At 33.3% G+C, this 72,089-nt stretch overlaps 1 long non-coding RNA gene across 1 annotated transcript; it reads right to left on the reverse strand.

Moving 5' to 3' along the window:
• Positions 1 to 30,738: 30,738 nt before the first annotated feature.
• On the reverse strand, positions 30,739 to 55,060 carry LOC144370308 (uncharacterized). Its single transcript, XR_013430274.1, has 4 exons — positions 52,560 to 55,060; positions 50,952 to 51,054; positions 34,926 to 35,023; positions 30,739 to 30,992 (listed from the first exon to the last, which is right to left on the reverse strand). It is a non-coding gene; the product is annotated as an uncharacterized LOC144370308 (long non-coding RNA).
• Positions 55,061 to 72,089: the final 17,029 nt, after the last annotated feature.

Here is a 72,089-nt window from a genome sequence, read left to right on the forward strand (position 1 = left end):
TCCTATGCATTTATGAGGTATAATAGACTTTTTCATGTGCGGTTGAATTTTGAGTTTATAAATACCATTTATAACCTAGTTAAGATTATCTTGAGACAAATGTGCAAAATCTTAGCATTTCTTGTTTCTCTTTATTTAACTTGTTTTGTAATATCAGTGTTTTTTATGTTACAAGCAATGGTCTCCTTGCAATGTACAGTAAATAATATATGACCAACAAGAACAAAGTTATCAGAGAAAATACCTCTAACAGATTCATTTGTATAAGGAACCATCTGAATATCTTGTGCTTATCAATCTGCTCTTCAGAAATTCCAGCTATACCCCCTTGATATGCACTCCATGAATTATAAATTTGTCACTGATTCTGTTTCAAAGAAAAATAATCAGAATTTGTAATTTCAAATAATAGAAAAATCTTCCTGCTCTTTACTCACTGCCACAACTAACAACTCTAAGAAATTAAAAAACTTTCTCTAAATTTATCTTATAAATCCAGTTTGGGATAATTGTTTGTAATCAGGATCAGAAATACTTTAAATCATCAAAATACAGTTTAACATTTGTGTTATGACTTTTATCTCATCCTTTATCATATTTTTAGGTGCATTGTAACAATCTAAAGCACAGGGTCAATGGAGAAATGGTCTTTGACTAGTCTAGAAAGAAAATAAAAAAGAAAAAAAAAACCTCAAGTCTTAGAAAAAAAAGCATGGGTTTTTAAATTTCTAGTTTCCGTTTTGCTCTTCTCTTTTGGTTGGTATCAACAGTGCCATCTGAATATATTTATCATCCGAGATCAGTGAGCAACAGTGCATTCATCTTTAAATAACAAAGACCTAATGTATATTTAATGTATTCATTTGGAATTTAGTATCACTCTACCTAAAATACAGTTTTATACTCTTGAATACATTGGCATTTCCTAAAATGTTCACAATAATATTTTGATGCTCTTCAAGAAATTTTCAACTCTGTGGAAAGGCGAATTCTACCTTCCCTTTGAACTTTGGCCTTTGTGACTGCCTTAGCAAACAGCATTTCTGGAAACGATGCTGTGAGAATTCTAGCATGAAGTCAGGTGGTGACATGCATTCTACTTGGCTCTTACTCTCTTGGAACACTCATTGTTCCACCCAGTCACAACATTATGAGGAAGTCCAGGCTGCTTGGAGTCCTTTGCAGTCAATAGCCTTAACCGACACCTTTGCCATGGATCAACATAACCTGGCTCCAGCCTTCCAGCTGCCTCACTTAACAGTGTGGGTCAGAGTTGAGCTATATGTCTACTAAGCCCACCCAAATTACTGAGGAATAGAGGGGATAAAGTGGAGACGAGGAGAATTGGAAAAAGTGACTCATCTTTTTTATTATTGTACCTCCTAATATGCAAATATTCATTAGTTTCAAATGCTATATATTGTGGGGAGTGGGGAGGAAAAAATCAATCTCTATACTATTATTTGACAGTTTCTGTGTCCCCTCCAAAATTTATTTTGAAACTTAATCTCCAATGTAGCATTATTAAGAGATGGGGCCTTTTAGGAGGTAATTAGTCTAGGAGGATCTCACCCTCCTGGATTGCTTAGTGTCTTTTGAAAGAATTTAAGGTAGGGAATTTGCCATTTCTATTTCTCTGCCAAGTGAAGATGCAGTGTCACCTCCAGGGGAAGCTGTATTAGGTACCTTCTTGGAAAGAGAGATGGGGCCCTCGCCAGACACCAAATCCTGTGGGTACCAATCTTGGACTTATCAGTCTCCAGAATTGTAAAAAGTAAATTTCTGTGGTTAATAAATCACCCAATTTAAAGTATTTAGTTTCAACGGCAGTAAAGTACTAGGAAACACTTACTATATTATTTTAGTTTATTGTTTCTCATTGCCAGGGATTGAACCCAAGTCTTCACACATGCTAGGCAATCACTCCACCACTGAGCTCACATCTACTCCCAGACATCCTATTTTTCATTTCTGTTATAAAATCTCTGCTAAAGTTTCACCTATTTCTGTGAATTATATATTCATGACACAAGACACCCTATATCTGAGATACTACCTAGAAGATGTAATCAACTACTGACTCTTTTCTGTCATAAAATTCTTAAACTAATGTGATTTTACTATAATCAAAATATAGAGGCCTCTGAAAATCTGCTTCTAAAATAATTATGATCAAAATCATTTCATGAATTGCAAACTCAAGATATATATTTCTGACAAACTTTGAATAACAGCAAAATATATAAATTAAATTAAGTAATTTTAATGGGTCTTTCTAATCAATTTTGGATATTTTTATATGCTGTGTTTATTTTGTTTCCTAATCCTGGGAAGTGTCTTTTTGTTGAAATGAACATCTTTAAGATTAATAATAATTGATTTTCATTTATCATTTGCTTGGAGTAGAACATTTTCTTCCTGTCATATTTATTAAGAGAATTACAAAATAATGATGCTTTGCAATAATTAATTCATTATTACTTTTTAAATGAAAAATATTTAACATTTCTCTCCTGAGGGTATTGTGAAGTCATTTACTTTTCACCATCTTTGAATCCTTCTGTACAAAGGTTTATAAAGTTTACTATACCATTGTGATTCTTTTATCCCTCTCTAAGCTGTCATCTGAGTTGTCAATTTTCCTCTGGGAAGGTGTTCTAAAGATGTTTTACAGAGCATCATAGTAGGGCTTTAAACTAAGTGTCTAAAACCATTCTCTAGGAACACAGGGTAAATTAGGTTACATTGGAATGACAGTGTATTCATTTGCAAGTCCCCTGACACAGTCATTTCAACAACTTAGCTTTAGCATTTGCAGTCAGCTCCCAGCTGTAGAGGGAAATTCAATGGCCTCATTATTGTGTCTGAACTGAACTGTGTCATGCAGGAGGAAGGGCAAAGACAGAGGCAGATTGGGGCCTTCCAGTTCATCTGTACTTTGAGCTGTTTCAGCAGCATCCTTGGAGTCTGGAGGCAGGAGAGCATCAGTTCTTCCGTGAGGAAGCTCTGGTGCCTCGGTAAATCCTAAACGAATAGCAATTTGTGCCCTTTGAGGCTCGCAGAATTCTTTTGAGCTCCTGTTGGATTCAGGGATCACAGGGATCAGCTTGACTCCTGGAAGCAGGATGTGTTCATTCAGAGGCAGCAGCTTTGGCAGCCAAAGAGGATTGTCAGAACCTATTTTCCTTTTAGCAGCAGGAGTAAGTACTGTAAAGAAACAGGGCTCAGGGGGAGTGCATGATGCATAAACAGAATGTAATCCACTGAATGTGCTGGGAATTAGAGAATAAGGGAAGGGGAACACATTTCTACTGCTACTACCTTTTGTAGGGAACACCACTGCCCTACATATACGATTGCTTGAAGGGGCTCTTGTGTTTCAGGGTGGGAGGGGGAAGTGAGATATTCATGCAGATTGAGCTGCCCTCACTTCGTTACAAATTTAATCTGCAAGGTTTACCCATCCTCAAAAAAAAAAAAATTAAAACGCTGTCACTAAATTTTAAGTAGAATTATGTCTTTCTTTACATAACTAAGTCATGCCACTTACTAAATGCATTAAAATTTTTGGAAACAGGGAGGAGGAATATTGTGATTAAATAGCTAAAAGCTCCAAAACAATGAAAGGGCAGCATTAGGTGTGGCAAAATGTTAGGGTTTTCGGCACGGGAGAGAAGCAAATATACTTCAGAGAAAGAACTGTTACATGAAGTATGAAATATTTTCCTGGTGATTTGTATTATAGTCAGGATTTGATTCTTTGAATAGACTTGAAAGCACTCTGGGCAGGAATAAATAAAGAGACTGTCATCAATCATTGGATATTTATGCTAAGAAGGACTGTTTTCTTCTTTCTTTGTCATTTGTTTAATGGCCCCCACAGCATGACTCCTGAAGGCTGTGGCTCCAGGCCCTAAAGGCACATGCCCAAAATCCAGCACATGCTCTCCCCATGCTAATTCATCAGCACTATTCAGAGAAGGGGAAAATGAATGTAGGAAACAGCCACAGAAAGAAGAAGGACTTGGCCAAACATCATCCTTGCAGCTGCGTTTCTGCTCCTGGGAGAGCTCTGATTGGCCATCCCTTCCAGCAGCATTTTCGGGAGAGCAAGATTTGCACAGACTCCCACGTGGCTTTCTTCCTGTGGAGGAAAAGAAATGGCAGGAACCCCATTAGGCAATTTAAAATTGCCTTCTTATTTCCCATTGAAAGGGAAAGACTTTAGGCCATTTCACAGGATAATAAAATAATGAACTGCAATTAGTCAAACCTCCTGAAAAAAAAAAAAAAAAGAATGCTTCCTAGTTGATAATATTTATCAGCACAACTGTGTCATTTATGTAGAAAGGTGCCTTTCACTGATTGCTGTGGGTGTGATTTTGGATTTCCATTTAATATTAAGGCAAACTGTATCCATGTAAACTCTGGGCTGCCACCTTTGTCTTGGAAATAAAAGAAAATGTTTAAGACAAAACCATAATAATTGAGTCCATCAGTAAATTTTGACACTTGAAACTTTCACTTTTTTCCCCCATAAAATTTGTGGAATTGATTTTGATACAATGTCTATTCTATGTATGGTCAATTCAAATTGGGTCTAAGTAGCCGACATTCTGAGTTTTGCTAATTTCTGAGTATTGAAATATATCTACAGATTGCAAAAGGGTGTGAAATATTGGGCAATAAGCATCATGTTTCTGGGGGAATTAAATAGGTAAAGTCATCATTGTTGGTTTCCATATACCTCTTGGTTAATTTGGAGTTTTCCAGAGTCAGGAAAGGAGAAGGAAGATGAAAGATAAAAATGTTTCACATTGATCTCTCTAAATCCAAGGAAGTGAAGGGGAGAATGGAGATAACAAGCTCTTAAACCATAGAAAACAGAACTTTGATTTTCTTTAAAAGAAATCTAAGATGGCTAAAGTTTCCCATTTGGGGGCCTTCAAGTTTATATTGTTCATTGAATAATAAATGGTCACCTGGTATTTTTATCTTAAAACATTATTTCTTATGAATACTCAGGTCTAAATACAATTTAACCTTTGTTCAATAGGCATTTACTGAGCATGTTCTATTTCAAAGAGTATTTGTTATAGGCTGTGAGGATGAAGAAGATATGACCTTTCCTAGGCACATAGGAAGTAGAATACAGAAAGGTAGATATGTTTGGTTCAATAATGAGGATACACATAGTGTACAATGAATAATGTTAGAAAAGACCATGAATTTCATCTAATTTAATTTCAGAAGGCTTTATGAATTTACATTTGAGTTAAACCTAAAATAACGATCCAAATTTACATAAAGTGACAGAAATTATAAGTAAAGGTACTTAGTTATTAAAATTCATGCTAGAAAGACTGATTTATAGAATGTATAGAAACAATAAGAGAATATCTGTGAAAATATCATACTTGTGTGGGTTAGCCAACAAACATCAGTGAAATCTAAATTAGAGCATAGCACACCTAGTTGTAAAATGCATTTGGGGAGACCATATGGATATGAGGATATGAGGAAAATGGAACGGTTATGGATTTTGGAAGGACATCACTTCATATCCTGTCTCTTCCTCTCACATATGGAACCATTTCTTAACCTCTCCAAGCCTCAAATGTAAGACATACCTAGTGTACATCCAATAATAAATGGTTTATAATTAAGATTTTACTGAGATACTATGTAAGAAATATATTAATACAGTGTCTAATAGTCAATAAATGGTAGCTGCTATTACATTGCTATTCTTAGTTGTGTGATGGTTATTACATAAAAATTGGAACCATTATTTGTGGCTATGTGTTATGGAAAGAATTTGAATTCATTCTACCCTTATTGTAAACTTGTTTATTGAAAAGTCTATATAGAAAGAGGCTGTGACATTATCAAAACAGCTTTTGCAGATTGACTCAAGCATGTGAAGATGCCTCAGACCAGTGGACACCAGTGAGGAGGCCCTTTCAGTAGACTGAGGATGAGTAAATGAGAAAGACAGACACAAGCCAGAGTTGTAAGTCACTGCACCTAACTACTATGAGAAGGAAGAACTTAAGATATTGATTATATTCGTATCATGAGAAGCTGGAATTAAAGGAAAAATACTTTGAGGGACATACAATATATTCAGCTTACCTTTAGTGTTCAAAGTGTTCAAATTACCTAAAATTAAAGTTATAAACAGAAGAGCCATATCAGTAAAATTGTTGTAGATTTGGAGTTATCAGTACAGAAGTCAGCACGGAAATGGTGCAATTTTCCCAAAAGGGAAAATATCATGAGGAAGAAGAGACCAAGTTTACAGCACTGAAAAATCCCAACATAAAAAATGTGAAGTTAATACAAATTTAATGGTTTAAGGAGATAGATTCAAATAGATTCAAATGTTTTATTTCAATATAAGTAGCATACTTAAGAGGAAGAGAGCTATTGGAATAACTTTAAGAAACAATAAGATCTCAGAATGTGAAGATAAAAAGTATAAGAGAAATAAAGATTCAAAAGGCTATAAGAATTTTGAATCACTACTATATAGAAGAGGTTTTCCTCGTCTCCTTACATTATCCCCTCTTCCTTTTAGAAAATTTCTTATCTTACTTCTTTTTTGATGTAGAGAGAGAAAAAGACTCTTCTACTTTGGGATTCAACATAGATAACTAAGACAGATTAATTAGATCTAAGGCCGTCTATGTATGCTATAGGAAGCCACCATTCCTTGGTTACATACTTATTACCACTGAAATTCTTTCTTTCTTGTTGTAATTTTGAGGATTTAATTTACAGAGCTAAGGGCACAAATCCTATGCAAAAAATTTCTAATGAGATAAATCATCTTATTTAAATATCAGCTTTACACTTTCCCTACCAAGCCTATTAAATATATGCTCTATATAGTTTTATATATGCCTATTCTGTATTTCATAGAATTGTTTGATTGCAAACTATGGGTATGTATTCAACTAAGCTGTAATAGATGGAATTAAAGGATTTAATAACTTCATAATCTAAGTCATCACTATATTTTTATTTGAAAACAAATTTTTGAGTATGAAAAATTTGAAGAAGCTTCTATAAAGATATCACAAGTAAGACTTGCTTTACTTCTCAGAAAAAAAAGAATAAGAATCAGAGAAGAATGATTAAAATCTTTAAAATATTAAAGGAATTTTTTTTATTAACTTCACTAAGTGCTATATGAACAGGATTTTGGTAATTGACTAAGCTGTATCTATCATATCAAAGATGGGAAATTTAAGTTACAAATAGGTTCATCATCTGATAACGTGATGAGACTATATTTGACATTTTCTTCAATAACTATCACTGATAAGGCCTATCAGATAGGAAGAGACAATCTTTGTCTCTTACTCTTCTCTCCAAATCATGATGTTGCATGTTTTCCAAATAAGAATTTTTTCTTTCATTTTGACTTCTAAGGATTTTCTCAGCTGTTTTTGCACCCCCACAGCCTAAAGCTATTTCTTTTTATTGTGCTCTATACTACATGTAGTTCTATTCTTCTTTCAGATTGTGCTCAAAAAGTCAAAAAAGTAAGAAATTTTAAGCAATGGGCTAATCAAATGGTAGTTTGATACATATCATACTTTAAACATGAATTTACAATTTAGTCACTTTAAGTCAAACAAACTTAAATTAGACTTCCTCTTAAACAGTCATAAATGTTTACAAGGGGGAAGGGACCAACATATTGAAAACATAATTCCTCAGAGCAAGTGTCTTAAACATTTGGTTTTGTAGTTGTGTTTGCCCCCTCAGACTTCACATTTACTTTACATGGGTAACAACAAACATTACTGAAATAATTAGGAGATTCAAGGTACTGGCCCAAAATGAAAGTAGTAGTACTAGACACCTGTTCAGACAAGCCAACGTGAAATCAGTTCTTTCCTGCAATGTCTCAGCTGGCATTCATAAGCCATAATAAATAAAAACAACCTGGTAGTTGTAAGTCCAGCCTGGACAACATTTCATGAAAACACTAAAGGGGTAAAGTCAAGGAAGACTACTGAGGCTCCACAAGGCCAGGGATGTGTACCAACGCGATTGACTAAGATATTTCCAATGTTCGTATCAGTTCATGTCCCTCCTAGTAGTTCAGGGTAAGAGTTGAATAATTGAGAAGTTGCATAATGATGAATTCATTGATTGATTAATGAAGAAGTGATAGAGTTGAGTCTTCTTAAAGGATCTTGAAGAATTCAATATTTTGGAGCATTTGCACTTTGGGTGTGAGCAATTGAAAGACTTCTTGTTAGTTTGGCTGCTCAGGAAGGATTTCACAGTCCCAACCTTTCCCTGTGGCTGATCCTAGGGGTTTCGGGTTTCTTGGCTTCCCCCATGTATCATTTCTCTCTCTGGCCTTCGGATGTTCTTCAAGCATCTTCCTCTGGTGTCCCAGAGAGTTTGGGCTGGCCTGTTTCCAGCAGAGCAGCTGGTGAAGGATGGACCCACTGGAATACATGGATCTGCAGATGGGAGACTAGTATTTTCGCTAACCAAACTTATTGAAGCCACTTGTGCAGTACCAACTCAAATGGGAGATCTTGCCCTCAAATGTATAGAAAATGATATTTCCTTAAAACATGGTGGAACCTTTTGAAAGAACACTATGGTTCTTTGAAACCTCATAAATGATTTGGCCTGCTTAGCTGTTCCAGTAACATACTTGTTAGCATATGATTTTTGATGATCTCTTTTCATCAGTCTGTATATTTAGAATACATTTTGTGTGTGTGTGTGTGTGTGTGTGTGTGTGTGTGTGTGTGTGTGTGGCTTCCTTGACTTTTGTGAAAGCAGAATACTGATATTTTTTGATCAGTTTTTTTTAATCATTAAATAATTTCTGTCTACTAAACTTATGTATAAGCCTTTATGGAAGTTAATTCAATCAGTAGAAAATAGTTCTGCAGCACTACCAGTACCATACTACACAGATCATTATTCGTTTTGAGAAAAGATGTAAGAATGATAGAATTTGAAGTTTAACTTTGTTTTATGGAGCAAAGGAGGTAATTGAGGTTGCCAGTGGTAGATTCAGCACGATTAGGCTAAATTCTCCAAAACCCAGTTGTTGAGTCTTACTGTTATCTCCTGGGTGCCTGAAACTGAGTCACAGAACACTGTTAAATGGTTGTTGAATAAAAGCCTTGATAAGTATAATTAAAAGCTTTTTTTCTTCTGTTGTTAGAATGAACACTATAATTGTTTCTCTAAAACGTGTGACTCTGAACTTCATTGGTTTGAGGGAAAACGTTCTCTTTCTCTTTTTTTTTTTTAATGAGAATTTGAATTTTGATGATAGATTCTAATATCAATACTTTGCCTAAGGTGCTTTGTAAAAAAGTTTTTATGTCAGAAAGTGAAAGCTTGTTCAGGAAAAAAAAGTGTTTGTTTTTTCCCTAGTATTTTTATGGTTAAGTACTTTTACAAATAATATGTCTTATATTTTATATTGTATATGTTTGAGTGCTGTATTTAAAATATCAAATTTATGACTCAGTACTATTACATTTTAAACTTTGCAAGTTATTTATATGATAATTCTAAAGAAATTGTTTTGTTTTCAGTGTATCAGATCTAAGTGATATAATTGTATTTCATATCATTTGATCTTAGTGACAATGTTCTATTTTATGCATTCTGTATCTTATAGTGTTTTTTGGTAGTTTGTATCATTTGTCAACAAGTAAGTCAACTAACAAAGATGCTAGTTTGATGTGATCTTAATTTTTTGTAGATATAGAGATATGTACCTCTTTTTTTTTTTTAAGATACTGGGGATTGAATTCAGGGGCACTCAACCACTGAGCCACATCCCCAGCCCTAGTTTGTACTTTGTTTAGAGGCAGGGTCTCACAGAGTTGCTTTGTGCCTCACTGTTCCTCAGGCCTCACCATTGATGAGGCTGGCCTTGAATTTGATATTCTCCTTTCTCAGCCTCCCAAGCTGCTGGGATTACAGGTGTGTGCCACTGAACTCAGCTCAGAGCTATCTATATTCTCAAGCCTCGCAGGTGGTGCTACAAAAGGGGACAAATGGATGGGCAAAGTGTAGTTTTGTTTAGCAACTTACTTAATAGTTATTGATTAGATTTTTTTTTAGTTAAGAATCATACAAATTGTATGATTTTTATACCAAAGAGATGCTTAATTCAGTATTATAAAAATATTTTATTATTTATTCTGAAGTTGCAATTTTTAAAATATATAAAGAAAACTTATTAAAAGCAAATTTTACTTCAAAAAGAATTCGGAATTTTAATGGTACAGGAGAAAAATGGAGATGCTTAGTTTAGAACAGTGGCAAACAAAGAGCAGGGTTCAAGACAAAGTATTCAAAATTTACTCTGGAATATTCTGACTTGGAGAAGCTCAAGACAATTTAATAAAAGATATTTAAGAGAAAATTATCATTGATATTGGGGCTAACAATAGATGAAAGCTGTTTGTATATATATTTTGTAATCAATACTACACAACAATGAGTAAACTCAGAGAGAAGTAAAAGAGACCAGTGTGTAATTAAGTGGAATGAAAAGGGAAGCAAGCTTTATAGACAAAATTTACATTGGCAACACATTGCTTCTCATGGTGGGAATGAATGAAATGAGTGAGGATTCAGTAGCTTGATGGGTGCAATGTAGACCTAGCATTTTTTTCAGCACGATTTTCATCTGAGTTGAAAAAGCAAAGGTAAAGAAAGAAGTTAGAGATACAGAATAGGAAAACATGCCAAGGTCTAGAGAGTGAAGAAAGTGTTGCTATAGTCAGCATTTCAAGCAGGACGGGCCCTTCATCTTTGGCAGGAGAGAAGAATCTAAGAACTTTTACTGAGAGTGTTCAGAAGGGAGAAGATTGTATGTATACATATGCATATATTACTTATAAACATAAAATTGAATATATTTCATTGATTATATGTTTTTATCTGTATGTATTTTTGTTCATATATCTTATATATTGTTATGGTTTACATGTGGTGTCCTCCAAAAGCTCACATGTGAGACAATTTACTAAAATTTGGAGGAGAAATTATTGGGTTATAGCCTGAAAGTAATCAGTGAATTAATTCCCTGATGGGATTAACCGAGTGATGACTGTAGGCAAGTAAGGTGTTGCCAGGGGTGTGGCTATGGGGTATATATATTTGTATCTGGAGAGTGGAGTCTCTCTCTCTCTGCCTCCTGATTATCCTGTGAGCTTCTTCCCTCTGCTATACTCCTCTGCCATTCTCCTCCGCCATGATGTTCAGCCTTACCTGGAGCCCTGAGGAATGGAGCTGGCTATATAAGGACTGAGACCTAGGAAACCCTGGGCCCTTAAATTAACTTTTCCACTTCTATAGTTTTTCTGATCAGGGCCTTTATTCACAATAGCAAAAAAGCTGACTAAAACATATTTATAGTTTTATAAAAATAAAATTCATATCATTTAATGTGAACTCCTGAGTATTCAGAAAAAATAGGTGGTCCAAATCCTGAGGAAATTAGTTTGTTAATCTCTGCAAAAAAGATATTAGATAGTGTAAAAGTAACTATTCATCTTATTTTAGCCCATGATGAATTTATTGTGTTTGCCTACAAAAAGTATGATGGAAAAGTCAAGATGTGGAGCTTAGTCAAGAAGCAGCAGAGTAATGTAGTTACATAATCAAACAAATTATTGTGGCCAAGTTTTCTTTTGTATAAGAAAATGGACAGAAGACATCCACTTTTAAGTATGTAGCCCGTATTAAAACAGAAAAGTTGGACTTTTCTGCCAGTGCCAATGCAAAGGTGTTTGTAAAGCTGGATTTCCAAATTGGACAATATGTTTCAGTCAGAAAACATCCTAAGAGGCTTAGGATGTTAGCTGGATTAACATAGGAAGCCATCTTTATGCACATGCCAAGAAGATTCAATTTATCAAAGATGATTTTCTTCCTGAAGTTTTGCTTGCTTGTCATTCACAAGGAATTTTTCATTCAACATTTCCTGAGTTCATCTGTAGATTCATTTGCAACAAAGAGGTAAAATATTTGAAAGGGTGGCTTCATTTTCTAGAGACAGAGACAGAATCTAAGGTGCTCCAGGAACAAATATGAGTTTTCCTGAAATACTGTTTCAGGGCTCCAGGTGGGATGAAGTATAGGCCGATCATGAAACTGATACATATGAAAACTGTGCCTGAGAGTGTTTGAAGGAGACTGTCAGTAATATTGGGTTAGCATTTATCTTCAGGGAGGGTGAAAATGCTTCAGGGTTACATAAAATAGTAGTAACAAAATGCCCCCTTCTTTGGCCTTAACCACCCTCTCTTTGTCCTCTCCTCCATCTTCAACAATCTTGCAGGCAAAAATTTCATTAATGCTGTAGTGTGCGATTATGCCTTTTATTGTTTTTTTTTTGCATGCCTCCTAAGAAGACAATCGCCCTTGATATCATGGTGATATTTTAGCAATTTTTTATAGCCTCTTTCCAGTCCCCTATTATGAAGCATTTCAACCTCATTAATAATTGATGTCCACATTTAAGTCATCAGTTAGAAAATACCTCTAAGATTTTACTTTATTAGCTTTTGAGTAAATGTTCCCCAAATCTCCTCTGCATTTTGTTAAAAATGAATGTTATATATCTTTTGATAAAACCTACAGAGTTAAGTGCTTAATAAAATACTACATGACTAAAATGACAATTAATATTTTAGCATTATGCTGAAGTATGAAGATTTGCCTGCAAAGGTATGAATCACTGGTTTTTCATTTCTTTAATTCCTGTATTAATTGGTACTTGAGGCAATAAACCATAACATATAACTCTGGCTTCAGATAAGCTTTAATGAGAACCTGACCTTTGCTTGGATACTTCTGTGACAGTGAAAGAGTTCAAGATAACCCTTTGAAGCTCAAATTCATGAGATAAATGTTCTTAGCATTTCCTTATCTTACCCTGAGCTGATTATTGAGGATATTTTGGGATTTATAATTGAGATTTGGAAGAAAATTATATTCTATTATATCCAGTTCAGTGAAAGTTTAAATAGCATTAGTGTAACGTCTTTAGTTCATTATCTCATACCTAGAAAGGAAATGAGGTTCAGAGCTCAGCAAAGGGCATGCCACTGTCCTAAAAGTATGTTATGAAAACAGTTGAGGGACCACACATATTTCACCAAGTCTTAGTAAAGTGTTCCTTAGAAGGGGTGAGTTTTTAGTCATTTATTTATTGTCTTAGTGAACTCTGAACTCAGTGGTTAAACTGTGTGTTGTTATGGAGTCATCAAAGAATCTTACAGCTCAAGCATTTTAAAAGAGATGCAACCAAAAAAGAAAACAAAAACAAAAACAAAAACCAGAAAAATACATGGAATTAGAAATGTTTAATATATACAGGTAGACAAGTAATTTCACTTTGAAAGGGCTTACATAGTCTTTTTTATCATTCTTAAAAGAACCATGGCATCATATTGGGAAAGGCTGGATATAAGTTGTCAGATAAAAGGTAGAGGATGTAAATGTAGACCATGTGGCCTTACATAGACCAATGAGATCCCTCATAACACCAGGACAGCATCCCTCTAGAATTTTTATCTTACTTATATTCTTTGTAGCAATGGGTAGTTTTCACCATTTGTAATACATGACACTAACCCCAACCTTCACAAATCTGATATTTCTCTTTTGTTCTCTTTCTATTCTGATCACTCTTTCTAAGCCAGATTTCTTTAAGATGCTCAGTATTTTCTAAATAAGTAAATATCCAATGAGAAGATTACTTCTCATTGCTTCTAGCTATCACAACTGCTGTTAATCAACCCTTTAATTGATAGAGGGGAAAAGCTACAGGGTTCGTGCGTATCTAATTCAATAGAAAACCAGGCTCGTGCATTTGGTCATATCTTTATTGAACTAAAAGTGAAATAAAGTTAAAATACAATAAGTAAGAAGATAAACTTGTAGCAGAGGAAAATGATAAGACAATAAAAATACATCTGCAATTTTTTTTTTTTAAATTTAAGCTGGTTTTAGAATCACTGACTTAGTGAAGGCTGAATGTAAGACGTGACAACTTCAGAATTTATTCCCTCCCCTCCCCTCCCTTATCCACACACACACTTGCTCACTCATACACATGGGCCTAACCATGCCTATAAACCCTAAAGTGAAGCTTTCCAACAATTAAACCTTTTCCTACCCATTACAGAAATGCTAGTGCAAATTTTCTTTCACAGGAGAGATCTCACTAGGAATAGACCTACTACACAACGTGAAAGATATCTTAAATAGATACCCAAGTCTTTAGTCTTAGACATAAACAAATAGCCATGGATTTACAAGTACATCAAGCACATTAAGGCAAGTGAGAAGTACTTAAAACAGTACCCAGTTAAACAAACAAAGCGACCCTGATTGAAGCTAATAATTCAGGGAACAGAAAAAAAAATGAAGTGATTAATGTATAGTGAGATATTTGATAGCAGGGTGCTCTAAAAAGCAAATAAATGTCAAAAAGAAAATTAGATGTGAAACAAGGTGACATAAACATTAAACCTTATCCTACCCATTACAGAAATGCTAGTGCAAAATATGATTGCCTATAGCAGAGAAGGAGTATTTACGGTGGTTAGAAGGGTAGAATTTGGAATAAACTGGCACTGTTTAAATATGTTATTTAATTGTTGGTTGTGTTATTGGTCAAGTGATTGAGACCCTCAGTTTCTTTATAAGACTATAGGAGCTAGCACTATTTAATTTTTTCATCAAAAATTCAATAAATATGTGAAAAACAAGCCCAAGCAAAGATAACATTTGACACATATATTTAGGATAGAATTAGCATCAAGTGTATATTAAACTTTCTCACAAATTAATATGTAAAGCAGCACTGCTAGAAATTCCATTAAAAACTCAAATAACATTTCAAAGAAGGTGAAATAGTATTCAATCTATTCCTAATCAGAAAATGAAAATAAAAATGACAAAAAGATACTACTTTATGTGATCTATATTCACAAAAAATATTCCAAAATTCTGATAATACCCAGTGTTTGTGTAGAGTGGCATGAACTGCTTTATAGTATAGGTTGAAATTCAATTTGATTTATTTATATTTTGAAAATAGTTCTTATCATCTTATAAAGTTGAAGAAATGCATATTTGAAACTGAGCATTTTTCTACCAAGTTTATAAACGAGAACTGTGTTTTTGAACTTTGGGTTGCAACTGCAATTGTCTTACAAGCATTTTAAAATATTAAACAGAACAATATAGACAACAAAACAATGTATGTTATATATAAATAATATATATGTAATAGAGTATAATATGGAAATAAATTAGAAATTCTAGAGTGGCTTTTAAGTAGGTAAAAATTGTTTGGAGAAACTTGACTTTTTTTTTTTTTCTTTCATGAGTACCCGGGTATGTAACTTAGGTGAAATGCAAACTGTACTTTGTTGTGGATTCTGGACTTTGGAAGTTCTTGCTTAGGAAAATATTTATACATTTGAAAAAGTGTATAACTAAACGTTCATGGTGACATTGCCATTAATAGAACAAATAGCCTATAATTAAGAAAAATATCTGTTGACAAAAAGAATAGCAATGTAATTTCATTAGGGGAAATAATTACCAAAATCCAATAATTATTAAAGATGGTTAACTTTAAATCTGTGCTTTCCAAATTTTCGGTCACATATTCCATCAATTAAAAATTTGTTAGTCTGGCTGGGCTTGGTTGAAGCAACCCTGTAATGCCAGTGGCTCAGGAGACTGAGCCAGGAGAATGATAAGTTCAAAGCCAGCCTCAGCCAAAGCAAGGTGCTAAGCAACTCAACTAAACAAGGTCCTAATCCTTTCTCTAAATAAAATACAAAATAGGGCTGGGGATGTGGCTCAGTGGTTGAGTGCCCCTGAGTTCAATCCCTGGTACCTGCTGACCCTCCCCCACAAAAAGTTTTAGTCTGTATCCTTAACATATGCAGGTTTGTTTCTAAATTGTATGATTATTATGTATAAGTACGTTATTTTGTGAGTTAAGCATGAAACAATTTTGTTCTAAGTTTGCATAGCAAAATATTTAAATCCAATATTTTTTTTTTTATTTCAAAGCAAGGGATTGCCTTAGTTGTTCCTAGAGAATGTGGCCTACATGTTGATCAATGTTTTAATCCCAAATTATATCCTAATCTCTTTGCCAAGAGCTATGTTTTTTTTTTTTTTGCAATTAGCATGGTTTTTTGAGGGCTGAATCAATAATCAATGTGACTTTTACATGCTACATAATGTTCCAAGATAAGGTACTGGATAGAAAGCTCAAATTTCCTACCTGTTTGGGTATGCTGGGAAACTAAGAAAGAGCACCCTGAAGTTTTCCTGTGTTTTATTTATTTATTTATTTATTTATTCACTTATTTATTTATTTATTTATTTATTTATTTATTTATTTATTTATTTATTTATTTTCACAGAATTTGCCAGCTGTGCCTGGCTTCAAAGTCTTGTTTTTATGGTTGGTAGGTCATCAGAGGGAAAGTAGAGACTGGAAACCTAGCCTAAAGAATTAAGAAATAGCAACTTCTTTTTTTTTCTTTATAGAAGAAAGAGCTAAAGATAGTGATAATGAAAAACAAGAATTAAAATTAATAAAGAAAGGAAATAAAACAGGAGACATTGCCGAGCTTCTAGGAGACCAGTAGCTTCAAAGTTCAGCTGCTGTTTTTTACTGCTAAAATCCAACCTCATCCTCAGCCAAAAGTTATGAAAGCAATGGTCACAACATGCTTACTTTATGAAAATATCTTATTTGAACCAAGTTGAAAAATGGATCTGAAGTTGAATCAACTCACAATAAAACCAAATGAAACCTAAAGCAATTCATGAGATAAATTATGTTTTAATATTTTAAGTAAGGTAATAGAGGGCAATCATTGATAAGAGCTTTTCACTCCACAATTCTCTTTTACTAACAGAAAAATATTTGACTATAAGACCAGAAAAATAAGGACTGGATAAAGGCAGAAAGACATGTGGCAAAGAGAATACTGGGATGTTCTAATATGAATTATTAAAATTTTTTAAAAAATGAAACCAATATAGACAAGTTATGTCTTGACAGAGTAGTAAGAAAAGTTATTTTATTGATGAGGTGGAGAGCATAAGGCTAAGAGGTCTAGTTCTGAGAATCTCTTTTTGATATATTTGCCAAAATGAGTTTTACCCTTTGTTCATATCAGTAGTCCCTACTCCTGCTTTTGAGCAGTAAGTTTCTCCACACTATCTCTACAAAGAAAACTAACCACAAATACACATGCAGGTGTGTAATAAGCCAACCTTTTCCAGCTCCAGCCCTCTTACTGCACTATGTCTGTGTACATGGGCCAAAGCTTTTCTTTAAGTCTTGATGAACAAAGAACACCACATTGAGATTTCATGGTTGTGCTTTCTTACCAAGATCTTCTAAGGGGCAGGCTGGAAGAAAGATTTGTTTACTTTCTAGAATGTATTATGTAACAAACTTTTGACTGTGGAAATACTGGCCGTGAGTTTTTGCTCTATATAAGTTTTTATTTTCTCTCAAATATGTCAGGTACTCTACCTAAGGATTTGCTTTGAAATAACAGATAAACAATAATGGATATATTTGTATTTCTGCTAGACAGCATTGATATGAAGTGAGATAAGATGAGCCAAGTTTAACAGTTCTTTTGTAACATCGTTAAATATTTCCCTGTGAGAATAACTCAGGGATCTTTTTTTTCTTTTATCCCTCCTGGTTGTATACATCTTATTCTTAAAATCTCAATGTTCAGTGTAACATAGAATAGGTAAAATAAGTTCTTATTTTACACAAGGACTGAATATCAGTACCCCTAATTTTTTAAGCCAGAGGGAATCCCAGTCTATTTAACTGGGGATTTTAATATGATTAGGTGTTGGTGCTGAATAGAATTGATGAATGTTCATATGATTGATTTATTGTGTAGTAGTGGATCATCTAGGTGGTAAAATCAATAGGAGTCTCTGTAACATTTGCTTTAGTTAAGAGTAAGAAAAAAAAATGTTGCCACCCCACAGTTTTTGGACTAAGCTGAAGAAATGGGAATTAATGAGGCTCATTTCCACAGTGAGCTGCCCTAAGTTCTGCAGAAGTCAGAGGGCAATGGAAGGATATAATTACTTGTATTAAAGAGAAATGGCCATGGGATCTAGCTTGATTTCAGTGTGATTTAAAACGAAAGACTTTTACACATATTTAATTTGATGTAAGTGACTTTTGGTAGGGGTGGGACCTAGAAGAGACAGCACACTATGTGAAAATGTAGTTACTGGATATAAATAGAAACATGTACTCAGACACTGCATTGAGAAAAATTAGAATATGTAAACCTAGTCCCCTGCTGTACACTCTATAAATCCAGCAGCTAAACTGAAAGCTGATGAAAATACAGATTACAAGTATATTGAAAAAATTTGGAGATGATGCAACAAAAACAACTTTTATTTCACAATGCATGATAAACAATTTCTACTTTTACCTGTGCATATATAAGTATAATAAAGTTCACTGAAGTGTTTCAGATAATTTATTTTCTAAAATAAGTGGAAATGATGGCTAACCCCTATTGATTTTCTCACCTTCCTTTAGTAGAGATTTTGCTTATTAATCTTTTACAAAACTATACATTTTCATAAATATTATATTAAATATTTATGTGATTTATTTATTTATATTATTTATTCACACTGTTGGTTTATCTGTTGCTACATTTTTCTAGTTGGACATCTTTCTAAAATCCAGTTAGATATTTTATGTCTTAAATTCTCAAGATACTATGATTTCTATAAATAGGGATTAGATGTCTCCAGATCTGAGCAAATTATGTAGAATATAACAAGTAAAAAAAAAATTTAAGTTAATGTATAAAGGAATGGATAAATATTGAAATAGAACAGAGGAAATTATCATTACCTGTAGGAGGGAATATCAACTTGTGACAATATTTTAGTGAGAACTAGATATTAATCTACAAATTTTAAATGTTCATGGTTATTGACTAAGAAATTATGCTATATATACAATATAGATTTATTTATCCACCTATAAAAAATTTACATGGATGCACACATCTACAGTTACATGTGCTATGGCAATTTTTTTTAAATAAAGAAATGAACTGGAAATTCCAGTCAATAGGTTTGGGAAAATAAAAGGCAGAATCCTGCATAAGAAATTTAAAAAAAAAAAAACATGGGATAGCTTTGTATTTATTCAGACAGAATAACATTGAAGACCCAAATAGGTAACATTGTATCTATTAATATTTAAGCATCATTACTATGTTTCAAGAAACCTTCTGAGTATTATTAATTTATATTGAGATAGTTAGTGTTCATATTATACCAGTAGGTAGGTACTATTATTGTTCCAATATTTTAAAAGAAGAAACTAAAATACAAGCAGATTAAGTAATTTGTTTGGAGTCACTCAAATTAGTAATCAGGAGATTAGAATTTGATTTCAGGCTGTCTGGCACTGTGAACCACAGTTTTAATGACTTCTCATCTTTTTAAAAACTATTTTAATATACCTGTTTGTAAAATGTAGAAAATAATATTCCTTACTTTATAAAGATTTTGTGATTCTTATGAAGGCTAAAATAGACAATTAACATAAATCTTTATTTAAATGTCTGCCATATATTATGAAATAAATGTTATATTTATGGAAACAAGTGCATGTATACATATGGTAGTGTATAAAATGGTTTTACTCTGACATGAAGTTACTAACAGTTTCAAATTTTACATATTTTCATGACTTGTTTACAATGAACACTAATTGATTTATTGTCTTAAAAATAATGTAAGGTTACATGTAAAAATTCAAATGGTAAGCTGAGAATAGTATATCTTATAGTTAAATATCATCGGAAAATGTATTATTGTTTTCTATTAAACTGTTCATTTGAAAATATATATATTGTAATAAGAAATGAGATCCAGATTGAGTTTCAAATGTAAATTGTAATAAAAAATGATTCAGATCAAAAAGACACAATTGTTATTTCATTTATTTCAGCTTCTTTAATCATTTAATTATGCAAGTATTTTGTTTTATAGTAAAATGCTTATTGAAGTTTGGATTATGGAATTGAAATTTCTAATTTTTTTCCTATAAAATTGATAATTTCCTTGGTAATAAAATGAAAATCCAAATAGTATGCTCTTCCAGCAAAACTATCCTATATTCTATAGGTGAAACTCTGAACTTTGACAGCTCTAGATATTTCTTTAAAAAACACAATATTCCCCTGAAAACAGTTTTTTGGGGAGAGTTTCTCCACACACCTTTATATTATTAAATTATAATTCTCATATTCAACATTGCCACCTACAATACAAAATTAGAGTTTTTCTAGTTTTAATTTCATAGTAAACATTTTACAAAATTAATTTAGGATATGAAACTACTTCTTTCCTTTTGCAGGTGATACAATTAAAGATAACGTCATATTTCTTATATCTAGCACCCTAAAGGAAAATGTGGATAGAGGAAAAAGATAGGAACAATATGTGTCAGTCATGAAGGAGAACTGAAATCCAGCTTGTAGAGCAAAAATTAAATGACTAAAAATATCTAATCAACAGTGACATTTTTGAGTACCAGCTGTGCAATGTGGCAGGATTTGTCTTCATTTGCAAGAGAGATTCTATAGCTCGTCAGACCCTAGTGAGTAAAGTATAGAACCAGGAAATGTGTTGGCAGTCCCAGTTTTGGCCCTCAGTGCAGAAATGAATCCAGGAATATTCATCTGCTTAAAGGGGATGTTGATAACTGTTAGTACATCATTCCTGAAGAAATATAAACTAAAAAGTTTATGGAAGTTTATTTCTGAAAGATGAATGCTTCCAAAGTATTATAGGTGCTGATTTTAGGAGCTAGTTTTGTGATCTTATATAAGTTATTTAATTTGTCTAGGGCTCAATATTTTCATTGATAAGATGAAGATTATAACAGTATCTATTTCTCATGGATGTATGCATATTCAATGAGGCAACATGTAAAAACATTAGCACAAAATCTCAATATATTTTAAACATTAAATTTAAACTATTAAGATAACTGTCATGATTTAAACACTTTTCATCCTATCTATTGCTTTTTGAATGTATGTAGGTTTTTATTTAAATTATTATTTGATGATGAATTCAAATTTTTAATTTTATATCATATATACTTTATTCAAATATGTTACTACACTATAAGTGAACATCTAAATTGTTTCCAGGTTTGTTATTTAAATACCAGTTTTAAAGAACAAATTCAGGTATAAATATATTTCTGTATACAGGATCTTTCAGAAAGGATTTCTGGAATTGGAATTGCTAAATAAAAGGAAGTGTATATTTTCAGAGTATTTATATTCAAAATGATCTCCAAAATAATACAAAAAATTGTTGTATATTAGAGTGCTTTTTTGATCCTCTGCACATGAACATATGATTTCTAATTATTTCTGAAAAATTAATGATAAAGTATAAAAAATATTGTTTTGTTTTTGAAAGTTTATGCTTATTTTTAGGTTGAATATTTTTCAATATACTGTTTTCTTATTATTAATAATCACTTTATATTTTGCCAATTTTATCTCTGAGGAGTGTCCTCAACTCTTGTTAAAATTTGCATTTTGCTATTTGAAAACATGAAATGTGTTGTAAACAACAATGACTTCTGGTATGTAAGGAGCTTAGAAGTCATCACTCTGTCCTAACAACATATAAAAAGCTGAACAAACAGGAAAATCAATAACTATTAGATCCATCATTGAAGTGAAGTCAAAGGGCAAATCAGTGCCTCCACACTGGAGAGACAGACAGGCCCATATAGAGAGTCACAGCTTAACAGAGCAAAAACTCACAAGTACAAACTTCTGTGTGAACCTGTGCCATAGTAGAAATACCTGAGATATCCTTGACAAATTGCTGGAAGGTCAGTGAAGACTGGTCTGACAGTGGAAATCTCCGAGGGGCCCAGTCATAGGAGACCCCGTAATTTTGTGAGTTTTAACTCCAGGAATCCTATCAGATTCTCTTAGTGAATATCAGAGAAATATTCCCTTTTACTTCTGGTAAGTAGCCATTTTTAAATACATTGAGTATTCTGTTCTCCTTAATAAGGCCTATCCCAAGAAGAAACTGTTTTATCAGAGTCTATTGAAGTTTTATTACAGTATAACCAATTTGAGGAAGTGAAGTGGCTCATCTTCACCTTCCTTTATCCATCCTGTCCCACTCTTGGGGTCCAGGAACTATCAAGCACTGGTGAAGTTCACAGGCCAGGGTCACAGACTCAGCCAAAGACTTAGACCTCTTATCCTTACCCACATCATAAAATTATGTCATAAAAACCTATTTGCTGCAGTTCCTTTCATAAATACCTCATTTGTACTTTTTTTACAAAAAAAAAAAATTCAAGCACACTAAATGGTAAAAAAAACATGTTTGGAAAGACTGAAAACACTTCCTAAATCATTCTGAGGCTAACATAATACTAATACCAAAACAAGGCAAAGACATTAAAAGAAAGAAAAATTATAGACCAAATATCTGTCTGGAACATAAATGCAAAAATCTACAACAGATAGGAAATTAAATCCAACAACACATGAAAAAATATAAACCATGACCAAGTGAGTTATATTTCTAGTATGCACAACAAGTTCAACTTTTAGGAATCAATTGTCGTAATCCATCACATTAAGCTAAAGAAGAAAAATCACATGATCAATCAATAATGCACAAAATCATTAGACAAATCTAATACCCATTATGATAAAAACTCTCAGCAAATTTGGAATAGAAGGAAAGTTTCTCAACTTCATAAGGAATGTGTACAAAGAATCTTAAAGCTAACATCATCTTGCTAATATCATTCTTAAAGATGCGAAAGAAACTCAAGGTTTTTTCATGAACGTAAGGGAAAAGAAGGGTATCCCTTCTCGGCACTGCTTTTCAACATTGTACTGGAGGTCCTAAGAAGAGGTGAAACCACAAGCTCTGATAATGAATTTTCCAACACAGTTGAGTAAAAACAGGTATCAAGCATGATACAGCATCTTTCATAAAACTGGATGGAAGTGTGGTAAGAGCCCTAAAGATCAGAACCATAGATGAACACCTGTTTGGGATCTAGATGAATGCGATTTTGGATCTATCGGTTTAAGGCACTTTTGTGGACCTTTATGAAGATTTGAGCAGTGGGATACAGAACTGATATGAACAAGAGATACAGGTGAAGAGTGAAATAACAAATCATAGGGTTTTAGAAAGACATTGAAATATGATTGAGAGTTTATTTTGTTTGAGCTAAATATTTTTTTAAGTATTTTTAGTTGTAAATGGATCTTTCATTTTATTTATTTATTTATATGGGGTGCTAAGGATGGAACCCAGGACCTCACACATGCCAGGCAATTGTTCTACCACATAGCCACAACCCAGTCCCTGAGCCAAATATTTCTGAAAGAGCCTAGTGTCCATGCTTGAGGAACCCTAGTATTTAAAACCAAAAAATCAATCAATCAAATCAAATCAAAGAGGATGAAGGAAAGCCTCTGTATACAGGGGAAAAAAGTAAGAACATACAAAAAACAAACAAACAATAAACAATAACAACAACAAAAAACAACTAAGGAAAGTGTAGCAGAAAATAGGGGTTTGATATTCTCAGTGAGTATTATAATCATTTTGTCAGGATTTGTACCAGAATTATATTATCTTTTAAATACTGCTAAGACAATGAAAACTTCTGTTTGATTCCATGTGAGGACATCACAGGGAAATTTGACAAAATTCATTATGTTCACTATGTACTTCCTCATGGATTGCTTTGGCTTATTACTGTGTAATTATTTGAATTATTGAGTTTAGACATCTAGTATATTATTCACTTTCTCTGAATTCTGACACAAAATATAAAATACTTTGGTCATATTTTATATTTATAGATCATTTGATATTTGGTTATTAATGTTACAATTATCTTTCATTAAAAGTGTTTTCCAACTTAGTATCTACTTAAGACTATTTTTATGTTTTTCACAGTATATGCTTGCCTCACATGCACAAGGCCCTGTGTTCAATCCCGGCACCACACACACACACACACACACACACACACACACACACACAAAAGGAATCTATAGACCTTAGACCCAGAAATTATATTCCCTATTGGATCTAACTATTGATAAGTTACTGCAAAATGTTATTTTCAGCTTGAGTAGATCAGCAAACATGCAATTAATTTCAAGAAATTTAACAGGTAATCACAGTTTCTTAAAATAATAGTTTTTGTTGATGGTCAGGTCACTTAATGATGGGAAGATATTCTGATAAATCCACCACTATGTGATTTTGTCATTGTGCAAATATCATAGGATTGTACTTACAAAAACCTTGATGGTAACGCTTCTATGGTATGCAATCAATACATGCACCTAAGCTCTGTGGTATACAATTGCATATACACACAGCCCATCACTGACCAAGACATTCTTGTGTAGTGCTTGACTGTATTTGTATAAATCACCAGTTCATGCTAGCTGGAAAAATGAAATTTAATGGCTGTAGGAAGCAGAAAATTAAAAACATGCAAAGATGATATGTTAGTTAGCTTTTCACCTGCGGTGATCAAAAGGCCTGACAAGAACAACTTAGAGGAGGAAAAGTTTATTTTGACTCATGATTCTAAAGATTCAGTTTGTGGTCAGCTGACTCCATAGCTCTAGGCTCAAAGTCAGAACAATGTGGTGGAAGGATGAGGCAGAGGAAAGCAGTCAGAACATGACAACTTGGAAGAAAAGAGAGCTTATGTACTGAGAGCCAGAGGTAGTATAGTACCCAAGGACAGGCATCCAGTGATCTACTTCCTCCAGCCATGCCCCATCTGCCTACAGTTACCATCCATTAATCTATTCAAAACGATTAAGTCACTGATTAGGTCATAGATCTTATAATCTAATCATTTGACCTCTGAACATTCCTGAATTTTCTCAGATATGACCTTTCAGGGGACATCTCATCTCCAAACCATAAATGATGATGTTGCAGGGGACTGACGAGGCAAGACACCAAATAGGAACAGAAAGCAGGTTTATTTGGCTGTAGCCAGGTTCAGAGGGCAAAGCTTTCACTGTAATCAATCAATCCCCCTGAACCCTGAGTTCAGGTAGTTTCAGAACTTTATACCCAATGTGTAAGGGGAGGGACTCAGAAGTTCACAGTCTGCAGAAGTTCATATAAAAGCAGCTTTTTCTTTCATTGTTCTGTGCAAGTTAACCCTTTAAGGACAGTGCCTGAGAAGGGGAGAGCTTCTTCTCTCCTTTGCCAGCTGTTACCATGGAGCCCAATTGGTAATTTCTTCTCTTATCTTAGAAATGTAAACATCTCTGTGAAGCTTCCAGAGGCCTGGTTAAAAGAATCTGTTTTTCTTATCACATGGTGCATTTGCAAGCACACTTCTCCAAACTATTACTTGTTGTTATTTATATTAGGTAGTCCATAAATATTTGTGAAAAACTAATACAGGGGCATTTAGCACCTGGATGCTGATCTTTTCCAGGCCAAGTAAGATAGAGCAACAGGAAATAAAAAGTGTAACTACATTGAACTCTTTTGCAGAGATTCTTGTGCTGGTAGTCCTAAGATCAATTATGGTGAAGGTTTCTGATGAAGCTTAATTAAGATTTTATGGGGAGGAGGGGGTGCCACTACAATGAGGAACACAAAAATTAGAAAGTCATATCATAGTGCATTCAGATTCCTAGGACTTTTTTGATTATGAACAGACATAATCAAACAGCACACACAGAAGTATAAAAATGTGCTATGCGTAGAAGCTTCTAAATCTCTGTTGGCCATTTACATGTTAGGGAATTTATGTATTTCTCCTCGTTTTATTTGAAGCGTCTGTTCCAGATTTGGAAAAAAAAATGGAATAGCTTGCTATAATTCATCCTAATCAGTCTTCAGTTTGTTTTGCTGTGTTGTGTTTTTTATTGTAGTTCACTGACAAAGCTTCTTTCCTTGACCAAACTTTGGTTAGACTCCTCCTAGCCATCTGCTTAATGAGGTTTTAATCATGCCTTCCATGTCCGTTCTTGTCCTTATAAGGCAAGCATAGCATGATTTGAGCAAGAATCCTGCAATGTCAATCAATTCCCTCATTTTGATATCTGATTACCCTTAATGTATGAACAAATTCCATATCCTCATCTTCAATGTTTAAATAATCAGTCTGCTTTTAACAAGAAAAGTTTTGAGTGACTTTAGTGGGAATCCACTTACCTGTGATAGCTCCTCTTAGTAGTTACCCATCACTCTCATTTAGCTTCTTGGCCCTTGATCCCCACATGTCCTTATTATATTTGAAGTTGACTCTAAACTTTTTCTTTAATAGGGTCTAATTTTCAAGACAAATGTAAAAGGATTTAAAACTATGCATCCTAAATTGGGTCTCGGAATTTAAAAATAAATAAATTGTCCAAAGAATAAATAATAATAATCTGTATTTAAGTAAGTTGCAGTAACTTTCCATTCAGTAGTGCACAGTATTCTACTGTCTATTCTGTTCCTTTAGTAACACTTTCTATCATGTTGTAGATGTGTATGAAGATACAAATATGTGAAGGTGCAGCATTCATGTGAATGTTTGATGAGGAATAAGCAACTCTTTAATTTATTTTGATTTTTTAAATTATTTTATTCTACTTATGTATTTGGAAAAAGGGATTGAACAAAGCCATTGTTATTCTGCTTTGATTTGATCTCATCTCCTGACATTTTGATGTTTGTGTCCTACATAACAGACTTTCAGAACCATTTGTCATCACCAAACTCTATGGGATCTTTCACACCTTTGTTCTTACTGTGTATCATTCTCATTTCTAGGTATCTTCCCCCATGCACCTTATCCATTTTTCTATATCTCTATTTAAAATTTTTTTCCTCTTTCAATTTTCCTGCTAAGACTGAACTCAATGTCATCTTGAAGAGGAATAAAATGTTGCCACAGTGTCCTAAGGATCATTTTAAGCAGAAGACATTTGAGAATAAGCAAATGAACAATGCAGAAGACACTTTGTCTGAACTTCCTTCATCTGCCTAAATTAGAATCTCAAAAATGGGGAAGAGAGGGAGAGGGAGAGGGAGAAGGAGAGGGAACGAGAGAGGGAAAGAGAGAGAGAAAATTGTCACAATCTCCTTATAAGCAGGGAAAATTAACTCTTATTATACAGGACAACAGATGATAATTCATAAATTTTCTTATTTTACAGCCACTTCTTTTTGTAATGAATCCATGGAAGTAAAATTTTAGAATAAATAAATTTTCCAGCCATTTCTCTTGTTATATATCTGTTGTGAGTTCAACACATAGATACCACAGATGTTGACCTAGTTGGAGGAAAAATGTTTTCTCTATTATACTCTTTTCTATGTTGTTTTCCTGATATTCTCAGAAAGTCTGAATTGCTGCTTCTATGTGGTCTTCAGAAAGTCTAAATTGCTTTTTCTTTGTCTTTCAAGAATTTTGTATTATATGTTTGTCTAACTTTAAAGCTAGGACAGTTCATGACTGTATAAAAGAAGAAAAATATTCTAGGTTCAGTGCGAAAGACCCTATAACAAAACAGAGGTTAATGAGAGAAAAACATACAGATTCACTTAATGTAAGTTTTACCTTATACTAAATGTAAATATAATGGGAGTCTTCACAAAGAAATAAAGACCTGAAGAAATGCTTAAATGTGAGTATTTTATATGAGGTTTTATGAAGAATAATCAGTCATGGAGAAATATGATAGGATAATGAACACGATGTAATGATAATAAACTGGAAGACACTTAGTAAGGCCTTCTTGTTCAGAATTTTCTGTCTATATGTCTTCAGATGAAGGAATTCTTTTCCCTAGGGGTATAAAGAAGATACCTCTCAGAGTTTTACAGCCTGTTTCTGGAGAAGTCCTAAAAGTCCTTCTTCTTCCTGAAAGTCCAGAGAAGAAGGTCTGGGGAAGATCAGAGTCCTTTCTTCTGTAGTTTTCCTTCAGCTTAGAATATTTTGGGGTGGTGTGTCCTGAACCTCATCAATTACATTCATGTCTGTCATTGCAACAACAGCAGAGGAAATTGCAGTCTAGTCACCTGTGTAACTGTAAACCCTCTCTGTCTGCCATCAATCGGTACTTAGTAATATTACATGAACTGATTACATGAACTGTATTTTATCTTGTATGTATTTTATCTTGAGTCCTCTTGGATCTATATCTCCTAGAATTTCCTATCTACCACAAATGTTCTAGAAGTAAGGACACATCACACAATTCATTGCCTTAAATCCTCATTGTACAAATTTGGTTCTTTTTTATCACTTCTCTTTCATTCTTCATTCTCTTTTATCCTCTGTGTTGTTGCCCAACTGCCTCTATGATCTCCCAATTTTTTTTAACTAATCCAGCTCTACTGAGAAGCACAGTCCTCAGAAGATGAACCCTTTTAAAGAAGTTATTCAAATAAGATGGTGGATAAAGTGCCTACTGTAGTTTAAGTGTGAACAGTCTTCTGGAGAAAATGATGGGAAAACTCTGCCAGAAGGAAAGTAACAGTTTTTTTTTTTTTCATTTTATATAAATTCTTACAATTTTCAAATAGACTAGCAGTCAACTACTTATATGATTTCAATAGGGAGTTGTTTTGTACATGAAGATTTTTTTTCTAATATAAGAAACCATCATTGATTTATTCTTATTGAAATTTGCATTTTCATATATTGGATTTAACAGAATTATTTTTATTAATGAAATGTTATGAATTCAATGAAGTCATGAAAATGACCCCCACCCCTGAGATTCATCACTGAAATATTTACCTTTCACTAATTTCTTAGTTTAATAATTAATAAATGCCTACCATGTTTCCTATCAAATGAATGATATTTTCCCAATGAATGAATGTGAAAATAATGAATGAAGCTGAATGTCATGGCACAAGTTTGAGGCTAACCTGGGCAACTAAGCGAAACCCTGCCTCAAAAAGAACTGAACAAACAAACAAACAAATAAATAAATAAAAAGGGCTGGAGATGTGCTGAGAGCCACAGCCGAGTCTGTATGGCTCCTGGGCATTTTGCCAACAGTATTGATTGACAGGCGAGGCATTATCTGCCTCTGCCGCTACTTTTGCGTTCTCGCGCTATTTTTGGACTTCCTGCGCTATTTTGAGTTCTCATGGGGATTCCCCTGAGGTTCCCGTTGGTTGGCGAAGTGCAGGAGGAGGGATTTCCCGGGGAGCTATTTCTGGCAGGGGGTTCCTGCAGGAGCCTTGTGGCTGGTCGAGAGGATTCCCCAGGAGCCTGTGTGAGGTTTTTCCTGTGGTTAAAAAATAAAGTTTGGGCTGGGGATGTGGCTCAAGTGGTAGCGTGCTTGCCTGGCATGCATGCGGCCCGGTTCGATCCTCAGCACCACGTACAAACAAGGATGTTGTGTCCGCCGAGAACTAAAAAAATAAATAAATAAATATTAAAAAAAAAAAATAAAGTTTGTTCCTGCTTCAGTGGCTCGTGATTTGTGCCCAGCCAGACTGTGGCAGAGATGTAGCTCTGTAATAGAAAGCCCATGTGTTCAATCCCCAGTCCTCCCACTACAAAAAAATAATAATAATGAATGAAAAGGAGAATAGAGGAAGGCTCAGTTTTTCTTAGGTACTTTTGAGGTTTTTTTTTTTTTTTTAGTTATTTCATAAAAATTTCTGTCTTCCTTCTTTGAAGGAAAGCATTTCACATTTCTAAGGAAAATATTAAACTAGATTAGCTGTTTATTAGTCTCACAATTTGCAATATGTTCAAAGTATTAGTGGGCATTCGTTGCATTAATTGGCATGTGGGTGCAAACCTTCCACTCTTTCTCTTGATGTTCCCATGTCCCATCCCTCATGGTTTTTAAAATACCTTTGAGTGTGACTTAAGGAAGGAGTGCTCTGGGGATTTCCTAGCATTTCGTTAAGTAACTAATTTTTCACCTCTTTGTTTCTGAACTATCTCCAAGAGAACACAATCATTTGCATGCCATAGGGAAGACAAACTGAATGTGAGTTTGAGGTTACAAAATTACAATAAAAGTAAAGAAAAAAATGTGCAGCAGCACACTTTACATGAAAATTTTCATCTGTAGCTCAAGGTATGACTCTGCTGTAATCACTGAGCAGCAGCTGCAAATAAAATGGTATAAAGCAACATTTTTTACCTTTTCCCCCCTCTTTTCTGGAGGACTTACCCCCAAAAGATTTAAATTACTTTTTTCCCCATAGATTTCTTTATTTACGTATATGTCTTTTTTCCTCCTTTTATTTTTTTCAGTTTTGTAATAACATTAAATATAATGCACTAGGACATATTAGAGGACTACCCCTCCACTGAATGTGACATAGAATAGTTTATATGATGTGTTAATCAGCAGAAAATACCAGAATGAGGACCACATTCTTTCACTCACTCTTTTTTGTTTTGAGGACACAATTGATCTTATTGTACATTGATTTCTATATCATTTATGCAAAAATAATACAAATATACACAGGATTGAGTAAACCATATTTTTGTGTGTGTGATAGAAACACCATAACATCTGAAATGATGAGCCCAAATCCTTTTGAAAGTGAAAATTATATTTAGTGTTTATGCTTATGAGGAACAGAGACTACCGGAGAATCTACTGAAAAAAAATAGTTTTCAGACTTTTGAATGCTTTAGGAAAATAGATTTCATGGGATACTTGATAAAAAAATGTAAGAAACAAATTTAAAACTGGAGAAATAAACAAGCAGGTTTCCATCATGGATCTGATATTCTGGTCACTGGATTTTTATCTCTTTTCTTAATGGAGTTCACCTGGTTATCTTAATGGTATCATTTCTGTGGTCCTCATGAACATTTTCTTTGCCTATGAATAAAGAGAGTGTTTGTAAGTAATATGAAATTGGTCTAGTTATTTCATCCTAAAACATCACCACTCTATCTGTCAAGAAGGGAAATAATCATATTTTAGAGTATGAAAAACAGAAATTGTATTGAATACGATCCATCATAGGAAATGTAACTGGTTCTCATTCTTATAGTATGCTTGGTTGATACCTAAAGTATATTTACTCTATGTCAACCAATTATTATTGAATGCATCTGGATAGATGATAAAATTAAAAAAAAGAAAAAAGAAAAGGAATGGTAGATATCTCTATGAATGACTATACAAAAAAAGTGGGTTTTCCAAGAAAAATATCAATTTGTGGTTGGTTATCTCAGCATGTGTTGTACCACTAAAACTTCATTCATGTGACAGCCTTATAAATATTTGATATATGCAAGCTTTTTAAAGGCAAAGCTGGTAACTAGCACTAGAACATGAGGAACTGAAGGAACATCCCAATCTCTTCTGCTCATTCCATTGTGAGGGAACTGAGGCTAGCCCAGCACTGATTTAGAAATGCAAATGAATGTTTTCCTTTTTCCCCCAGATTTAGATTATTATATTCTATTATAGTGCAGGCATTGAAAAAATAAAGAAGTCATACAAGTAAGAAAAAATAAAAAACATTTTTGCAAGTGTAGTATTACAACTCTAGGCATGGTGGTCAGAATTTGCCATCTGAGAAGTGAAAACAGTATATGCAGATGGAGATTAGATGGGAGAGGTGGGTAAAGGACTTTCGTACAATTTCTTATAATATTTTAATATTTCTTTCTTTTCAGTAAGAACATGGCATTTCAATTGTCATTTGAGTGTAGTTCAATATATGAAATAGAAAAAGTAATCTGCTTTATATTAAGGAAACTTAAGGGTCTAGAAACAATGGTCTCAAAATTTTTCACTCCCTTTATCCACAACTTTTATCCTTTAACATTGTAACATGCTCCCACTTTCCAAGGGGGTAACCGGCATTACCCCTTTTGACATACATCAGCCATATGATTTGTACTGGCCATTGGGATAAAAGCAGAACCTTGTCCCTTGAGGCTTGATGTTCTGCTTATACTTACACCAACACAATTAGCAGGATGTACCTGAAATAGCTTGTTAGGTACTGAAGGAAGGTGGGGAACATAAGTAATAGAGATTTTACAAAGCCAGTCCAGAGCAGTAGACAGGCAATAACGTAACAGCTGCATGGGCCGGCACAGTCTGCTGAATAGACCCCCATAACTGACTGCCACTGACGCCAGACACATGAGCAATAACACTGAGCATTTTATGCCACTGAGTTTTGTGGCTGGTTGTTATGCAGTGTTGTTGCAGCAATAAATAACTAATACAAGAGCTTCAAGTGCTACTTACTTATTCCTCCTATTCCTCCAGTAGCCCTGTGGGCATTTTAAAGGAACCACCAGAGCCTCAGAAAGCATAATTTGAAAATTACTAGCCTAGAATGAGCTCATGTTTATAGCCTCTATTTTCATATACCACCTGTGGCAGAGCATGATATCGTAGATCTGACTTGATCAAATATAGTAAAATAGTAAAAGAGTTTATAGCTTAACAGTGCTTCAGAGGTCCAGTAGTTCATCTCTTTTATTATAGACATTAGTAATACTGAGGCTCAGAAAAGTAGTTTCATCCAGGTCCAGAAGATTACTAATACTAAAGATTTTTTTTAATTTTCTGGAATATATGGAAAAAACATATTTTAAGTCTAATTGATCAACTAATACATATTGGCATACAAGCATTTTCTTATAAGCTTTCAACTTGTAACAAGTTATTGTGACTATATTTCCTACTTAGTTTAAGTTGAAATATAATCAGCAATGCTGACAACTCTCATTTTTCAGCCCATTATCACACTAAGTTCAAACTCTATTATTCCTGACTGGATTGAAGTATTAATGTGTTGATTCACATAAATTACAACCAAAAAATATTAAACATCCAAACTGAATTTTTTTTTATCCTAGTTTCTCCATTTCTTTCTGACCAATTCCACTAATTGAAACATGGTGATATTTTAAAAAAATTTTGCATACAAACACACATATATGTAAAACATGAGAGAATGCTCATATATAATTAATGTTTTATAATATCTGTGTATATGTATTTGTAAGGTTTTTTGTATGTTGTAAATGAGGGAAGATTGAAGTTTTATATGATTATAAGGGTAATCATATATGATTACAAGTTTATATAATTCATGTTTAAATTTATATAATTTTATATGATTATAAAGTGTTTTAGATTATTATAAGATTCTTTTGATGGTAGAATATAACCAATGAAAGTAAGTATAATTTGTTTATAGCTCCAAAAGAGCAAAGGCTGCCATGCAGGGCCACATAGCACAGGAAGTTTCACAAAGACACAGAGCATAGCAAGCTGAGGCTATAGAAAGCAGTTTATGTGTAGTAAATTGGTAAGATTAGCTAGATTTGGGAGCTCACTATACATTGGGTAATCTCAGTAATTTTGTTGGGTTCCTAGAGGTCTGGTGCTTGGCCATGGGGCAATTAGGATGGTGACATAGCCCTGGTGAGAACTTGATAAGGAAAGAAGTTGGGGTACAGACTCAACTACTCAAAAAAGGAAACATCATAATCTCTAGCCAGGGCTTAAAACCAGTGCAACTAAAAACAAAGCACAGTGTAGCTATTGTGAATTGAGCTGCTATGAACACTGATGTGGCTGTGTTATTATAGTATGCTGGTTTTAAGTCCTTTTGGTAGAGACTGAGGCATTGGATAGCAGGGTCAAATGGTGGTTCCATTCCCAGCTTTCCAAAGAATCTCCATACTACTTTCCATAATTGGCTGCACCAATTTGTAGTGTCCCACCAGCAATGTATGAGTGTGTCTTTTCCCCCACGTCCTCTCCAACATTTATTGTTGTCTGTATTCTTAATAACGGCCTTTCTGACTGGCGGGAGATGAAATCTTAGAGTAGTTTTTATTTGTATTCATTTAATTATTAGAGATGTTGAACATTTTCATATATTTGTTGATTGAATGTATATCTTCGTCTGAGAAATATCTGTTCTTAATTCACAATAGCTAAACTGTAAAAGCAACCTAGATGTCCTTCAATAGATGAATGTATAAAGACAATGTGGTATATATACACAATGGAATATTACTCAGCATTAAAAGAGAATAAAATTTTGGCATTTGCAGGTAAATGTATGGAGTTGGAGAATATCATGCTAAGTGATGTAAGCCAATCTGAAAAAACTAAAGGCCGAATGTTCTCTCTGAAAAGTGGATGCTGATTCATAATGGGGAGTGACAAAGCATGGGAAAAATGAAGGAACTTTTGGCAAAGGAGAAAGAGGGTAGGGAGGGTGCATGGGGGCAGGAAAAATGGTGGAATGAGATGGACATCATTACCTTAGGTAATGATGTATAACTGCCCATATGGTGTGATGCTACATCGTGTACAACCATAGAAATGTAAAGTTGTGCTTCAATTGTGTTCAATGAATCAAAATGCATTCTGATGTCATATATACCCAATTAAAATAAATTAATTTTAAAAAGCACAAGGCAAAGCAAAACCAAACTAAACAAGCAAAAGTTGGCATTACACTTGGTATGCTTTTTTTGCAAAGCAATTATTTTTACATATGATCCAAAAAACAATAAAATCAAAAATCATATTTATTGATCTTTGACTTACAGAATGCTATAAGTTAAGACAAAAATATCACTATGTTCTGGTTCAATTCTGGTTCTTCTATAAGTAGAACTTCATCTCTGTTAGGGAAAGAAATTGGATCGTGGATGAGACAGACTTAATCACAGAGGAACTTAGAAGGAACAGAGAAATACCCACTAATGCTAAAATTGGGGACAGAACAAGATGTTAAGGGCATAGAGAGACAGGACATCTCACCTGAATTTGGTGATAATAATGATTCATGACTTCCTGAAAGATGTAGCACTTAGCCATGGCTGAGAGAGAAGAATGAATTGGCATATAAATTTGTGAGCCTAGAGTAAACACAAAGTAAATAAAATTTGAGTGGAGATATGTTTTCTGTTTTTTTTTCTTTTCTTTATTTTTCTCTTTTTAGTAGTGTACAGCAAGAAATTTCATTTGCATTCTGCAGTCTTTAATAAACTGCTTCAAGTTTTAAAAATCAGTGAGAGTTGTAGTCCATTTCCTTCCCTGTGAGTCCATGTGGGTTTATAACTTTTTAAAACAATATAACATGGTGGAAGTGATTATTTTGATTAATGAGGCTTGGTGAGAAAAATTCATACAGCTTCTTTCTAATTCTTTTCAAATAACTATTCTCTGACATTTTTCTTTAGGATGTTCCCTTTTAGAATTCAGCTGCACAGTGTGGGAAATCCAAGTTATGTTGAGAACTATGAAGATGTACTCTGATCGGTTGTTCCAAGTTCTGCCCTTCAAGTTATCCTAGTCCAATTCCCAGACAATATGAGTAAGAAACTTCCATATAATTCTATTCTATATTCATTCATGTAAATTCCATGCATTTAAACCTTTATACTAAGGTACCAAAACAGAAATAAACCACCTCGCCTATTCCCTGCCTGACACCTGATCTAGATTTTTGCTGTAATAGTAAATTATGATTGCTTTATGTTACTAATTTTAGGATAAGTGTTATGCAATGATTGACAGTGACCATTATTTCTTGCTTATATTCAGGAAATTTCAAGACCTATATTAACTTCTTCGATATATGTACAGAATACAGCTGATGTTCCCTGTTCCTCATCAGTCATGTAAGAGTGTGGACTTGACAAAAAGTAATATGTGCAAATAAATATGTAGGATATACAGAAAACTAAAAGTAGTTCATCATGGCTGGTTCATAAAACTTGAAGATGGCTGGAAATATTAGCATTAAATCATGCAAATATTTATGGTCAAATTAAGAAGTCAAAATTTATGCAAAGGTCAATAAAATCCTCCTGTTTTAAGCATCCATGTCTTCTTATCATATTCATATATCAGAACCAAGGTGTGGTTTTCATGTCCAAGGAGAATTTTAGAGGTGAAATTTAGCAATGCAATGGCCAATTTCAGATCATTTTTCAGTAATTTAAGTAAGAGTGTAAAGATTTTATAACAGTGGCAATATAGATGGAAGAAACTTAGCAAATTCAAAGGACACTTGTAAGATAGAACCAACAGAAATTTGTTACTTTTTAACTGCAGACAGTTGGGACAAATATAAAAGTCAAGAATGATGAGTAGATAGTGACAGTCATCCAGCTGTAGAGTAACAGAGGAGACCTAGATTAGAAGAATTAAGACAGCAAACAAAAGAATGTGAGATTCACATGTTGAGTTGGATCAAAAGATTGCATTAGTGTCCCAAATCAATGACCTTTGCAGTATTATTTTATTGCCTTGAGCTTGGCTGTGTGACTCACTGTGATATAATGACAGAAGCAGAGAGAGGCTTAAAAATGTTTATACATGTCTATTTCTCTCTTGGAACACTACTCTGCCATCACAATAAATCTGGGATAACTTGATGAAGGGATTTGAGAGCAAGGACGAGTCAATTTCACCAATAACTTTAAAGCCATCTTACACCAGTCAAATCCCACACAACTGATCAACTCAACTACTAATGTGTGAGGAAAGTCCACTTGGGATAAATTGCATATGATCCAGATCTACTGAATTTCCCATAGGCTGATAAATATTTGCTTTAAACCATTAAATCTTGGAATGCTTTGTAACACAACCATATATAATTGAAAGTTCTATTTTTGAGATGTACACAGTTGGATCATGAGGCTAGAGCACAGGAAAAAAAAGTGTGGTCTGCAGAGAGCACTGCTTGTTAATATTCAATAGTCTAGTCTTACTTGTTCTAGTGAGCTTGCCTTCTGATTGGCTGGTGTGCAGCCTTTCTGTAGTTCTGCATGTAAATGCTAATTTCAGAATACTGAAACTTTGCACATAAGTAGTTAAGAAGCCAAGGGACAGGATAAGAGTAACAAGCAAAGTTATAAAGAAAGATGAGAAATAATAGAACAGGAAGAAAACTATTTAAAGAATGGACAAATAAATATGCAAGCTCCAAAATATCTAGGAAGAAAAATACACTGAAGTAACAAGAAACCATGATCAGACAGTGTCCATTGAAATCCGTACAGAAGAAGGTTAAAAAGGAAGATGTGGTATAAAATACTGTTGAAAAGTCAAATAAGATTTTGGCTGCTGAAGGGACATCAGATCCAGCAATGCTGAGGTCATTCCAGACCTTGAAGAGATCAAATTCATGTGGTGGTAAAATAGTGGTACTGGGGCCATTATGAGTTCTAAGAAAACAAGGAATGTTTCTTTTCCCTTTTCTTCCTTTTTTTTTTTTTTAATTGAAAATACTTGTCTCTATGAGCAGGCTGAATTAATTAGAAATTTGTCTCCTGTGATCAGTCAGATGCTCTAAATGTGAATTAATTAGAACAGAGTGAACTGATACATGAAAAAAAGAAAAAAAATATTTTAATATGCATGACAGCATCTAGTGATGAAATGCATAGTAAGCCTTGCCAAGTCAACCACATTAAAAAGCCTCACGTTTAGAATCCATCCACATTCTCTCAACTCTAACCTGATTACAAGGGGATTTTGTTGTTGTGAAGAATAATGAATACACCATAGTTTAACAGCACTCTGACAAATTTGAGTTAAGTAGCTTCTCTGTTGTTATAGAGGGCAATAGCAACATTGCATATTCACCAAGTATGCCCTCCAAACCTTATGTCTTTTCTTTTAATTTGTTGTTGACTTATGACAGTGAGGAAGAGTTTCCTATCAAAGGAAGCAAGCAGACATTACAAGGTACAATCCCAGAGTCATAAGGATAGGTGACGTAAGAGGTATATTTTATGTTCTACAGATTGTACAATAGTCTTTTCTAATAGCAAACTAGCAATATCCAGGGAAAATATTTCTTTGGCACTTTAACATGACTGAAAATGATTTAAAACAGGGAAATAAAATATTTTTTTTGAGTGCAGTGGATACTTTAAAAGAACTTTATCATTTAACTCATCTTTAACAATGGTGTTTTAAAATGTATGCTAAGTAGTTTATGAAGCACCTATAATAAATGACATACATGCTGTTTGCTGGAAATAAAAAGCATCTGCATAAAGCATTCTTGTTGTACTCCAGACTATAACAGTCCATGAGCATGATGTTCATATTTAGATTTAAATTATAATAAAGCTTAAGTATTGTTGCCTACAAAACAAAATTCAACAGAAGCACTTATGACATAAAATTAACTCAACCTCACGAACATTTATCAAGTTTCACCCAACTTTAGGCTTTTTTTTTGCATTAGTATTTTAAAAATGAGTCTAACTGAATGTATTCAATGAAATATAATTTTACCAATGCAGCTAAATTTGTGGAATTCTCATAAGAAAATTCTCATTACAGTTTTGGGTTACCCTAAAATTTGCATAGATTATTAATATTCATAATCTGAAGTGGAAAACAATAAATACAATAGAGGATTAAATATAAGTGACTCAACTTAAATGGATAACTATCATTAATAATTTATTCTATTTAAATTTGTGAACAGAAGTAATTTATTATAAGCCTGCAAATAAAATTTTGAATTATGATGTATTTAAATTTAATATAATTTTTCCAAAACATTGACATTTCTTTAAAAACTACTTTGTTGCTGCCTCATGATCAATTAAATGAGTATCATAGCTAATGGTATACTTTGCATGTTATTCAGTTAGATTTTGTTCTCAATTTTAGGGAGTACATGTATGGATACAATAACACTGTTCTATAAAAAGCATTAAGAAAATGAAAAAATTAGGTACAGAATAGAAGAAAATACACGAACATTTATTACATCATAAGAATTTTTATAGAAAATACAATAATCCCCAAAATGCTTTGGAAAAAATTAAGTAAATCAATTTAAAAATGAGTGAAAATTTACACAATAGTAAAGGAGATAAACAGAACATATGCACATTATAGGATGCTCAACGTCATTTATCTTCAAGAAAATGCAAACTAAACTCACAACAAAGTGCCATGTAAGTATTTATTAGAATGGCAAAAAGAATAATGATAGTACTACGTATTGGATACGGAGCAAACTGGATCACTTCAACACTGCTGGAAAAACTGTAAAATGGTGCAGTCACTATGGAAAGCAGTTATCAGTTTCTTGTAAAATGGACATACTTTAGAAAGATAGTCCTCAAAAAAGCAAGAACATGTAGGAGCCTAGAGGATATTCTGTTAGATGAAATAAGTCAGGCACAGAGAGATGGACAGCACATGTTCTTACATCCATGTAGTATCTTAAGATACTGACCTCATAGATGCAGAAAGTAGCACAGTGTTCACCAGAGACTGGGAAGAGTGAAAGTGAGTTGAGGATGGAAAGAGAATGGTCAACAGGCACACAGGCATAATTAGATAGGAGGAATAATTTCTCTTTTTCTGCAGCATGGTAGGGTAATTAATGATAGTATATTTTTAACTAACTGGGAGAGAGGACTTGTAATGATACATGTTTGAAGAGATGGGTATGGCAATTATCTTTGTATATTTATTTAAATATCAAACTGTTCCTCATAAACATGCACATTATGTATCAAAAATAAAATAACACATTTTTTAAAAAAGAGCATAAGAACCCAGGGGATTTCTCAAAGTCCAGAGTTGATTCTGGTTGGTACAACTGAGAAGGGAGGAGAGTGCTAATGCATTCTCTTAGGTAACTACAATATTTTACCCAATATCCTTCAATGCATGGTATAATCCCCAGTAATGAAGAATTATCTGATCCTCAATGTCAATCTTACCAAGAATTCTGCTTAAGAGAAGCGATAATTTGTTCCCACAAAAATCTGTTAAACAATGTGTGTATTAGCTGCCATCCTAATGAAACCACACTAAAAATACACAATGTCTTCAATGAATAAAAAGATGGATAGATAAAGTGCATTGAATATGTATAAAATAATACTACTCAATCCATACAACAGAATACTGCTCAGAAATAAAGAGGAACCATCAGAACATACAACTTGGAAGTGTCTCCAAACCACTAATGTTGAGTGAAAGATGCCAGCCTGAAAAATTTGCATAGATTATGATTCCAATTGTATAATATTCTCCAAAAGGCATAACTATAATGAAGAACAGAATACTTGTTACCAGAGTTAGGGTTGGAAGAGAGTGTAATTACATAGGGTTAACACAGGAAGTTCTGGGGGTGATGAAATTCTACCCTGATTATACTGGTAATTACACAGATCTGTGTATGCCTTGTAATTCATGTACCTCCCCTGTACTGGGATACAATATGATAATTTATCACTATGATTCACAGTAAATAAACAATTGAATGAGTCAATTATTTTTGAAATGTGAAATGTTCTTTTCCCTAACATATTATGAAATGTTGTGTATGTAATTTATCTTCCTTTTTTTTGTTTGAAATTTTGAGAGCATTTATCTAGGATGCCATCAGGTCCTGAAGTTTATTTTAAATAGGAGGTGCTTTCTTACTTTTACTGTACGAGATTGTGGAGAAATGTGATATATATATTTTTTTCCTTAACTGCTTAGTAGACTTCAATAGTGCAATCTTCTAGAACTGATGTTATCTTGTTCAGAAAGTTATTTGTCATTGATTAATTTCGATAATACATCTAGACCTCTTCAGAGTATCTGTTTATATCTACTGTAAGGTTTTATAGATTGTGTCTATCAAGGAATTGATTTATTATCTATGATATCAAATTGATAAGCACATAATTCATGACATTATTTTCTTAATGTTCATAGGATCAGCAGTGAGAGATTATGTATTGTGACATTACTAACTTGTGTTCTTTTTTGTTAGTCTGACTAAATATTTGTCAACTAATTGATATTTTCAAAGTATTAGATTTTTTGTTTCATTGCTTTTTCTCTATTAATTTTCTGAATTTTACTGTTTTATTATTGCTTTTTTCCTCCTAACTCTAGACTAATTTTCTCATCTATTTTCTCTTTTAATATATTCATACCATGATATAATATTTTTCTATTGTTTATTTTTTTAATTTAATTCTCTTTTAGTGTGTGATCACATATTGTGTAATTTCCTACCTTCTAAAAACTTGCAAAATACATATTTGTATTTGTAAAACACATAGCCCCAAATAGGATCTATCTTAATGAATGTTTGCATCAATTTTCTTTGTTCCTCTCTTTTATTTTACCTTTTCATGGATAAACTGAGTACTATTGATTCTCTTATTTTATGATCTCTTTTGAGTTTTCTCTCTGTAATCCCCTCCTCTCTGGCAATCCTGTCAACTTCAGCTTCCTTGGTTTCCCTGAACAATCAGCTTTGTCTCCTAGACTCGGAAGAATCCAAAGACCTGCCCTGAAGTCCCTATTCCTGTGCCATGATGTGGGAACTCCCACCAGGCAGTGTGTTGGGCAGTCACAGGACACTCCTTATTGCCTTTCCATCCCTAAGGACATCACCCATTTTCTGTCAGAAGTAGCACTTGAGTGAGATTATTTATGCAATATACCAAACTTAATGAAAATATTTTAATATTTTAATGCCCACTGTTATTTAATGATAAAGTAAGGGCAGTGGAAAACTTACATTGCTTTTCTTAAAGTTTACCTGCATTTAGTTTTATACATATTGTTTCATTTAAGAGATGTATACATTTTTTTGACATGGCTATGAAAGATTAGATATCAAAATGAATGCATTTTAGTCCACTTTCTATCTTCTATTCATAGAGAAATTTAGCTATTCTTTCTAGAGTTCAGGTAATCTAATGAATACATTATGTATTTTAACCATAATTAAATTGTTTACCAACTGTCCCTTATTTTTCTATATTTTATGGACTTATCTGTTGACTGGCTAAATATTTTGTTCTAGAATTTTCTTCAAAGAAAACTTTTGGTAACTCTTATTGAATTCTAATTCACTAAGAACATGGTTTTTTTTTCTTTATGTTAGAATGAGAGTTCAGTTACTTTTAAAATTGCTGATTAATAGATATATTTTATTTGAGGAAGTTATAGACACTGTGTCATGGTTTTCTAATGTGAGTAAAAAATTTGAATTTATTTTTATTTTTAATAGATTCTCTCTTAATTTTCAGTAATCTCCGAATTTATCTTCATTTTCCAACTATAACTTCAATATGTTGTGTTCATTCTATATGTAGTTTTGTTGTTTTTATATATACATGATAGTAAGGTGTATTTTGTCACGTCACACATACATGGGATGCAACCCATTACAATTTTGATCACATTTTTGTAGTTGAACATGATGTGGAGTTACACTGGTTTTGTATTCATATATGAACTTAGGAAAGTTATGTCTGATTCATTCTACTGTCTTTCCTATTCCTATCTGCTGTGACCTTCTTATCTGACTAGGTCATGGCCATTAATGGACATACTTGATGCACAGGAGTAATGGGGGATAAAGAAAAGACAAAAAGACACACTTTGGGAGAAAAAGTTGGGGCCAGGTGGATAACCAAGCTCTGGTGAGGCTTGATTGACTCCAGAGCTAGCCCAGCAAGTTTATTATATAGGTTTCATCAAAAGGTTATTTGTGGGAAAGTTTCAAAAAGAAGGCAATATGAAGGACACAGGACTGGTGAAACATTAGTGTTACCTAGAAGGTGCTGAACTCTAGGCCTCAACTGATAGCAGCTCTGCACTTTCACAGAGCTTTCTCAGGACAGTGTTACCATAGAATCTGAGGCATATTGACCTACCCCTTGGTACAGGCAGCTCCCAGGGCAAACACACCTATGAGAGAATCAGAGAGGCCATAATCCAAATCACTGCTCTCCACCCATCCTCTCTCCCTTCCCTTCAATCCCCTTTGTCTAATTCAGTGAACTTACATACTTCGACTCCCTAACCTCCCTTGTTATGGGTTAGGATCCATATATGGGAGATAACATTTGACTTTTGGTCTATCCATCTATTTACTGGTAAATGACATAATTTTATTCATCTTTATAGCTGAGTAATATTCCTGTGTGTGTGTGTGTGTGTGTGTGTGTAGCACATTTTCTTTATCCATTCATCTGTTGAAGGGAACCAAGGTTGGTTCCAAAGTTTGGCTATTGTAAATTGAGCTGCTATAAACACTGTTATGGCTGTGTCACTGTAGTATGCTGATTTGAAGTCCTTTGGGTATATACCAAGGAGTGGGATAGGTGGGTCAAATGGCGGTTCAATTCCAAGTTTTCTAAGTGCTTTCCACACTGCTTTCCAGAGTGGTTGCACAAAAAGTTTCATTTTTTAGGGCGGGGGATGGTGGCGAGCTGTACCAGGGATTAAACTCAGGAGCACTTGACCACTAAGCTACATCCCCAGCCATATTTTGTATTTTTATTTAGAGACAGGCTCTCACTGGGTTGCTTAATGCCTCAATTTTGCTGAGGTTGGCTTTGAACTCTTTGATCCTTCTGCCTCAGCCTCCCAAGCCGCTGGAAATAAGGTCATGTGCCACCACGCCTGGTCACATATAGTTTTAATTTGACTTTTATTTCTGAAAAATTTTTGTTAAAATAAAAACTTAAATGTATTAAATATCCATCTAATCTCTCTCTTTAATCATTTGCCATTTTAATCTATGTATTCATCCAATCTATTCTTTTTCTTCTGTGACACTATTTTAATTTGAACATAATTATCTGATTTCAATAAATGTCATTTTCTTTCTAAAATATTTAACATTTTGTATTATTTCAATTTGAACTTGCTTTAGTTAGTCTTTATTTAATTTATGTCAATAAAATCACCTTCCTTTCCTCTCTAACCAAGTTTGGACATTTCATATGTAGTCTTTTATAATCTCCCATAGAGTCTATGAATTTTATGTATAAAAGACGCTCTTAGATTTTAATTTATTTAGCTTGTTTCTTGAATTCTTGATGACAATTTTGACTACAATTTTTATCTGATCCATTGAAAATTTTTCTAGTGAGTGTTTATAATATTCCATTTTTTCCTCTTTCTTCCTCCTTCCACTTTCATTATTTTCCTTATGGTACTTTGTTATATATACAGTCATGTTAATTATAGTTTGCTTACCTGAAGTTTTTACTGGAAAAGCTTTTGGAAGGAAATTGTGAGGAAGTTGAGGACCCAACATGATTTCTATGCCAGTACCGATTTTCTCTTGTTCACCTTACAAAGCTTTGTAATACAGATTTCTCTGGTTATGCTGTCTTGATATTAAAACAATAGAAATTGGGAGGTATAGTTTAATTTCCCAAGATCTGTCTGCATAAAATATTACTCTTATTGAATAGAGTATTTTTATATTTTATATTTTCCTTATGTCTTACTATTTGAGATTGTATGTTTTTTAATTATGTAGAACATGAAGTTCTCATTTCTTTCCTTTTTTTTTTTTAAAAAAAAATCCTTTGATATATTAGGGAGATTTTAAACAAAGGTGAAAACATGATATTGAATGGTACTATATTCTTTTGCTGTCACTACATTCTTTTGCTGTCACTTATTAATCTGAGATGCCTGTTTCCAAGTTAGGCTCATTGCATTGCTGCAGACTCACTAATTAATTGATTTCTTCCTTTAGGGTGAAGAAAAATCTTTGGTTAGGATAAATTGTAGGAACTGGAGGGACCTCTCCACCCATCATGTATAAAAAGTAATTAAATCTCTACAACAAAAACTTATACTTTATGGCTGTTTGCTGTAATGATTGGATCCAGACATTATCCTAGTCTCTGGAGTATTATACTTTTGATGAAATATGAACTACTGAGTTAATTAATAATAGAAGTGGAATTTAAGAGTTAGACTTACTGCTTTCAGCAATTTAAAGAGGATTAAACATTTTAAATTTTTTCCTGAGCATTTACTGTGTGCAAAGTACTATTATAAGTTTTTATAAGGATGAATTAACTTTAACTTCTTGATGAAGAAAAAAGGGACAAATATTTTTTAAGTAACTCTATTGCTATACATTTTGATGGTTTAAAGAAGTAAAGATAATGATAGCATAACTAGAGGTAGAAACTATAATTATCTTCAAATTTCAGAAAAGAAATCTAAGATATAGAGAAGTTGTATAACTTGCCTAAAGGAACATGTTTAATAAGTGGCAAAACAAAAATTACAGACACTGCTAACAATTCTCTTGTAGTAAAGACAAAACACACTTTAAATAGATATATTTATTCAATCTTTCACCCATTTATTTATCTAACAGATGCACAAGTGTGCAATAAGTGCTAGGCAATATGTTAGGGTTTTACTGATGCAACTGAAAAGCAAAGTCAAAATCACAGTGAATTCACAATGTTTTAAGAACATAGACCAAGCAATAGATTATAACATAGATTCAAAGGTATTTTGCTAGATTGTGGCTAATGTGAATAATTCATATTTGGAATAAGCTATAAAGGATAAATAAATATAGATTAGGAAGACAAAGGAGTTTAGGATAAAATTCTAGGTAAGGGAGAAGGAAAATATTCAATGTAGTGTTCTCTACACCTGGATTAAGTCAGGCACATAGCATGCTCTCCAGGAGTGAATAAAAACTAATGGAGGAGTGAATTAGTTAATGAATACATGGACAAACAGCTACCATGGAGAGGACAAGCCTGATATAGGCTAATTCATCTTGGGGTGGATGCAGCAGTAGCCAAAGTGGAATAAGTGGGAGAATGAGTAGTAGAAAAACAAATGAGGATTGTGAATAGAGACAATTCATCTATATGGCAGTTGCTGGGGGATGGAATCCTGGATGAATGTTTTATTATTCCCCTTCCTTTTGTTTTTGAAAATGGACAAGATATCTAACATGTTTAAAATGCCATTGATCAAATGCCATTGAGAAGTAGCAGTTGAATGCAAGAAAGAAAGATATTTACGAATAAGACAGCTGCAAAGAGACAGTAATAGAATCCAGTTTTCAGAAAGCTGGTGCCATCCGTGAAGGGAGGGGTATTCTGAAGAGAGACATCCTTCTGTCTCTTCTATGACGAATGGGGAGGAGGACACAAGGACAGGAGAGGGTTTAGATGAAAAATTGTTATGTTTGGTTGGAGAAGTTAAGTAAGGGCTTAAATAGATGGGGTTAGGTAAATGTATGGAAGGAAACATTTGACAAGATTTAAAATAGTTTCAAAGTGGCCAAATAGAACAGAAAAATAAGGTTTTTTTTCTGGAAAGTGGGTAATGTGCTCAAACAACTTGTACTAAATAAAGGTAGAAGTAATTTGGCTTTAGAAAACACCTTTTGATTGCAATGTAAGGCCACAGCAACTTAGTAAGGCCCTAAACAATTTAGGGAGAAACTGGGTCCAAATAAAAGTTTTAAAAAAGGACTTGGGATGTGACTCAGTGGTTAGCACTTCTGGGTTTAATCGCTGTGGGGAGTTGGGGAGAGAGAGAGAGAAAGAGAGAGAGAGAGAGAGAGAGAGAGAGAGAGAGAGAGAGAGAGAGAGAGAGAGAGAGGGGGGATACTTTGGATACTCTCATATAAAGTCTTTCTAAAGCACTTTAGTTATTTAAAATAAGTGTCTCATGTTAGATTTCAGTGATGAAATTTGATTTATTTATAAATGATTATTTTTCCAAGAAGATTCCAGATTCCTGAGTTTAAAAGCACACTCTACTTGTGATACTGTCTAAACTATTGAATTTCTCTTTCTCCAAGGTATATTTATGAATGCTCCAAGGCAAATGGTGATGTGTTGATGTCTGGTTTTTGTTTGTGTTGCATTTTAACCAAATAAAACAAACATGATTTGATGTGATTTCCAAATTGGTGTGAGTGCCCAATTTGAACAAGCTACTCCATCTCCAACGTTCCCATTGACATAACTTTCGCTAGAATTTGATGTCATTCTTTTAATTAGCAAAGCCCTGCAGCCGTGCTATAGAATGGCTTTGTAATATATCTTGAGCTTTAACAAGTAACTTTTTGATGTATTTCAATTATGATGTACAAATTTACATCTTCTTAATTAAAGAAGAAATTCCATTTTGAAGCTCTTTAAAGTACGATTAAGGTTTATGGTTGAAAGCCTCCTGTTAAGATGAATTTGCCCTCTGTATTTAGTGAGAGGCATGTGGAGCACTTGTGCCAGAAGAGAGAAAAAAAATTAGCCAAGATAGATGCTGCGTGCTACTGAGTAAAAGGTGGTTAAAATGTGGCATTTTCTAACAGACTGTTTTACATATTTGTTGATATTTAGGTATAGCTCTGTCAGCAATATTTTTTTGATCATGAAGATATGGAAAGGAAAAACATTCCATATTCAACTGAGGGAATGAAACAATAAAAATTAGATGTGATGAAAGCTCAGCACTGATACGGTGATCCATAGGAGCAATCCTATTTAACCTACACCTTGTCAAAAACATTAAAGAAATAAAAGTAAACTGGTATGTGGTCCTCCTTTTTAATATTTATTTTTTAGTTACAGGTGGACACAATATCTTTATTTTATTTTTATGTGGTGCTGAGGATTGAACCCAGTGCCTCACACATAGTAGGCGAGTGCTCTACCTCTCAGCCACAATCCAGTCCTGTGGTCCTCATGATGGACAGATATAGGTATAAACACACACAAAATCCCCAAGCAAAAATTGAGCCATAAAAAAAACCATGTTTCTAGCTCAGATGAAATACAAATACTTTTTCTTCTTTTCTCAAAACTAATTCTGCATATTCAAAAACAGAGCTTTAGATGAATATCCTGACAGTGTGTTATTTTAGGCTTAAAATATTCCAACTACAGACAAGATGGTATAACTGACAATGCTCACAGTTTAATGACCACAAACTTAAAAAGTAGATGATTTGTAAGTCAGAGGAGAGTAAATAAGAAATAAGAAGAATTATCTTGTACAGAAAATGTTATATACAACTTATACTATACAAATAAAATGCTATCTACAAGCACACAAGAGTACTCATTATACTAAATTGCATGTATGTGTATATATGTATATATATATATATGTTATCACATTTATATAATGTATAAATATAATCAAAATAACAGCTTTATTTCAGAATATTACATTCTTCAAAAAACAAAAGCAAGTGGGATGGATGAAACTTCTAAGACCTGTTAAGATCTTTAGCATACATACACACATACACACACACACACACACACACACACACACACACACAGATACACACACATACGGTTGCTCTTTTACTGAATATAAACAAATGTATGCACCAATCTATCACTGCAAATACTGTTGTCTATGATTTAATGATAGCAAGGTAGGGAAGTCCATTTGTTAAATGCTTCAATTCACTGTTAATATATTCTAACCAAAGAGTTAACATGCTTAATATCATTTAGCCTCTGAAGAGTAACTGCTCATCATTAAAATTTACATTAGTTTTTTTCATATGCTTGACTGATGTACCACTTGATCTTTCATGACAGCCTAAGAATATTGTAGAATGCATATATTCTTTTAAGAATGATGTAAACTGTATCTAACCATAATTTTTCTTCCCTTTAGACATACTGGTTTTTTTTTTAATACTTACTTACATAAATTCTTTAAAAATTACAGAAATACTATAAAATTCCACTAAGGGTTGCTTATTGCCTTATGCTTTAGAAGAATAATGAAGAAGTCAGTAACATAAAACAGATATATTTGATGTGTATGTGTCCAGACACCAAAGTTATTATAATATTATATTATTGATTGATAGACAAATTAATCATTTAACTGTGAAATGTATACAAAATTATTGTGCCATGTATTATAGTTTGACAGATTAAAATGATTTTGGTAACAAAATAAAACATTAATTGTGATATTAAAATAAACACTCTTGTAGAAATAGCTCCATTGTTTATTTTCTTTTCTCAAATTTAAGTTATATTTACATTATAATAGCCTGTTGTATTGTACATTCTCTAAAAGATACCATAATCACAATATAGGTTATGGAAAAAATCCTTCTTTTACTGAACAAGATTGACTTACTGCTCTTGTAATAGAAACCCTTGGAAATTCAAAATGGAGAATGATTTCATGTGGACATGCCACATTGTTAGATAGGGTGATAGGGGATATTGCCATGTGTATGCACTTCTTTATTGTTTCAGAATTTCCTTTAGGAAAAAATCTAATATGCTGTATGAAATTTATAAGATAAATTATATGTATGATTATGTAGTTAATTAGTACATTATGAATATGTTTCACAAATGAAGGAAGGAGAAAACATTTAATATTCTTGAAGTAATGTATTTATTACTTGAAGTAATCTCTCTCTCTCTCTCTCTCTCTCTCTCTCTCTCTCTCTATATATATATATATATATATATATATATATATATATATATATATATATATACATTTTGACATATTTAGATTCGAAGACCTTTGGCCATCTTTGGTGTGACCTAGTCTATTTGCATGTGCCCTCTACTCAACAATAAAAATTAAATTTTTGGCTCTTCACCAGCTATAACCATTGGTCAGACATCCTTTCCTCTGTGTCTTTGATAGAAGAAGGATGAATTTTTAGCCCAGAGAACCTTCTGCTTGTGAGCTCCTTTGCTCAATCAGGACTGTGCACCTGTAGCTACATCATTAGTGGGAAAGGTTTTTGTGGCCCAGAGATGGGGTAGTTTGGTGCTTGTATCTATTTGTGCCTTTTCCTAAGTGCGTGAATCTACTGAAGCTTTACCCTTGCTTCTTAAACTGATTTAATAGTCTGTGTGATTGAAGTAATTTAATTTGGTCTGTGAGTTTTTTTGTTCTAAGACAGTGATGTTCAACAGTAATTTTTGTCATAATACATTTGGATGCTGCCATTGAATCAAGTAAATTCTCCATAAAACTGCTACCTAGGTAAATGAAGCAGAGTCCATATCTCTACAAACTTTACAGGCATCCCTGTACACAGTTGAAGTTCTTATTCACTCACCCTCAAAACTTTTCTAATTAGCAAAACGATATCGCACTACTTCACATAGTTAGTGGTATTTTTAAAGACTTAATATAAATCAAATTTTATCAAAAAAGAATTTTGGAAATCCCAACAGTTAGCAAGTTACTTTTTTTTTCTGAAGGAAAACTTTTGAGTATTTCCAAAGTGGCCTCTCTCCTTTACTAAAAAATGGAATATTTTAAAATGTGTCTTTTTTTTTGGCAGAGGTAGGTCTGCAGTCATCAGAAAATAGAGAAAATAATCATCATCTTGTCTGGGAGACTGTTGTGTGATTAGGTCAACCAGTTCTATGTGACATTTAAGGACAATGTATTAGTCATTTTGCTGTCACTATAATCAATTACCTGAAATAATTAAGTTATAAAGAGAAAAGATGTATTCTGTGTATTTTGATTCACTTTCTGGAAGTTTCAGCCCCAAATTAAATAATCCCATTATTTTTTGCTTCTGGTGAGACAACGCATTTCTGAGGGAGATGATGACATCAGAGCAAACTACTGATGTCAATCATCCTGGAAACAGAAAGAGGAAGAAATTGAGGTCTCAAAATCTCCTTTGAGGCCATGTTTCCAGTTATCTCAGGAAATCACACAAGTTCCCTCATCCTAAAAGTCCACAGCACCTTCTAATAATTTCACCCTAGGGACCAAGCCTTTACTACATTACCTTTGGGGACATTCAGCCTTTAGACCACAGGAAGTAGGAAGGGTCTATTTAAGTTTAATTTCCAGGCATACTTTACTTCTAGGATTCCTTGGTGAAAAAATGACAATATTTTATTTCAAGTCATTAATGAAGCCTCATCACATATGAGTTATGACTATGGGCAATATGTTATTCAGCTTTCTGCTGCTGTGACAAAATACCTGAGATAAATAAGTTAAGAGGAGGAAAGAATTATTTTGGCTTACCATTTCAATAGTTTCAATATATGGTGACTTGTCTCCAGTGCTTTCTGTTTCTGAAGAAGTAGGGAAGATGTAGCAGAGCAAAGTCACTCACCTCTCATGGTGGCTAGGAAGCCAAGAGACAGAAAGGAAGGGATCAGATTTCCAATATACCCTTCAAGGACACATTCCCAATGACCTTACTCTAATTAGTTCTACCTCCTAGAGATGTCTTCACCTCTCGCTAGCACCATTGGCTGGTGACCATACATTCAACATAAAAGTGTTTAGGGACATTTCTATCTCCCAATTATAAAAGGCCAAATATTTCATATGATGCTAATTATTCTTAAAAGAATTCTGATAAGCAATAAATGAGTTCTTTAAGTTGAACATCTGTTTAAATTATAGAATGTTGTGCAATTATTATTACAGCATATTTTTTGTTATTGGAATGGATGTTATTTTGCTGGGACCTATGGCAAGGAAACAACTGCTTTTTTTTTTTTCCCTGTGGCTGAGCAAGATTTTGCTTCATAGTTGATTAAGTCATTATACCATCCATTGGCAAAGTGCATAAATTGGTATAGATCACTGATATTCCCATCATACTCCTGTCAAAATGTGTTTGGAATCTGAGAAGGGAAAATTAGCAATTAAATATTCTCTAATTTCTGTCACAACACACCAGAGTATATGCCTTTAAACGCTCTTCATACTGAAAAAATGCTACAATGCAAATTTCATGGTAACAGTTTTAAATGTGGTATACTTCATTCTCATTCTGTGTCTGTAATGTAACCCACACACATTCATTCATATTTTCTCTCTCTCTGTCTTTCCTACTTCTCTCTTCCCCCGCCTCCTTCCTTATCTTTCCATTTCTTTGACATAAAAATCTGACATGGCCTTGGCTTTCAGCCACTTTAAAATCTATTGCAATTACTATCATTATGAAAAATTACTTTCCCCCTAAGGATTATGTAACAAGCTATTAGGAAAAAAAGATACAAAACTACATTCTATATTGGTATTGCTCAAAGCAAATCTCTAGTTGACCATTTTTGAAAACACTTACATTTTGACCTTTTGAGTTTGACTTTTTTTTTTCTCAAAATACTCAAAATAATAATGTAGCACAAAGTATTCTCATATCTAATAACTCAGAAAAAATCAACAAGTTTTAAAAGAATAATTAATTATTTTCTTTTCAGAATCATATTCTTTATGGATTTGGAGTTCTCAAAAATGTCTCTTGAACACCAAAACTGATTAGCTGTTCCCAAAAGAAATGGAGAGGAAATCTTAGAATTTATTTGTAAATAATAATAACTTTATAGGAATTTATTGGCAAACAATAATTTTATAGTGTCAGGCTTTGAAATAATTTGTTAAAATTATAATTCCTTTAAATCTTTTGATTTTGTTATCCCTAATTTTCATCTCTAAAAATTCATTGATAAGGAAATAAAGAATTGAAGGGAAATAAATTCTAGTCCCTTTTTATCTCACGCAAAAAATCATTGGACATTTGGTTTTGTGTACACAGTGTAAAAAGCTTATAAATTGTCTATATGCATATAGCAAAAAAAATAAATAAATAAAATGAAAATCAACTTCTCTTGCACTTACCAGAGAATAGAGGTTTCATGGGAAAACGCCATTCCTAAATCTGGAGAGATAAAGAAATCTAGGGAGTCACAGCTCAACTATTCTTACTGTTATCAGAAGCTTCTGGGGCCATAAACTAGTTGATGCACTTAAATGGTAATTACGAAAAATTCCTAGAGGCTAAATGTGTACTAATTCCAGAGTGAGGAACTTCTAGGGGCTTGCAGCCTTGGTGAGACTCAATACTTTTACTGGTTTAGCTTCTGGGAATCAGGGTTTACTAATTCAGTTTTCAAAGTAAGGATTCAGGAAAGATTCCTTGGTAGTTCTGCAGGGAGAAAAGAAGAAATACATTATAAAATACATTCACAGAATTCTCCATATGTAAGGTTTCCTTTCTAAGGGAAAATACTGGATCCAAGTCTTAGTTTTATAGGGGAAAGGACTTTTTTTTTTTTCTCTAGCCCCTGATCAGATTTTCTTATAAGATTATAGAATGTTATTGTTTCCTTATATTCACAGCACAAATAGGTTCTAGGGGCCTGCACAACAGTGCACCTATGGGAACCTGCCAAAGGTTCAGAGTAATATCGATATCTCTCCAGACACCACACACCTTTGGATTTGCTGATCATAGGGATCCCCAGTATTTCTATATCCTTCAAGTCTGTGACAGTGGCACTAATCTCTATAGTCTCTCCAGATAATGCAGCATCTTTATTTGAAAATATTTCTCTTTATTTACTATTTGCCCAGGTAGAAAATTATGAAGCTATTCATTATACTTCTTGAATATAGAATACATGACACTTTTCATTTGTGAAAAGCCATAGAACTTCACATCACAAACATGAATTTTAATATAGACAATTTAAAAAAAAATCAGGAGATTGGAGGTTATAGGGTAAAATGCAGAATGTGACAAAACAATCTAATTATATTGTAAGTAATTTAAGGGTAGGTATAAGAAGGTAGTAGCCTAAAATACTTTGGAAATTAGTGGTATATTTAAGATTGAGGACAAAAATATTTCATATAAGCAGTAAATATAACTGATAGAGTTTTTTCCCCTGGGCTGCATGTTAACAACCTTGACACTGCTACGTATGCATACTGCAACTGATTAACAAGATAAAAGAATCTCTAGGGCCAAGATATGACCCCCAGAGTAGGAGACTACAGGTCAAGAGTGAGAGGACAGACTCAGGTCAGGCTTTAGAGTTGGAACAAGGATGAACTCAAGTCTAGCTTAATGTGTATATAAATGGTTACATAGAGAATACTTGTGGGTCTTTGCATAAGCATACTGAAGTATACATAAATAAATTCTCTTCCTCTGTCAGTTAAGAGAGCCTGAAAGCAACAGCACACTAGTAGTAAAAAGTACATGGATGCCCATTTCTTGGTTCCTAATACTGTTCCATGGAGATATGGATCAACCTAATACTACATGAAGAATATACAAGGTAAAGCTAGAGCATCTTATAGTGCAATAGAATAAAATCCTCAATCAGCCTCAAAACAACAATGACACAATGATTAGGGTAAATCAAAGGAGCATAGGAGATACCTGAAAGAGCTCCCAATGGCCAAAGTTGGAACAATTTAAACAATAGAACAAATAAATTTATTTTGATTGTAATACAAAGTATAAAATAAAATGTTTCCATATTTATGTAAATAGATTATTGCATAAACAAATACTTAGGAGAAAAGATATGCCTTTCAATTAGAAGAATTGCAAATAGTTTCTGTGTATAATATTTCAAAGGTGGGGTCTTTCTTCATTCTCATTGAGTGAAGGCTACACATAGTGACTTCTTTCCAAATAATACAGTATACAAAGTTGGGGCATTAGCTTTCCTGTGGGGAATCCTGACATACACTTCCTCAGTTAGATCATGAAAGTTCAATATATATCAACAGTGAGGGCCAAAGTTTTATGCAAATTTTGATAGTATTATCCCTGTTTATGTTGTGAGGAAAACAGAACTTTAGCTCTGTTTACCTCCCCAAAACACATAACCCACGTAGAATCATGCAAAACAAAACAAAACAAAAAAACCAAGAGGCACTCCAAATATAGAGTCATCCTAAAACTGTCAGTACAATTACTGTCAGTACAATTACTCCACAAGGGTGTTAAGGTCAAACAAAAGAATGAATGTCTGAGAAACATTCAGACAGAGAAGCCTAAGAAGGCATGAAGGCTGGATACAATATGGTATCCTGGATAGGATCCTAGGACAGAATAAGATCAGTAGGTACATGCCAGTAATATCCAAAAATAGCATTGATTTACTTAATAGTGATATATCAATATTGGTTCTTTAATTAAAACAAACTACAAAAACTAACACATTAATTAATAATGAAGTCTAAGTGTGTGGTATACATGAAGTCTTGTACCATATTCACAATTTTCTTATGAATCTACAGTTATGCTAAAAAACAAAGTTTGTTTAAAAGAAAAAGGAAATTTCAAAGGCAAAACAATGGTTTGGAGACTTAGAGAGGAGGAAGAAATTAGTGATAAAAAAATCTTAACTCCTGACTAAAGTATCATGGTTACGTATGGTTTGATTTACATGAATAAATAAAGTTTTATATCCCTAGCTTTATATGTATTGTGTATGCAGATATGTAAAGCTATCACATATTATCATCCGAGAGAGAAAATAAGTATAATATCATGAAAACAATCTTAATGGAATCAAACAACAGATAATATTATATTTATAAGTGCCTGACACTTAGAAAACACAATCATATATTTATATTACTTTATAGAGATTATCAATTGTTTTTTAGTGGAAAGAAGTATTTCCTATAGAATAATCTCAGTTTAAAACCTGGTTTCAACAGAATGAGTCATAAGAACCTTGATAAGCCCTATGATCTGTGTTAAGTACAAAATCATGTATTATAAAATGATGTGAATTTTTGTCTGAGTGCTGCTGTGAAGACTAGGGATCATGTATTTAACACCCAGGTACAGTGCTTAGTACAGTAGGTATTTAATAAAGAGAAGATTTTAATACTAAAGTGGTAAACATTAAAATTTTGTGTTGTCCATCCAACTAATCTCTATAGCCTATCCATTTCCTTATGGGAATTGCAATCCTTCAACATTCCATTTTAAGTTTATTATTACAGTGATGAACAAGACAGAGAGTATGTTTTCTTTCATAAGTCTTAGGTTCTTAAATGGTAAACAAGACAATAAAATGAACAGACTAATAACAAAACAACAGATTGAGTAGAGTTATAAAAGGTGCTGTCTAGTGGATGGCTAAACAGCTATTTTCCATTGGGAGTTTGGAGCAATGTTCTCTGAGATTTAAATAGCAAGTAGAATCAGATATGAATGAAGAGAGCACTATTCCACAGGTACTACGTGTGTAGTGAGTGTTGTGGAGCCTAGGAAAGAAGTTAGACTTCTATGTGAGTAGGGGAAGAGGAGTGGCATGTGGTGAAGGTAGTAGGAACCCTGGCTTTAAAGCAAATTAAGACACTGGGGTTTTTGTTTTATTTTACTGCAACAGAATTCTTATGGAGAACTTACACAGGGAAAATATATGACCAAATGTTTATTTTCCAAAGAATTATTTTGCTGTAGATTTGAGAACAGAGAGAATGAAAGCAAAACCCTGAAACTAAATTTCAACTCTGTATGGGTCCACTGTATCTTCAAAAACTTATGTTGGCTATTCTCAAGGAAGGGAATCCAAGATTTGGAAGTCTATGGATTTACAATAATTTCTATATAAACTCCTTATGAACATAAAATGAATGAAAAATATGTATAAATCTACAGAAATCAATGTGTATATTCTTTTTGAAAATGAATATGCCATTTGACTTATTCTGTTAAAAATTATTTGGAGAGGGAATGGGGTTGTAGCTCAGTGGTAGAACACTTGCCTAGCATGTGTGGTGCACAGGGTTCATTCTCAACATCGTTTTAATAAATAAATAAATAAACTAATAAACTAATAAATAAATAAAGGTGTTGTATTCATCTGTAACTAAAGATAGTTTAAAAATGATTCTGAGATTGTATTTGTTATTAATATAAAAACTCAACTATAACTAAGTTATGATTCTGATGACATTTTTTGAACTCCATGGAAACTTAAAATGCATTACTATGATTTTGTTGATTATATAACAATAACAACACTAATGATAATTCTTGAAAATGTTATCAGTTTCCTTTACTCAAAGTACTCAAGTGCTCTTTTGTCAGATTTAAGATAATTTGTAACTGTCTCAGTATTAGTTCTCCTCATTTTTTTTCAAAATTTTCTACCAATTTCACTAAAAAGCTAATGTGTAGGCATCATGTAGAGATCCAAATTGTGGCTTTAGTGGGAATTCTATGAATTCTAGGAGGAGTTGAACAGTATCTTTCAAATTATCATATACAATATCCATAGGATCCACTTAAGGACCTTGTCCAATGCAGGTTGTATTTAGTGGTTCTCCCTTGAGAACTGTTTTATTTCCTTCATAGATAGTTTCCATATGTTACCAAAACTTCTGAACCAACTGTGAGTAGCAAGACAAAAAGTTTTCTCATCCATCCCCACCCACCCCAGCCTAAAATAAAAAAAAATAAAAAAGCTTCTACTGAACACTTATTTATTGATCTTTTAGTATCAATGCTGGAACTCCACCCAAAACACAGCATTTCAGAATTTTTGGATTCAAGTTTGGGGCACAAGTGTTTTTTAGTATATTGTTGCAATTGATTCTAATGCTTAGACAGTCTTGAGGACTACCTGTAGCTCTGGATAATGTAAGTCATGAATGAAAGATCTTTTTGACATAGCTTAGAGCTAAAATAATATGGGCATTAAGACTTTTGGATACAAGTTTGCCAGTGTGCCCAGGAGAATTTTAAAACAATTTACTAATTTTGATCTTGGCTTAATTTTAAGCAGAGACTGAAAGAATGGCAAACGTACTAAATTATACTGACTTGCATGGAAGCTTTGTGATAATGGGGCTATTGATGAGGGAGACCATTAAATTCATTTTCACTTGAGACTGAAGCAGGGATTTGAATGGACGCTTTCCAGAGGTGAAAAATGAAGGCATGAACTCATTTGTATTCATATATTAAGAGAGTTAATTCATTTCTCTATAAATGGTTTTGAGATAAAATACACTCAAATGAATATAAATAGAAATTATTTTTTAAGAGTGAAAGAATTCATTTTGAGATCCTTCTGCAGACAACAGGAGAATTGTCAGAAATACACTAATTCCAAAATAATACCTACTAATAATAACTACTTGGTGAACATTATGTGCCAAGTGCCATATATAATATTCATATATGTATTTGTATATATGCCCATATATAATATTATTCTCCACAATTTTTCTGAGAAGGATTTTAATTTAGAAAAATCAAATAACTTTTCCAAGTTTGTATAGCCAGTATGTGGCAGAGACAATATTTAACCTACTGAATTGCTTTAAAGTCTGTGCATTTTCTTCCCCAGCTCATGTCTTCAAGAGACACTTGTGATGCTAACTATTTATTCACTATGTTAATCAAGAGTCAGAATGGCTTTAGGAAAACTGTTGGAATGTATAGGATGTCTTTAAAAATTATTGTGAAGTAATATTCAAGATATTGATGAGTGTTCCAATAACTTGTTTTCATTGATATTTTAAAAATAGAAATTAAAAGCCTGGGTGTGAAGGTATATTTACACATTTTAGTCCAGCAATGCAGTCAAGTGGGCTTTTATTTATATATTTATTGTTAGTGATCAATGCTAAGTATACAAAATGGCATTTCATTGTAACATATTTATATACACATAGAAACAATTTGATCAATTTCCCTGAAAGTTTGCTGTTTGATTTGTGACTCTAAAAATATTAATTTAGTAATTTTCTTAGTAATGTTAAAATTTAGTCTCATGTTTTGCCTTGATACTTTGCTTTAAAAAGTTGGTTAACCCATACAAGCAAAAAATGAACTCACCATGGGCTACCACTTAGCTATGCTTAAATATGCCACATATATAGGCACATGCCATTTGTGCACATAAATTTTATGAAATATATATAGCTTAATTGCCTATATGTTCACAATAACATATTCAAAGAAAAATATGTAAATAGTTGTATTCTATAGGAAAACATATAATTTAAAAATATTATAGGTATAAAATTATATAGATGAAACATTTAAAGCTATACTTATGTAGATAAATATTTTTTTCTTTTAGAGGTTTTATTATCAAAAATTTCATACATATGAAAAGTAGCATTAGCAATATGTTGAATGTCTGTGCATCACTCATCTAAATATCTAACATATGTACTCTTACCAATTTTGTTCCATTTGTAAACTTTGTACTCATAACTGCTTGTTTTATCTCTAACTATACAACTCAAAAAGTAAACTTTATCAACATAATATCATCGTTATAAAACAAGAAATGCTTAATAGTATTAATTTAAATACCATAGACTATCTATTTAATGTTCACATATGCCCAGTCATATCATAACCTTTCCCTTTTCTTCTTTTCCTTTTCTCACTTCTCTATCTCCCTTTCCTCTCCCACCTCCCTCTCCTCCTCTCCTTTTCTCTTTTAAATTAAAACATCATGATTATGTTGTTTGTCTTCTAAGTCTATTTCAATTTATAGTTAACTATCCATCAAATGAAGCTTTTATATTGTTGCTGTTAAATACATTGGGATATCCAGTATTCCCAGCACCATTTGTTAAAAAGGCCATCTTTTCTTCAATATGTATTTCTGGCACCATTGTCAAGGGTCAGACGACTGTGTCTATGTGGATCTCTGTCTATGCCTTCTATTTTATTCCTTTGGTCTTCACATCTGTTTTGATGCAAATACAATGCTGTTTTTATTGCTATAGCTCTGTAGTATAATTGGAGAACAAGTGTTGTGATGACTCCTGTACTGCTGTTCTTGCTAGGATTGCTTCAACTACTTCAAGTTTTTATTCCAAATGAATTCTACAGCTTTCATGGTAGAAGTCTTTCATCTCCTTGGTTAGATGTATTCCTAAGGCCTTTTCTTTTTAATTAGGCTATTGTGAATACAATTGATTTTCTGATTTCTTTCTCAGCAGATTCATCTTTGGCATATAGGGAAACTATCTCTTCCCCTCCCAAAAGTAAATAAATAAATAAACAAAATCAATTCAAATTGGACTAAAGACCTAGGAATTAGATCAGAACTGTACAACTTGTAGAAGAAATCTGGACCAACATTCCAACACATTAGCACAGTATTGACTTCCTTAATAAGATCCCTAAAGCTCAAGAAGTAAAAAAAAAAAAAAAAAGTTAGTGGTATAGCTTCAAATTAAAAATCTCCTTCAGAGGAAGAAACAATTGATTGTGTGAAGACAGAATGGGGGAGAATCTGTTACTACTTTTCTAGCAGAAGGTTAATGTCCAGAACATACAAAAAACTAAATGAAAAAAAATAAAAATTACCCTAATCAATAAATAGGTGAAGTAAACTAAATAGACATTTCTCAAAACAAGAAATAAGAATGACCAACAAATATTTGAAAAAAAAAATGTTCAATATACTTAGCAATAAGGGAAATGTAAATCAAAACTACACTGAGATTTCATCTCATTCTGGTTAAATGGCCATCATTATGAATACAAATGGCAATGAGTTGTAGTAAGGATTTGAGGAAAAAGGTATCCATCCATTGGTGAGACTTCAAGTTAGTAAAACCATGTTGGAAAGCAGAGTGGAGAGTTGTCAAAAAAAACTAAGAATAGTACCACCATATAATCTAGCTATTCCACTGCTTGGTATTTATCTAAAAAAGCTAAAATCAGCACAGAATAGTGACACATACATACCAATGTTTTCAGCAGCACAATTCACAGTAGTCAAATTATAAAAACCACCCTGGGTGTTCCTCTATAGATAATGTGATGAAGAAAATGTATGAAAATATAATGCTTATTCATCCATAAAGAATAATGAAATTATGTCATTTTCTAGTTAATGGATGGAACTGAAGAACTTCATATTAAGTGCAATAGCTAGACTCAGAAAGTCGAGGGTCAAATGTTCCTAACATTTGCAGAATCTCAAGAGAAATAAGGAATTTTTAGAAAGGAGGAACTCAAGAAAAATAGAAGGGAGTTCAGTGGAGTAGAGAAAGGAGATCAATGGGGAGGGAGGGAGGTTGAGAAAGGGGAGGAATTGTGGAAATAAAATAACCATTTATATTATATGCATGTATGAGTTTATCACCATGATTTGTGTTTTTAAATATAACTATAATGCACCTTTAAAAATAAAATAATAGAAGTAAGGTCAATATTATATAGGAAGAGGATCAGGGGATGGAGGATGGAGGGAAGGGGTGGTATTAGAAATTGAAATGGAGTAAATTATATTATATGCATTTACAGATATGTAAAAATGAAACTTCCTATTATATAAAACTACAATACTCTCAAAAAATAAATAAAATATGTCTAAACAGTTACAAAATATCCTGGGATATTTTTTTTCTTATATAGTGTCCTACAACTTGAATTTTGATAATTTTTATCCACATAGTAGTTTTACACATTATCCTTTGTTCCTGACATGTAATATTATCTAAAGGTTGATAAGATTAAATACACTTATTTTATTATTTAGTGAGAATATCTCTTAGGAGATTTATATGATTTCTTTTCCCATAATACTAAAAACTCTTTGGGAAAATTGTCTAGAGGCAATAACTAGGGTGTTCCAAAAACAATGGTTCTTTTCACCTCTTATTCATTTATTGATTGGAATTGTATAATTAAAAAACCTCACATGAACTCATTAGAAAGTCTGAAGGATAGTTCATAGAGGAAAGATAAATTTTATTTACTAGTTTCCAAACTAATCAATTGTTTACTTAGCACTATTCAAATTACCTTTAAGTATTTTTTTCCTTTCTTAGTATCATTGAGAAATCATAGAATTAAACATATTTTCCTTGCCTCAATGGAGGCTATTTTGCTTGGTTCCTGATCTTGAATGCTTTTCTCATGATCAAATGATTATAATCATATATACTTTCTCCCATGAAAAATATGATTTATCTTGGTAAATTTGTTTCAGAACTTCCTAATACTGTGGGTTTCCTACCAATATTACCAATTCAAATCTTTCCATTTGTGTAAATTCAAAAACTATCATAAACTTCAACTGAAATTCATTTTATTTTTTCCAACATACTCATAATAAAGTTAGTGAGAAACCACCAGTAATATTATTAAAGAAATTATTATACAAATTAATGTTTAATCCCCCCAGAGTATTTCTCTTTAAATTAAAAATCAGTTACAGGATATTAGAACTATTTGATGTATTTTGTATCTCTAGCATTGTCACAAATTGGTTAACTGGCATAATTAGCTTAATTGTCTTATTTCTTTTCAATTTTAGAATATTAATTTTAAATTATATAAAGTGCATTTTACCAAAGTCAAATTTGACAGATTGTATTATAATAGCTCAAACTTCTTTTCCTGCCCCCCCTCAATTTTACCTAAATACATGTACATTAAAAAAATGTTTACTTATGCCTGCATATTATTCAATATTTATAAACATTTGTGTTTTTGTTTTAATGGTTATATAATCATTTATCTTCTTTTCTGTCATCTTGTTTTAATATTATTTTTCAGGTGTACAGTTTGTCTTTTCAACATGTAGTGCAAAGTTCCTTTTTGTATTAAAGATTGTATTAATCATACTTTTAATTCCTTAATTAATTCCTGTTTCATTGATTTGTTTTTCTTCTTAAGCAATTACCATTATATAGCCATTGGATCTTCTTTGCCTATGTCCTTTACCACTTTCTCAAAAAAAGCCTCTTCTTTTTATCTCTTGTTTCATTGATTGGTAAGTTCAAAATATTTTTCCTTCATATCTTTTATTTTTCCTGAGGAAAAATATTTATTTTATTTATTTTTTTTTCTAAGTTTTCTTGTGTGGGCTTTATCTCTAAAATAAATTTATTTTTTAATATCTTGTCAGTTCTATATCACCTCTTCATAAGTATTTTACATGGTTACTGAAGTTTTCTTAGGGTAATATTTGTGGTTCTTCAGTAACCTTTGACACTTTTCATTTTTTTTAAATTGTTTTGAAATATGCATTAAAATATTCTCTAGTTTTCACACATTTCTTTATGATATGCTTTCATTGTTGTAGATATGTGACTTCTAAGTTTTCCTCTTCTTATTATGATATTGTATAGAATTTGACTTTTTTGTTTATATTGAACTAAAGTGGTTTACTTGTAGTTTTCAGAGAGTAGACCAGCATTGCATTTTTAAGCTTTGGTGCTATAGCATTATCTCTTCTTTTGTTTTGGTGTGGTAATCAAAATACAGCCTCATACTTTCTGAGACAGTTCTCCATTTTATCTTGTTCATATGCCAAAACCAGACTTCTCTTGTAGATACTAATATTTGGAATATCCTACTTATATATTGAGGCTTATGTGGTTATCTTTTTATCTTGCTTTTTATTAACATCATCCTTTTGTTTCTTTTGCTAGCCTGGTTATTTTTTCTGTCTAGTGAGGAAGTTGGAAGACATTCAGAAACTAAATTGGTGCCATCATTATCATTCTCTATTATCAGTGTGCTTCAGAAATTAAATTATTATTTTTCATAATGTTTTCTAAGGAACATTCACTCAGGAAAGTTAAAATGTTTTATATAGAGATGGTGAAATTTGTGATTAAATGAAACTTTAAGAACTTGAAATTTAAATTCATGGATAAATTTATTAATAGTATGGTTTTCAGAATCTGTAATACAATAATGTACTTTGTGGATCTCACATTTCACGCCACTGTCCTAAGTTATCTAAACTTTGACTGAAATTTCTCTCCTGCAGCATTAGTTGTGCTAAACTAAACGGAATCATAAAGCATTTTTTCCTGTCCTCTAGATGTGCTTGTCCCTTATTAACTCTCAACCAAAGGATCACCTGCTCAGACATTTCTGCTGAGATGATTGCTTGTGTCTTCTTTGTGGGGAAGCCCATGGCAATAAGTTCCCTGGATCATTAGTTGCTTTTGTCTTGTTCCATTTTGCTTGCTAGGATTACTTTGGAGCCTAGCTTGAAAAGATGAAGTATTTAAATCATATGTCTATAAGTCACAGATTTTGTTACCATTTCAAGGGGTGTTTCTTTTCTTTGAGAGTGAGTGGAACACCAGCAGGCAACACTTCATGCTTGTTTGTGTGTGGAAGGTTGGAAATTGAAGCCTATCAAGATCAGACCATGATTCCCATGCCCATCCTTTCTTTCTGAAATCCTCTTGCTCTTTGCTGTGATGAATCTGAACTAATAACATCCTCTTTGCTTTTTGTCACTCTCTCCAGATTTCACATCTTGGGGTCAGCCTCTGATTAGTGAAACTGTGCACACATGTTGACTTTAGGTCATTCTTAGGTACAAGAAGAGAAAGAATCTATATTCTTGGTTTCCTTGTAAAAGTAATCATAGAAAGAAAGGGCCCACTCTGGAGTAATGCTTTCACCAGAAACATGTCTGTGAAGAATTTATTGACAGGTAAACCAGGTGTGTTCGTCAGCTTTTCATCATTGTACCCAAAATAACTGACCCAAACAATAGAGAGAATGAAAGGTTCATTTTAAAAATATTTTTGTAGTTTTCTTTTTAAGATTTTATTCTACTTTATTTTGCACTTTGTTCTGATTAGTTATACATGACAGTAGGATGCATTTTGGCACACTGTACACAAATGAAGCACAACTGCTTCCTCTGGCTGAACATAGTATAGAGTCACATGGGTAGTGGAATCATATGTGTATATAGAGTAATGATGTCCATCTCATTCCATCGTTCTTCCTGTCCCCATACCAACTTCCTTCCCCTAACTCCCCTCTGCACAATCCAAAGTTCCTTTACTCCTGCCCCCCATTATAGGTTAGCATCCTCTTATCAGATAAAACATCCAGCCTTTAGTTTTGGGGGTTTGGCTTATTTTACTTAGCATGATATTCTCCAGCTCCATGCATTTATCTGCAAATATCATATTGAGTTTTTCTTTAAGGCTGAGTAGTATTCCATTGTTTATATATATATATATCACATTTTCTTTATCTTTCCATCTGTTGAAGGGCACCTAGGTTGGTTCTATAGTTTAGCTATTGTGAAAGGTTTATTTTGATTGACAGTTTCAGAGGTTTCAGTTGCTGTTTGGCCAATATCATTGCTCTGGGCCACATGAGGTAGATATCACAGCTGAAGGGCTGGTGGGGGAAAGCTGCTCAATTCTTGGCAGCCAAGACACAGACACAACAAGAAAGAGACTGGGAAAAGAAATACAGTGACCTTCTTCCGCACCCTAAAATTTATGCCTTCCATTATACCATCCATCAGTGGACTAATCCATTGATGCAGCCAGAACTCTCAAGATCCAATCATTTCTTAAAAGTCCCACCTCTGGATATCCCTGCAGTGACACAGAACCTTCAACACAGGAGCTTTTAAGGGACATTCCATATCCAAAGCATTATACGAGATGACACTAGAAAAATGAAAAAAGAATGCAGGAAAACCTAGAAAATGTTAAAGTGTCTATAATTAGAATATCTATTGTTTTCATATAAAGAAACTAAAGTTGCCTGATGTGAGCAAAGTAGTAGAGACTTAAATCTGAAACAACTATATATACAAATACATATATATTAAATCTCAAGCCTATGTTCTTATAGCATCTGTCATTTTAGTATGCTTGAGTTGAAAAACATATGCTATAATTTTACTTTAAATTTATTTTAAGTAATTACATATAATAAAATCCTCAATTTGCTTTTTGGAATATAAATTAAATCCAAACCCATTACATAACAATGAAATTATTATAATTTTTAGCATCATGATGCTGTAGGAAAGGGATTTTGAATCCTACCAAATTATATCATCAAGTTTTTAATATAATGAGTACTAGTAAAGAAATGCTTAGAGCCAATCAGATTTTATTTTGAATTCTAGCTTTCATACCAGATATGCCCTGAAAAAATATATAGATTTCATCTAAAGATTATCTTATCTATAAAATATTTAAAATTCAAGGATATATAATAATATTAAAAATAACATATACATAATATAAAACAACTAATATTTCTAAAATTCCCTATGAATAGCAATTGCATTTTTTTCCCTTTTGCAATTTCATAAAGAAGAAAGACAGGTTTTTAAAAATGTTTGTTCATATGTATAGCAGAGCTATAATATCTATTACTTTATTTTAAAAAACATTAGTTATGGCAAATTTATGTCTTATTACTTTACTTGATACCATGGAGATGGTTGATTAATTAATAGAAAAAAAAATGTGTCCTTTAAGTAATTGAAAACTGCACCTGGTATTCAAAATTTAAGAAAAGTTGTACCAGCAAAAACATTTCAAGCACTAAGTTTACAACAAAGTTATTTTTTACATGTAAGGCAATATTTAAAATGGCCCCAAGGGATAGTCATGGATATTTTCAACTCTTAGCATAATTGAAAAGACTTTTGTTTGAAGATTAAAAAGGCAGGCAGGAGTTTATCCCAGGCAAGAATGCAGTGGGATAATGAAGTGAAGATCAATGCTCATCTAGCATCAGAGGATTTTTAGGTCTTCTTTGGTGAAAATGTTTAATAAAATTTGCCATTCTGTAATCATGGCCAATTATTTATTTTAAGACAATAAAAATAGAATGCTCAGTTTTCAAAGTTTCAATTTAGTCACTGAAGCTAATCATAATATTATGAGAAACTGTCAATATGGCATCATGACACACAAAAAAAAACCAGTGAGCAATCATGAGCCTCAAGGGAGCCTGAAGCTTACAAGTCTATAGTAACAAGAAATTTTATGGAAGTTTGCATTACTTAGTTCTAAAAGCAGAGACACCTTCAAGGCAAAATGGCTCTTATGACTCCCTGAAAAGTCTCAATCTTGGACTTCATCTATTTGATATAATAGTTTGGGGTTTTGAGATTTAGAGTGAACTATAGAACTCTTGTTTTTCGTGGCCTGGAAAATTGGCTAAATAGACATCTTGTTCAGGTGTCAGTAATGAAGAGAGATTGGAGTTTTTCATGAGATAGACTGGTTTCTGAAAAAAAGTAATGGTGTTATTCCCAGAGATAGAGGTGGGTGATATTGTTCTTGCCTTTGAAAGAACAGAAATAAATCCCAATGAATCGCTTGAAACTTGCTTGGCAATGTAAATCTTATTGTGCATTGAATATAAATATTTTGTTTTTAATTAAAAGTTGTCTCATGTATTTCATGTGCTTTAAATGTCACACTCCTTATCTAAAACCTAAGGGTATGTAGACATATGCATATGTGACAATAAAGCTAATTGTGCATTTCAGTAAAATAAAATGTTCTGCTAAGGAATATTCTTAATTTTTTTTCTATGTATGCTGAATTTTAGAAAAATTTGGATCATAACATACTGTCATCTGCTTAATATGTTGTTGATTTATTTATAGTAAATTGCTAACAATAATTTTAATGGATTATTTGTATTTCATTGCAAAGATGTTGTATAATTTATTTTAAGTTTTTGTAGGTAAAATTTTGGGTTCTCTGTTGTGCATAATTTCTAATAATAGCTCTTTTATCATACATAGAAATAAATATTTGCAAATCTTCCTATAAGTTCTCAAAGTATATTTATGGACATTGGGATTGTATGTTCTCAACTTAGATCACAGTGATAAATTATCATAAGACAACTTCATGCTATTATTTTAATTTTATTATTTATTAGTTGGAAGTAAAATGTTTGCATATTCTAATTATTCTTATTTAATTCTTTTTGGTAAGTAGGAAATATGAACATATTTTATGAAGTATTTATATTACTGTGTTCAGTTCACTAATTGGCCATTTATTGCTTTTCTCTGTTTCTCAAGTGAGATAGTTCATCTTTCTCTTATTGATTTGCAAGAGTTTCTGATTTGCTAATGATATCATTACTTATTCAATTTCAGTTCACAAACGTTTTTTTTTTATTCCCAATTTATCTTATCCTCATCCTCAGCATCAGTTCTAATGCTCTATAAGAAAATTTCTACCAGCATATACCTATGCTATCACCATTATCACCTAAAACAAAAGCAAGTGTGATGGTCAGTTTTTAATTGCTCATAGGGTGCCCAGGGTATTTGGCTAAACATACTTATCAAGCATGGATGAGACTGTAAAAGTTGTTTCTGGATAAGATTAGCATTTGAATCAGTGAACTCAGCAAAACATGTTGCCCTCCCCCAAATTAGTAGGCATCATCCACTCTTCACAAGTTATTAAGAAAACAAGAGGTAAAGATAGGAAGAATTCACCTGTTTCCATGATCTACTAGTTCCATAGCTCTGGGCTGAAGTGAGACAGAACATCATGGTGGTAGAAAGCAGCTCAGGATAAGGCAAAAGGAAGGGGGCAGGAGTGGGGTGGGGCAGAGAGAGAGAGAGAGAGGGAGAGAGAGAGGGACAAAATATAAATTCCAAAGGAATGCCTCAGAGACCTAATTCCCCCAATCATACCTGCATTCAGTTACCACTCAGTTAATCTATATGGATGAATTAATATACTGACTAGGTTACAACTCTCACAATATAATTATTTCAGCTCTGAAAATTCTTTCATTGAATTCTTTCACACATGAGCTTTTGGGGGACACCTTATCTCTAAACTATAACATCACCCCTCCTGCTTGATTGCCTGAGCTGGAGCTCAGGCTTTCTCTTGGATTCAAACTGAACTAACTATGCACTTGCTTTCTTGGATCTTCAGCTTCCAGACAGCAGATTATAGGAATTCTTAACCTCTAGAATCACATTTTCTAAAAGTCATCTGCTCATTTTCAAGTTGAACTGGCCTCCTTAACCTCAGTGGAAGTGACCTCGCCACCTCTGATAGTAGCTTCTTCCCACTCTCAGGGCTAATGACCTCTCTACCCCTTGCTGAGAGGATTAATTCTGCAATGCCAAGGGAAAACTTTAATGGCCTTCCCTGAGGCAGCTGCACTGCAATGATTTCCTCATTTTACTCAGGACCTACCCTCTCCATTCTTCTTTGCTTCTACCTTAAGTTCTCCTGCAACACTAAAGGTAAGGCACAAGGTATGATGCATAAGGAAGTTCACTATACTACAGAAGAAGTACTTAGGTGGGATAATGAGGTAAAGAACATCAAGCTGGATCAGACCAAATTTATTGATGTGCATTCACTAAGTGTAGATTTAATGCTTTAACTTTGGGAGTTGGAAAATAAAAGTGTAGTGCTATCCAGTTTCTTGTTTTGTGAGTATCTTGAGATGAACACTTTAATTGCTCTATTATAATTCATAGAAACTCATTATATATCATACTTTCATTTTTCTAGTAGCTATTTTCTTCTAGATCCCAGGATGATTTTTTTTTTTTTTTTACTTGTCATTAAGATATTCTATGTTAAATAAAATGTTTGGCTTTTTTTTTTTTTTGTACCAGGGGTTGAACTCAGGAGCACTCAAACACTGAGTCACATCCCCAGCCCAATTTTGTCTTTCCTTTAGAGACAGGGTCTCACTGAGTTTCTTATTGTCTTACCATTGCTGAGGCAGGTTTTGAAATCTCTGTCCTTCTGTCTCAAGACTCCTGAGCCACTGGGATTACAGGCATGTGCCACCATGTGCAGCTAAATGTTTGGCTTTTGATATGCTCAAAATCATCCCATTTCAGGACTTTGATTTGAGAGATCTACTCCCCCAAATGTTTCCCCTTCACAGAAGTAATATCGAACAAGATATTATTTTATATGATCATCTAATAGTTTTTGAAGGTTGAGTTTTTTAATTGAAGTTACTTGTTTATTTATTTACATTTATTATTGTCCTAGGTGTTGGATATGTGCCTCAGTCTGGCTGGGCACAAAATAACATCACAAAGCCTTGTAGATTCAAACATTTATTTTGAACTTTATTCTTGAACTGTCACCGACACTCTACATGCACGTTCTGGGAAAATCCACACACTCCACTGGGCTTTGCATACCAAATACTCTCTGAATCCTGAGAGAACTCAACCAGAACTCAAGGAGCAGGCGCCTGAGCCAGCAGGATACGCCCTATTCCCAGCAGGATCCACCCTAAACCGCCCTATTCCCAGCAGGAGCCACCCTAAACCCAAACCCGGATCTACCCTAAAGCTTGATCCACCCTGGTCCTTGAGCAGGGTCACCTTTCTCAAACATTCATGCAATGTCACTGCAAATGACCTGGGTCCAAGGCAAGCCTATTTCCACAATGGAGAGTCCTCCCTCTAAGCAACATTGGGTAGGCTGACAAGGAAATTGCCATGCGTCATTCCTACTTGGCTATGGCTCTTAGCAGATATGGTAAATGATAAACTCCAAAATAGTGTGGCCTGGGAAGATGGAGGGAAGAGGTAAGCACCACATTGTTGACATTGATCATTGATCCCTTCCCAGTGCATTCTTTTCCAGTGACAAAACAATCCCTAGAAAGGAAACTAAAGCATTGATCCTTGTCCCCCCTCCCCCCCTACCCCTCACCCCCTCCCCCCGCAAAAAAAAAAAAAAATCCTTTCCCAGTGACAGTACAATGGGACTAAAGGAAAGAGATAAGTACTGGACATTGACTCCAGACCATCCATTCTTCTCCAAGTAAAAATATTGCTCAGTAAAAACAAATTTTCTAATTCTCATATACTTGTTTCCTGAGTGTCCAGACTAACTGCTGAATCCTGACCCCCATGTTACCTAATAAGAGAGACCCAAAATTCCTTAGTGCTCAAAACTGACAAGCTCATTAATTAAGTCACCTCTCTGACCTATATAAGTGTAGACTTCCCCTGGGCCAGAAGGCTCATTTTCCACCAGGAAAGTGGGTCCATCAGAGGCATCACTCCATTCCTAAATAAAATTCCCTTCCTGAATAAAAGCTATGCTGATCTGATCTGTGAAGTTTCCATCTGGCCAGGTTTTTTTGTGTTAACACTGGGGATTTAACCCAGGCGTACTCCATAGCTGCTGTCTTCTACCCCATTTTTTTTTTTCATTTTTATTTTGAGACAAGATATTACTAAATTGCCCAGGGTGGCCTCCGACTTGTGATCTTCCTGCCTCAGCCTCTCATCACTGGGATTATAAGCATGCTTCAGTCACTGACTATCAAGTTTTTAGAAGAAATAGACTTCAAATTTAGTTATTGAATAGTTTGGTGGTAAGATCTCATCATCACATCAAAAATCAACTATGCCCACATCCGATATGGAAGAGTTTATTCTTCCTTTAGTGTCTTCTCATGCTTAACTCGCCACATACTCTTCCTATATATACATGTTTATAAGTATTCTGATGTTTCATTGATTATTTATGTGTCTGTGAGTTGATTTCAGGCTTTTAAAATTAATTAATACATGTTAGGTCAAAATACTCTTCTTATTTTTTATACTTAATTTGACTTTCTTGAAATTTATTACCTGAAGGAATCAATTTAGGAAATTTTGTGAAAAATGATATTGAAATTCTTATGAAGGACTACAGGGCCCCAAACCCAACGTTAAGAAATCTAACCCCTGTGCCCTACAGGATGTTCCCATGTTCAACCCCCATGTCAAAACCCCACCAGCTGCACGTAACACTCCCCAGCTGCACGTAACACTCCAAGCTCTATACAATGCCACCACCAGATGTTCCATGTAGATAAACCTGGGAAGGCCAAGCTTGAACAAATAGGGTAAAAACAGGAACTAAAAGGACAGGATGCAATTTATGGGTTTCTTTTCTGAGAACAAAAAGTGGAAAAAAACAAGTTTACCCCCCAGGTGACCCCAGGGCTGAATTCAGAGGAACCAATAGAATGGCTGTTGCTGTGCTAAGCTAAAAACTAACCCCTTGCTCCCTATAAAAGACCTGTACCCCAGAGCCTGGTGTGCCAGTTGCCAAGGCTCCGGCGGAGGTTTTGCTGTGCACCCACAGGCGCCTGTGTGAGAATAAACGCCTCCTGCTTTTTGCAGCCAGTGTCTCGTGTGGTTCCTTCTGGGTTTGGGATCTGCAGATCTTTTCACTTATTGAAGGTCTATTGAATTTATATATTAGCCTAAAGTCTAACTGGCATTTATGACACTATGATTTTTATTCATGAGCCCGGTATGTGTTTTAGTTTTTCAAGTCCTTTCTGTTCTATTTTATAATCTCTAATTATTATATTTTTTATTTTGTGTTAAGTTTATTCTTGGTATCCCATAGATTTTTCTGCTTTTTTAGATTAATTCAGATGTATTTTTAATATAACATTTTATTTGTTATTATTGATGCACATGAATTATTTATTTTAATGTAAACTTTTTATTTTTGTGAGTATAAAACTTATAAATGACATGATCAGTTATACGTGTGCAACTTAATGAATTATCACAAAGTGAACTCTCTAATAGCCAGACAAAGGAATGTCATCATAAAAACCAAAAAAATTCTCTTCTTCAA

The sequence above is a fragment of the Ictidomys tridecemlineatus genome, chromosome 2, assembly GCF_052094955.1.
Source record: "Ictidomys tridecemlineatus isolate mIctTri1 chromosome 2, mIctTri1.hap1, whole genome shotgun sequence".
Classification (NCBI taxonomy): Eukaryota; Metazoa; Chordata; class Mammalia; order Rodentia; family Sciuridae; genus Ictidomys; species Ictidomys tridecemlineatus.